Genomic DNA, 72,089 nt, shown 5'->3' on the forward strand with positions numbered 1-72,089 from the left:
TAATTACTCGACATTAAAACCGGTTGTTTGAAGCGAGAACGAATTCACACGAACCAATCTCATGTTCACTCGGCTTTAAGAGAATTAAATCGATTAAATACATCAAAATTGGTTTAATTAATTATTCGGACATAAAATTGACAAAATTAAATTCCGCCGTGACTGATTTTGCTTGTTCATATGTACATGTGAATAATTAGATACGCTTTTGATCGAAATCCCGCACGAATTGGCTAATCACGTAAACACGACATTAAAAGACACAACTCTCTGTTTTCTGTTTATTTATTGCAAGTCGAGCCCGGATCCCTAGGAATACGATATACACAGGGTCCAACACCCTCTTTTGTCAATCACGGGGTCCAACGCCCCCACACACCTAGCGCGCGCAACCCGAGTGCGGAATCGGGTCCTGTTTCGACTTACTGCTACGCTCCTAGTAGTGTCTATGTGGAAGACGACTCAGATCGAGTAACTAAGTCGCGGCCGGACATGACCCGGGAGCTCGACCGGTCCTACGGCTATCAAGAGAGTCACATGATTCTTTCGCCATCCGTTGGTTCGGTTGGACCCGACCCCCGGCTCTCTGAGCCCGCGTTGCTTTAATTTCGGTCTCGGTTACCCAAACCACACGGTGAGCCGCGAGTGGAATAATAACCGAACGCGAACCGACCGGGATTCAATCGTTGTAATTTGTATTTTATTTATTTGAGAGAACAAAGTAAGGATTTATGTTGTACATTTGTTCATGTAAGAATTCCAGTCGGAGAGTAGACGGTTGGAGTGTTTCTTCGAATTTACGGTGTCAAAACGCGTAACATGAGCAGAACTTAATTAAACGGTAATTAAATTAAAACGGTAAACTTAGACAAGCTAGAGTACCGATAGGGCGTGCGAGATATAGGCTCGCATGTAACAGAACCCCCGAATTCGGAACCTCGGGTTTCGTAGACCACATGCCTTAGCAATTAGGTGTACCCTGTACCCCTAGACCCGGGTAACTTGCCGGCCCTCGACCTCCGGGTCGTAAAATGGCAAGTGGCGACTCCTTCTCACGTGCGTCCGTCGCGCGTCCCCGGGAAGGTGGACACTCCCAAGCCGCGTTGCATAGGCGCGCGTACGCGTGCTCCGACGAGACGAAATTCGGGTGCGCACAATACTTCATTTGAATAAAACGATAGTTTTGTCTATCCCTAGGGTCTCTTGTAAGTAGCATCTTCTGGTAGTGTTGCTTCATTACGCAGTGGATTATCTGATTTGTTATATGGTCCAAGTCTTGACTTTGTACTTGGATGAGTGATTGTATATATAACCTTTAATGTTAATAAAATTTACCACTTTATCAAAAAAATCAAGATACCAATAATATTTTAATCAAATTTAACGTAATTAATAATGTGATTCTCTACGGTTTTTAAAAGAATTTCTTAAGTTTTAACATATCAAAATCGTAAAAGACGCTTTTGTATTCTGAGCTCATGAACTTTGCATTTTCGAGACGTAATAAATTAAGCACTCTATGTCTCTAAATATATATCTATTTACTCTTTTATTGGATGCATGTATTGTGTGGTTTATAAAACATTTTTATGAAGGTGCTCTGATTTTTATATTATAGTTTTAATGATTGAAGTAAATTAAATAAGCTAACTATCTATAAAAGTATTTCTTTTGTTCTCAATGTTGTTAATGATAATTGTTTTATTTGTTAAACAATGAATCATTTTATAACAAAAACTTTTAACTTCAAATATATTTATTTGCGCCAACAAAATAAAAGTTTTGTCCTTCTAATATTCATTCTTTAATTAAATTTTCATAACTATTGTATAAATTATTTTCAAGCGTGTAAGAGAAGTTGTATTTGTTCCCAAACACTTTTTTTTAAAAAAATTAACTTAAATTTATTAATTAAAATTTGTGATTGGAAAGTCGATGAATAAAAAATCGAGGCTTAAGTTTTTTAGCAAATTGGAAGATTCTAATGAATGCTATGGCTAAAGTTTTATGATATTAATATTACATATGGATTAGTAGATAAAAATAGTATTGAATTGTGTATGGATTAAATTAATATTAATAATTAATTTATGCAAATTTTATTTTTTGGATTTTTTATGGGTTAATTAATGATGTGGATTAATTATTATTAGCCATATCATTAAAGAAAAATTACTGTAATATTCATTTCATATTTATTAAGTATATTAATATATTATTTTCATTCTTGAAAGTCAATTTAATATACTATGTTTTCTTATTTCTCTTAAAATTGAAAAATCGTAAAGAAAGGAGCTAAGACTTTCAGCCTTTGGCTTACATAGCGGTCTCTGGTAATCGCTCCAACAATTATATCTTATATCTTTCTTTTATTCAATTGCCTAGTTCTAATCCCTTCTCGTTAATTGTACAATAATAAAGTAAAATTCTTTTTTGTAGTATAACATATCATAACATGATAGTATCATACAACGGCGTTCATTGGGTAATCCATCGTTATATTGGTCCTTTATTTTTTTTATCGATGAAGAGGGCTAGGCATTATGTATTTGTCCATAAATTAATGTCGTTAAGTAGAAGAGGTCTTGAGAAGTAGGAAATAAGGATACCCTATATGCATCTGTTCCTTTCGTAGTAATGCTACGTACAAGTCGCTGAAGAACACATCAAAGCTAGAGGAAAAATCAAGGCGTCCTGATCAGCAAACCTTTCAATCATTTTCTGTCTCTATGTCATCATTTTATTTGCTTTAATTTATTTAGATGAAAAACGACGTTAATATCTCTCACGCAAGCCATTAATTATGAAAAGAAAACTGGTCTTCCTCATCCTCCCTCTAGGTCATTCTTTATTCCAAATTAGGTATATGCCCGCGCAAAATGAATAATAAATTAAACTAACATATCAAAAGACTATCTAACTTATGGAGAAATTTAATTATTTAAAAATAAGATTATTTGTATTTAATAAATTCATGAATCAATAAATTTATATTTTTTAAAAAACCATTTGATAAAATATTGAATGTTTATTCATGAATTAAGAAATATGTTATGAAGACGACACACGTATTGTTTATTTATCAATAAAAAGAATACTTTTGTTTTCTCATAAAATATTTAATTATTATTCTTAAATCGATAAATTTTATATTTTTCAAGAAATCTTTTATTATTTACTTTTTTATTTTCGATGAAAAATTAAATTCTTTAAGTGGTTGAAAAAACGATGAATCACGATTTGTGAAATTTTAAAAAATCAGTCGTATCATTTAACCATTTTTTATATATTACTATGATTGATAGATTCAATTACGACTCCACCATCCTCTTTATATATTCTGCTGAAGACTTAGGTCTCCCTATATATTGCATGATTAATCATCGCCCAAGAGGACACAGGAAAAAAAGAAGAAGGGAGAATTGATGATTATGATTTGGCTTTGAAGAGATAACTAACAGAGTAAGCTACTTTTTACTGAAAAAAAAATTGAAAAAGTATTTTTAAATATGCATCAGGAATCCGAGAGAGCAATATTTACCGAAAAAATATTATTCTTTTACGATAGGATCTGCGGAGGCAGGTTGAGTAACTTTCAGGAACTTAATATATAGGGAAAGTTTTTCCGATCAATTCTTTCATCACTATCAGAAAAAAAAACGATTTAAAATTTATTCTCATATTTAAAGGAATCTTTTTGGTTTCAGCAGAAGTCTATAAACCTAGGACAACGAAATAAAAATTTTAATAGCTAATAAGAGCATAGATAATCTCACAACGAGAATCGAATTTAGAACATTTTGATTATTACGGAAAAAATGCGCTACTACGCTATATTCCCACCTCCTTTTGGAGGAATTTGTTTAAGATGGAGAAACATTTGCATTTCAAAAGTATTGTTACTGCCATGGGACAATTGGAAAAGAAGAAAAAAAAATCTCCCCCTAGCTAATTCATCTATATTAGATAATATATAAGACAAATATATATATATATATATATAAATAAACTGTCACTTTCTCCATTGAACATAAGCTCCTGGCCCATGAAGAAATTTAATGGCCTCCAACAAACTTTGATAAGTCGAAGGCAGAAAAGGCTTTGAAAGTTGTTTTGACGCCTTCGAAGATTCCTTGAAAGGGACGAGCAATTCATGACAATAGAAAATTTTGACATACATATATAGTAGTCTTATTTTATATCTTGCAAATCTTATGGATTTGTTTGAAATATCAATCATTATTCATTGTTATAGTAAGTTACCAAAAATCTTATCTAAATATTATATTGAGTAACTTCTTTCATCTTTCAAAAAAGAAAGAATTAACTTCCTTCATATCTCGGCTCAAAACGAGGTTAATTTTCTGTATATTTATTAATTATCAGTACTCTTTTCATCCAATATATATAACATATAATTAGTCATGATCTTGTATTTTTTTTGTCATAAAAAACGTTGATGTATCGAGTATAATGAAATAAAAATCATATAATAACCAATAAAAGAATACAGATAGTCCCTCAACAAATTATCAAACTTGGAACCTCTCTTGTGCCCGAGCTGAGTATCCCGCCTTGGCTCACTTCTTTGCGTTTCTCTTTCGTTTGCTCACATTAACTGTCGTGCCCTTTTTTTATTATTATTTTATTTATTTATTATTCTTCCTTGCAGTTGAGCTATGCTGCCCCTTTCCCTGCCGCTGTTTTCATTTTTTTTAATCAGCTCTAAACTTTCAAATTCGTTTCAATCAAGTCCTGAGCCATTTTCATTATTTTTTGCTCAGCCACTGAACTTTCCAAAAGATTCAGATCAGTCCAGGGAACTTTTCAATATGTTTCAGTTCAGTCCCTGCAACTCTTTTCACTGTTTCCAAATCAGCCCCAAACTTTCAGATCTGTTTCAATCAAATCCTGGTCCATTTTAAATTTTTTCTGCTCAGCCACTGGCTTTATTAATGAATCCAGATTGATCCCTGGTCGAATTTGATATTTTCAAAGCAGTCCCTGACTTTTTGAGCTGTTCCAAATCAGTCCCTGAGATTTTAGCCGAATTTTCAAATCAGCCCCAATTCTTTGAAATTATTTTGATTCGGTCCTTGGGCAACTTAAAAAGAAAATATAATAAATGGACTTCCAACCCGTCCTATTTGAGTCCAACCAATAATACGCATATTCTTTTAATACGTTCTTATCTCGTTTATTATACGTATATGACGTGGCAATACGTGTTTTTTATATTTATCCGCTCCCATGAGTCGGTGCCGTTTTTATCGATTCTGTTAATATTATGTTTGTGTATGCTTGCATGTTTGTATGCGTTTCTCTTGATCATGTCGGCACCGGCTTTGTAAAATGTGTTATGATCGTGATTGATATTTGATTGCATGCAACCGTGTTTTTCGTTTGGTATTGATCGGATGATAAATTATATGTTAAAATGTATTAGTTTTAATTGATGGGCATGGATTTGCGTATCGGTGACTATCTCAGGCCCACGGGAGTCCAAGAGTACATCGGCCATCATTGACCGGGCATTCTTGGCCTGCGGGGACCCGTTGGTCTTCGTGTCACAAATTGCTTCATAAACACGTAGTATCCAAAGTGTAGGATGGTAATAACTAAAAGAATTTCACATATGGGGAAAGGGCCGTGTAACTCAGTTAAATAAATCACTTGACTTTAAGCAAAGTGCATTAATTAATAAATTACCGGTAATCGCGTCGATAGAGCGGGTTCTTCTGTCAGGAAATGCAAAATTCGACTAATTGTGCACTCGGCCTAATCAAACACGTGCAAATAGGCAAAAAGGGATAGGTTTTGGATTTTCAGATGAAAACACACGCTCTTGGCCAAATTTGTAAAAAAACCGCATTGTCACTATACATAATAATCTAAAACAGACTCACACATCTTTAGTCGAATTAGCACTGTACACAAACATGTTCTTTCGTCCGTTTATACTAGGAAATTGTTTGCCAAATAATCCCGGTTCATAATTGGATTAATCACGTAAACTTGGCTTAATACACCACTTGTTTGCATCCATCGGCTTTGTCCGCTTTTGTCTACTTTTTGTCTGTTTTCATCTACTTTCATATGTTTACGTCTATTGCTCGATGTTTGATCGCGGTTCGGGCTCGAGCCCATAGGATACGTCATGCATGGGGTCCAACGCCCCACACACATCGAGTGCGCGCAACCCGAGTACGGAATCAGGTCTTGCCTCGACTTATTACCTTGCTCCTAATAGTGTCTATGTGGAAAATGACTCGGATTGGGTAGGTAAGTCGTGAGCGGACATGACCCGAGAGCTCGACCGATCTTTTGGCTATCACGGGAGTCAAATGACTCTTCCGCTATCCGTCGATTCGATTGGACCCGACCCCCGGCTCTCTAAGCCCACGTTGCCTTAATTTTGATTTCAGTCGTTTAAACCACACGGCGAGCATGAGCGGAATATTGGCCGAACGTGAGTCGACCGGGATCCATTTGTTGTAATTTGTATTTATTATCCGAGAGTACATTGTAAAATATTTATTTGCACATTTGTTTATGTAACGATCCCGATCGACGAGCGTGTAGTCTGAGAGTCGGAATCGATTGACTCAGTTTACGAGTCCCCTAGACGAGCAGGACCACACGTGTCACGGCCCGGTCCATATGGTGAACCAGCCATCACGATCCGGTTAGTCGAGATGCAAGGACGGTAGACCGGTCCCTTGACTTGGGGATCGGCTTTTCTCTCGGCCTCTTAAGTCGAACCGATTGCTTCTACGAATCTACGGTGTCAAAACGAGTGAGATAAGTGCAACCTAATTCACGCGGTAAATGAAATAAAACGGCAAACCCTAGACAAACAGAGTACCGAAAGGGCGTGCGGGATATAGGCCTGCACGTAATAGAACCCCTGGATTTGGAATTTTCGGTTCCGCAAGACAAATGCCTTAGCAACTAGGTGTATCCCGTACCCCTAGGCCCGGGTAATTTGTCGGCCCTCGATTTTCGGGTCGTAAAATTGCAAGTGGCGATTCCTTCTCATGCGTGTCCGTCACGCGTCCCCACGGGAAGGTGGACACTCCCAAGCCATGCGATGGCGCACGCATGCAGGCCCTGACGAGACGAAATTCGGGTCCGCACAACCCAGGAGCTCAACCAATCCTGTGAAAATCTCGAGGACCGTTCGGTCCTCTTAGGACTCGCTGGTGTGGTCGGACCCAACCCCCAGCTCTCATGAGCCCGTGTTGGATTAATTTCAATTTCGATCTTCCACACTCACGTTGAGCGTGAGCGAAATATTGGCCGAACGCGAACCGACTGTGATCAGATTATTGTATTTGTACTTATTATTGAGAGTATATTGCGTGGAATTTACTTGAATATTTATTCATGTAACGACCCCGGTCAACGAGCAAAAGATTTGAGCGTTGAACCAGTCGAGTCAGTTTGCGTCCCCAAAGATAAGTAAGCTCAATGTTTTGCTGTTTAGGCTCGCGCGGGGAATCGATCATCATGGTCTGATGAACCGTAGTGCAAGAACGGTAGACCGAACCCTTAACGTGTTGGCCTACTCCTCTCTTGGGATCTTAATCCAAATTGATTAATTTTACGAATTTACAGTGTCAAACCGAGTAAGACGAGCGAAACCTAATTAAGCGGTAAACAAACTAAAAATGGGAAACCTTAGACAAACTAGAGTACCAACAAGACGTACGGGATATAGGCCTGTACGTAACAGAACCCCCGAACATGGAACCCTCGGTTTCGCTGACCATATGCCTTAACACATCTAGGTGTATTCCTTACCCCTAAACCAGGGCAACTCACCGGCCTTCGACTTTTGAGTCATAAACAGGTAGTAGAGACCCATTCTCACGCACGTCTGTTACGCGTCCCCCGAAAAGGTGGATACTCCCAAGAAGTGCGATGGTACGCATGCATATTGGCTCCGATGAGACGAAATTCGTATCCACACAAAATGCGTAAACTAAAAATTCCTATTATTAAGGATGAGAAATATAATAGTATAATTTTCCTAGAAAAATAAGAAAGATGATAATGTACACAATATTATTTCGATCAGCATTGTAATTTATCTATATAATAAATCAAGATTATTATAACCGTGGTCCTAAAAGATAACCCTTTTTAAAAGTGAGTTCTAAAAAACTTTCAAAAAAAGAGTCCTCAATTTTGTAATCGACCCATACAACTATGTTGACGTGGTCATCACAACGTCAACAGCTAGTTACGGACGCTTTTTTAATATTTACGTGGCCTTTAAAAATAAAATATCTGATATGGAAAGGGCCTCGGAATGGGCTCCCATTGAGAACTTGAGCTAAGGCTCAACCCAATTAAACAAAGGCCCAGTCTGAGGGACACAAGCTCGACCGGAATCGAGTATGAAAGGGGGATTTTCCACAACAGGAGGTTAAGGATGGCAACGGTATAGATACGGCGTGAACTCTATGAAATCCACATCTGAACCGCATTTTAAAACCACGCACCATATCCGTATCGCACCCGCGGCAATGTTGAAAATTGAGAATCACATCCACACCTCCTAAAAGCCGCGGTTATCCGCACCCATTCCTATAGGCTGTCGTTAACGATGTATTATAAATTCATTCACTCACATTTACACATAAATAGCGGTATTCAAAGAACTTCATCCATGCATGGATGACAATAATTTTCAAGCAATCATATGTTCTAACTTCTATGCGTTATACTTGCATAGATCTTCAAATCTCATATATTCGTTCCGCTCTATCTTCTGGATCATGTTAGACATTCCCACGCCTCCTATCCCAAAAAAAAAACCCAAAGGAAATTGAAAGAAAATGAAATTTAGTGGAAAAATATACAATAAGCTTTTAAAATTTTTGGAAAAGATATATAGTAAGTGAGTTGAATAGAGGATACTATACATATTGTCAGATCTACCTAGTAAGATTGCACTAATGAGAATTGTGAAGGACAGGATGAAGATGATTATTGAGGCCCTTCCCGTCAATATGATCAGCTTTCTCAAGATAAATTGTCGATGAATGCAGCAATAATTGCAATAACGATGACGTATAAAGCTAAAAACGAAGGTACAAAAGCACAATCAATGTTTGATATACGGTCTAACAATATGCAAATAAGTTAGGTTAGATTGTAACATATACCGTAAGGAACTGAGGTTGCGTTTGGTTTCATAATAGGATTTTAAAATCAGATTTTGATTTTGATTTTGAGTGGAAAAAATGGGGTCCACCATTTGACTTTGTATGAATTATGTTGTTTTGTTGTGAAAAAAAAGTGGTATAAATGGGGCCCACTCTTTGACTTTGTATGAATTATTTTGTTTTGTAGTGGATAGAGTTAAATTAGAATTGTGATTTTAAAATAAAATCTCGAAACCAAACAGGCCCAGAAAATCGCTTGAGAAGATAGTATTCCACCATAGACATGGATGAAGAGAACATCATCCCAAAGGTGGCAGTAGCGCTTGCAACCTATACATGCATAGTCCACGAGATTAATTAACTGGAGAGAATCATGAGGAAAAACCTAGTAAAATTATAGATTTTGTCAAATAATAAAGTGCGATATATCACCCGAAAAGATAAAGTCTGATATAAGCATAATGATAGTCCACAGGTTGTAGGTTCTCGATGTGTCAATATATACACACATATATATATATATACTCCTATACGCCATCAGTGAGAAAATATTATCGATGAGTTTCACTCATTAAGTAGATGAGTAATAACAAATTAGAATGTTAGACAATAGGAATCTATCTATAGGGTCAGTTTTTCACTTTTAAGCATTCGGATCTAATGCCACCTTCAATGGTACAAGGCTTTGTGAATAGGATGAAGCACCAAAAACAGTCATTCACTGTCCAAGAGATCCTTCCACATGCAGCACCTGACTGCATGTTTCACCCTACTTCACATACCTACAAGAGCAATTTCCGCCTTTGGAGGAATTCATAAATGGTGAAGGTAACAACAGGCACATTTCTAAAGTTCCAAATCCTACGGAGAGGGACACTGCTGGAAATCCTAAAAAGGTTCCTCCCATAGAGCTGGTGCTCAACTAGCAGATAGAGAACTAGGTTGCTCAAAACCATGTTCTCAAAAGGATTGGCTCTCATGTCGACTCCTTGTCTTCTAGGGTCGACCGGCTTGGTTCAAAAGCTGACCAGCACCATCAGGAAATGCAAAGTCTCCTTAGAACACTTCAAAAAAGACTTAAGGAGGCTCAAGAAGACCCTCTTCTATCCAATTTCCAGTATGATCTAGATAGAAAGCAAGAGGAAATCAGGAAGTTATGAATCCAGATAGCGGCACTTGTCGGTACAGCCGAGGCGCCCCCTATGGCTCCGTCACCTCAAGACCTTTTCCATTTCCTGTTGGAACGATCTATTCCAGCTAGCTCCCAAAGGTCTCCACTCCTATTATCTCCCACTAAGGAAGGGAAGAGGACCTACAGGATGAGTGTGGCAAAACATAGAGACAAAATTCGAGAGGTAGAAAGGAGAAAGAAGATAACGGTAGATACTTTGGAGATCTCTACATCGAACTCCTTCACTCATCAGACCCCACCCAAAACCACAAGGGTTGACCTTATAGAACCAAGAGCTTCTGACAAATCCATTAAGGAAGCATTCATGGTATCTGTGAAGGAGAATCCGATAAGTTCATTTTTCCAACAAAGCTGCCAAGTACCCCAGGTAGTTGTCTCTCAATAAGTCCAAGGAACACAAGGAGAACCTGAATCCTCCTCTCACAAGGACGAAGAAGACATTGAAGAATCTAATGAGTAGCCAAAGTCATGAGATACTGATGAATATGACGAATCCTTCCCACCTACCAAAATGATGGGAAGAGGACCATAAATGGATGAGCCAGAGGAAGAGGTCCTTTTAGAAGTTTTGGATTAGCCACCGACCACAGCACCGTTTAAAGGAAGTGGACATGTCTTCACTCTCAATGATATCCCCTATCAAAAGTGGTCGGGCTGACTCCAAGAATTTCTTGCCTAGCTCTCTACCAAGAAGCTTACTAATTCTAGTAACCACAATGTTTTGGCAACTGTTGCCTCAAGGTTCACAGGAGCTCTTAGAAACTGGTGGACCTCATTAAATTAGCAAGAATAAATTGCCTTCCTTTGTCAAGAACCAGCCCAAGCAATCAGGATTAAGCACCAAATCTTTATTGGTAATCCTGGTGATCTGAAAGAGATCAAGAAAAGAGAATTCTTTGAGCGAAAGTGTTGCTCCTGGAAAAGAAAACACCTTGATTTTCAGTTTAAGCACATGGTGTGGCTCTTCTATGAGCTCAGGGCAGACATCTCGCTCAAGCAGGCGTTTCTCTCCTTCGTTCCTACTTCTTTAGCGGAGGCAACAGAGCGATCCCTGCAAACAAAAAGAAACAAAGTCAAAGATTGCACTGTTGGAGAAATCCAATAGGAGATTCATATTACCCTTGAAGATATTTGCACCAAGAAGAAGATTGTCTGAGATTATCTCAAGGGAGACAACCATTGACAAAGCATGTGGAAGACCGGAGCTCTATATCAAGTGCTCATTAAAAGACAAGTATAGCAATGTCGCTCCAAGAAAAAGAAGCACTTCAAGAAGTGAAAGTGGGGAAAATCCAGAGCTAAGCCTTATTCTGGGAAAAGGTGGAAGTAATTAAGAAAGAAAAAGAAGATAAAAAGGAAGTTTATGTCCTCTAAATGCTACCTTTCTAATAGACCAGGCTACTTGGCAAAAAACTGCCCGAATATGCTAGACGAAGCATCATTTTAGTCCAGCAACTACAGAATGCCACAGGCATTTCTCTTGAGAAAGATGATGTAGAACCCTTGTTCTCTTTAGACGGGGAGCTTGGAGCAAACTCCATTGCAGCACTGGAAGTCCTCACAAACTCATATTCATATTTTACAAAGTTTGATTCTGATATTGCTTATATGTTGGCCATCCTGGAAGAAATTAAGTTGGCACAATCTTTTTCCCATGTCCCTGTATCTATTATACGGCCAAGTACGCAAAACTTATCAGGGTTATTACTTTCCTAGACACTGGAGTAGCACAAACCATAACGAATCAAAAGATTCTTCCAGGAGATTGTTGGAGAACTTATACCAAGCACTTCAATACTTATCAGCACCCTATTTCGGTCCATTGGTTCTTGAGGGGCCATTAGCAGAGCTCCCGACCATGACTCCCTAGAACTCTAGCAGAAGATGGCCTAGCAGACCCCGGGTTATTATTTATAGCCGGATCAACAGGTTAACCAGATGTCACCAAGGAGCAATTATCAGCACCCCATTTTGGCTCACCATTCCAAACAACATTATCAGCAATGATCCAAGCCACGACTTGAGCAGGAACACTAAATAAGGCTCCACAGAGTAAGGAATCACTATTCATCCTCAAGTCAGCAGAATCAAGCGGATAACATGTGCATACAATAGAAGAACTCCATTGGTCACCGAAAGGAACCAGAGTGACTAGAGAGCTCAACAATATCCAAAATCGGCATTTCAGTATACTACATGGACAACTCTATTCTCCAATAGTTCGCTCGACCATCGGAAGATAGCCAATATTGGACTCCAAAAATCCACTCCAATGCCAAACAGATGAAAAGTGTCTTCAAACACATTTTGTGAATCATCTGCTCTATACATAAAAACTTTCTGTATACAAACAACTTTTCAGTGGAAGTCCGACACTGCCGGTTTCTCAGAGAAGAGTTAATTTCAAATGTCAGATGTGGCCATGGCCCACAAGCATATAGAGCATGAACAATACTTCAAATTGTCTCTTGGAATCCAGACAGACACTCCAAATGACTTCCGAGTGATAAAACGAGCATATCTCTATTCGAAAATGCATAATCGGATATTGATCTGACGAAATTACGGCAAACGAAGTTCTTACTGCATTGCCCTGAAAACTCTAGCGGACATACGTAATTGGGCAAAACAGACAACAGAACCCTTCTCAGTTTCCCAAGTAACCTTCGAGGAGCAGAAAATGCCATTTTCAATGGAAATGCATATCCGGAGGTCCTTTTTACGGAAACTTGACGCTGGATGTCTACCCTACACACCCAAGGCTCAATTTGAAATTGTCGGACTAAACTGCACAACCCGTCTTTGCCTCTCGGGCCGTGCTCTAAGGGTCTCAGACACATAATTTTAATCCTTAGAGTTCCGTTTTCAACAAACGGAGATCACTGTGGTATCCGGCTCATCCGAGCAACTCAGAAAGCAATCTGAGAAATCTGAATTCGGCCTCCTAGGATGTCTCCGGCTTCACATTTACAGTACTGGCTTAAGGGTCAACTATTCATGTTGAATGACAAAGCACGTCAAAATGTTCAACGTGACGCAGAGATACAAGATATGCTGTCAGAAATGGTTAACTTCGCTCTGGTCACCTGAAACGGGTAAAAACGGCTTTCGAGCCTCATATGGACCCAGGCGATTTTTCCACGAAAAGTGGCAATCTTGAGCTCATTGGATCCGTTTTCTCGCGTATATCGACAATTCGACGTTAAATTCGAACCACGAATTTCGAATGTGCGATCAATCGAGACTTGAGCTTACTCCAGACTCAACTCCAACCCAAGCGGGACCCACGACATCTTCTTCCCCTTGCTCAAGACAAAGCTAGCCACCTTGCATGCCATCTTGCAAGAGGAAGCAAAAATATCTTTAGTCTTTCACTTCTACACTCCAACATCCCATCCAAGCCATTAATGTTGTTGGCTTTTCCTCTTAAAGAATACTTGGCTCACATTCATCCTCATCCTCATTAGGGCAACCGAATTTTGCTAATCCTTGCCCTAATTGCACTTTGTTTTCTTTAATTACTCATTAGTTTTGCCTATATATTGCTCCAAAGTGATTAAGCTAATCACTTCTCCTCTTGCATGCTCTCTCTAGCTTTCTCCCTCTAGGAAGATGCTCTCAACTCCTCCTTAGCTCCAGCAGCAAGCATCCATCTCCTAGCAACAAAAACCGAGCCAAAATCCTTAGAGTTTAAGTCGGAATCCATGGCGGTTACTATTCCGACTTGGATCCAAAATTCTCCAAACTTCATGTCTCACATGTTTTGGACCCAAGGAATTCATTTCTGAACTCAGATTTTCAGTCTGAAATCATTTGCTCATCATTTCAGGTCGATTTCACCATTTCGGGTGAAGATCGTGCTCTCGGGTGAATAGTGACGCCCGCCAGTGTGCCCGCGAGCCCGCCTGCACGCCCGCACATCCGTGCACGTCCAACCGCGCGCCTAGCTCGCCCGAACGTGATACCCCTGCACCCGAGCATCCTTCCGAGGATTCTACCGAGTCACCCGACTATCAAACTCTTCCCTGACTCTTTCCTCGTATCCCGAGGCTAGGTAAAACATTCTCGACCTAGAGGAGTTAGGGCTTTTTACATTTATTGCGTGTTTAGGGAGTATAATGGTGCTTTAAGCATGATTTGTTTGCAAGTTTACATTTTTATGCAATTTTATGTTATACCATGCATGTTTATCTTTGATTTACGTGCTAGCATGTCGGGAAACACTTGGATCGTAGTCGAGAAGAACATCCCGACCCGGGAAAGGCATGAGAGCTCACGGGTTTCCTTCCAAGGGAGGTGACCAAATGCCCTCTTGCTCTTTTCGAGTAAGGAACGATTTTCTTGACCCGATCCAAGTTCGATTCCTGAGTTTCCTCGTGTTTTCCTACGCGCATGAAGTCGGTATTGTTTTATCGATTCTTTAAATAACATGTTTGTGCATGTTTCCATGTTTGAATGTGTTATACAACATGGCGATACAGACTTTCGTTAAAACACATGTCATTTATAGTGATTGTTGTTTGAGCATGCGAGAAATGATTAGAAACGAGATGGGAAAACCTCGTGGAACTCGATGTGGGCCATGAGACCTCACGATTTTCTCCAAGGAGAAGTGGCCGAGAGTCTCTTAAACTCGTACGGGTTGCACGAGGCTTTCTCTCCCCGTTTTGAGTCCATTCTCGGATCTCGTGTAAGTTGCAATTTCAATAACGTCACAAATCTCGCATTAAAATTGTCTTTTCCAAACAATATGCATGGATTCGCAATTCGGTGACACTTGCGAGCCTATTAGGACCCGAGGATGCGTTTTGTCATTCTTCACCGAGTCATGCTCGGTCTTTCTTGACCCGTCTTAGTCGCCGATGCACGAATCGTTTTCACAATTAACGCATTCGGCAATGACCTTAAGCGTTAATTTCACGAACAGGTTAATCGGGACGCTCGCACGGTTAATTCATTCAACTTTAAGAAACTTTGTACAAATTGGACATTAATTTGTAGCTCGCGTCGACAAATCACAAAACGATGTTAATGCCTTTTTCAAAATACACACACTTTCAAATCCGAAACGCGCGATGCGATGTAACATGGACGTCTAGGAAAAACTTGTCTTTTTTGACTTGAGTTCTACCTGTCTTCAGGTAATTCAGGTCGGACTACAAAAGTTCTTTCTAGATCACTTCTGGACAGATCGACCGAATCTTTGGCTTTTACGGGGTTCCCACGCAACCCTAAAAAACCCAAGGATTCGGTCGGCACCGATTACAGGCCGAGGTGGCCCGTGTTGCGTTGTTTCCCTTTTCTGAAAACAAATTTTCAAATTAAGGGCAAAAACATCATTTTGCAATTTGGCGACATCCTAGGGTTAGTTTGACAGAAATACGATGGCATCGGAATAAGAGCGGGCTACCTGTTCAGGTGCAGGTTCATCTGCATAGCCTTTCTTATTCCCACTGATGAGTTTCTGTCATCTTAGCATAGTTAGGGTGCTAGTCGGGTATTCTGTATCAAAACACGATCACCTGACTAATCTTCTCATTCGATCTAACCAAACACTAGAGTTCCCAAACTTAGAGTCAAAACACAAGTTTGGATTAATTCACTGGTAATTCAGTGTCACAACATCGAATCATTGTAAAAGTAATCCACACACATGAGATTTGACTCTCTTTGTCAAGTTCTCAAACCAAAGCCGAATGCTAAAATATTAGCACGCGTTTGTTTGTCTAGAGTAGGATTTGCATGCCAAGATACCCCGGATTAACAACTTGTTAAAACACGTATATTTGACAATAACAAACACTTTGTTTGTTATTATTATGTTGCGTGTTACTTTTCTACACTTGTTTGTCATGCGAGTCGAGCCTGATCCGTAGGCAGACTAATATTAGGGTTCAATGCCCTAATCATCGATCAAAGGGTCCAACGCCCTAATCATCACTCACAGGGTCCAACGCTCTACTCAGTGAGAGCGTGCATTGAATTTAAGTTCTTTGGTCTTTTCCCTAAACTCGTGGTAAGTTAGAGCGAAATAATAATCGAACGCGAATCGGCTGGAATTCGATCCTTTTTGTAATTTGTATTTATTGTTTTCGAGAGCATTGTAAGGATTTTATTTTGTATATTCATTCTATAAGAATTCCAGTTGGTAAGCGAACGGTCCGAGAGTTGAATTAATCGAGTCAGTCTAATGCTTGCCTAAAGGAAAGTAAATCCAAGAACTTGCGGTTTTGGTTTACACAGGGATTTAGCCTCCATGGTTCGATGAACTGTAACGTAAGATTGTGAACCAATATCTCGACACACGGGTTTACTTCTTTCTCGGCTTCTCAACCGACATCGTTTAATTCACCGAATTTCCTGTGTCAAAACGTGCGAGCCAAGCGCAACTTAATCCATGCGGTAAATAATAAAACATGCAAGCCTAGCAAATCAGAGTACCGAAAGGGCTTGCGGGATATAAGCCCGCACGTAACATGAACCCCCGAACTTGGACTTTTCGATTCTGCACAGACCAATGCCTTAGCAAAACTAGGTGTTCCATACCCCTAGATCCGGGTAACTTATCTGCCTTCGACTTTCGGGTTGTAAAATGATAGGTGGCGACTCCTTTTCACGCGTGTTCGGCACGCATCCCCACGGGAAGGTGGACACTCCCAAGCCGCGCGATTTTAGGTTGAGCGCATGCAGGCCCCGACGAGAGTCCACATTCGGGTCCGTACAGCTTGGTGACTCCGCTGGGGATAAACTTAGTGGGTTCAGGCTCGACCTGTTTGCTTTGCTTGCATGTTTATATACCGCTTTCAGTACATTTCCCGCTTATCTACTTCATGCACTTTTATTTAAAAGCACTTGCATTGCATATCACGCTAGTACGAGGTACCTATGGGTCGCGTCCCACGACCGATTTTAGGCAACCCAGGTTAGACAGGGGTTCGAAGTAGGGGTACGGCGCACAGTTCGACTGTCGCTTAGGTCTTGAAAAGAATCCCGCCCGATTTCAAGGAATTGACACCCTTGAGTCGGGGGCCCCCATCCCTAGGTAGCATGGTCTCTGTTGTACCAAACCATGCATCGTGCTATGCTTCCATGCAAGCCTTCTAGTCGACTCCGGCAACAGTCTATCGAGTCGGCCTGCGAGCCACTTGAGTCTTTTCCATTTCAAGAGCGGTGTACATGTACCTTGTAATTTTTATTAAGCCATGGGCATTTATTTTTCGCACTCATGCATCATGCAGTTTTCAAAATTAGGGTGTCATTCGCATTGATGAGTCATAAGCTGATCTTTCTTTCATCTTGGTAAGGGATGTCGCGCTCGGCTTCCTTTCTGCGTCTCGATAGAATCACGCCACCACTTGAGCAGATCAGTCACATATGGACCAGCCTGCGTCAAATTGACCGAGACTATATCACTGCCTTCGTCGGAGATGTACCCATACTCTCCATACGCCGAGTAGATTGGAATTTCCTAGGAGCAGCTGTGACGTTCTGGGATCCAACCCATGTAGTCTTCAACATCCAGGGTACAGACCTCACGCCTACCATTGAGGAGTATCGGACCCTCATTGGCAGGGCTGCTGTTTCCCACGGCATTGTGGAGCCTAACCTTCGTACTACTCGATTGGTCTTAGTCTCGCGCCTACTCAGGGTGCACAGATCTCAGCCGCATGTCGAACTTGCATACTCTGGGGGCACTGGGATAGTAATCACAAAACTTCTCTGCTTTATCGAATCACAAGCATGCGAGGTTCGAGGGGACATTTTTCAAGCGAATTTATGCCATGCAGTTTTGCTCCTTATTTTTGGAACCCTTTTATTCCCTAGCGCAGCCAATCGCATAGACGCAGCTTTGGCTAGCGTCATCCTCCAAGTGGTCGGAGGCCGCGGGTACGAGGTAGCCCTAGTGGCTGAAACCATTCGGTCGCTCGACCGCGTTACACGAACAGTTAATCGAAGGTTGAGGGGGTCCCCAATGTTTTTGCAAATTTGGCTACAGAGCCACGCAAGCCCCTTCGGCCTCGTGCGCCTAGTCCTGTTTTTCAACCACTCGGAGTCGATCATTTCGCGATTACTATCTTTAGTGCACGTGGAAGAACGCTAGGTTTCCAAGTGGATCAAAATTTTTCGTGAAGTATCACCCAAGGGCTTTAAGTGGCGTGCCGCGTGGATGCCACCCGGACCCATGGCCCTTATATGCCATGATTTTAACGGAATCCCACTTTTGAGCCATGCGGGGTCCACCACTTATTTCCCGTCGCGAGTAATGAGGCAGTTCAGTAGCCTGCAGACAGTCCTTGAGAACACTGCACGGACTAGGTTCGAACACACTTGGCAGGAGGATCAAATGTTCGTAGATTGCCAAAGTGATATCCAATAGGTCCTATCCGCATGGGGCACCGCGGTCACAAAGCTACCTTACTTTCCTGAGCACCCTACTCAGGATGAACGGGATTTTCAGGCTACGGAAGAGTACATCCTCCGTTTCTACCGATGGAGTTCGTCAGTACACGAAGATTTCACCGGCTCTCCACAACTTGAGGGTAGCACACCATATGGGGCACCCTCAACTTCAAGCATGGCCGTCCAAGCGGAACTCACTAGCCTCGGGTCCGAGAGGGACAGCCTTTGTTGGGAGGTCGCCGAGAAAGATGAGCAACTCATCAATCAGCGCTAGCTTCAAAGGGAGCTCCAAAGGGAGCTCCAAAGGGAGCTCGCCTAAGCACGCGCCGAGTTATAAAGACGCGATCAGGAGTGGGCACGTGCGAACACTACCTTGAAGAGGTCCAAGAAGAGAGCCCGTGGAGGTCCCCACCCATCTTAGGATAGATACCTTCACTAGGCTTTCGCTTGGAAAATTGGTGCTTTCCGTGGCAATGGTCATTTGTGCCCCGAGCGCGATGGAAGATCGACTTAAGGATTTATTTTCCAAACTGCATTGTATTTTGAACTCTTTGAATCAATGCGAACGACAGCATTAGCTTTCAAAACTCACGCATCGCATACATTTCATTTATTTACTGTCTTGCGGCTACAACGCATTTCTGCACGACAGGCGAGTCGTGCCAACCTACTCGGGTAGACCACCTGCGGTCTTCACTTCTCCATGGCGAGACGTGCTGTGACCAGAGGCCATTCATCCCGACCACCCACCCCGCACGACAGGCGAGTCGTACCAACCTTTGCAGGCAGGTCGCTTGCGCCCTTCACCCTTCCTCCATGGCAAGGGGAGCTGTGGACCGAGGGCCGACCCACCTTCCAAGGCGAGACTAACCAACAATAATTTCTTCCTAACAGAGAGTGTCACCCCATGATCGGATGCACATCTCTCCGCGTGACCCCACGCATCTACCAATGATGAAACGTGCCTCATACATGTCCAAGTATGTTTACACCAACTCATGCACGCACGCTCAGAGTATCAATGCATGTCTCTCGGCGGGTTCGCACGACGCCTACCAGGCTAGTTCGTTTCCCTACACTCTGGCATTGAAATGTCGAACAATTCATGCTTTTTCATTGTTTCCTTTTCCTATCGCAGGAAATCCACAACAAGAAGACAGCTTGAATACTGAACCACCACAATTGAGACAACAAACGTCTCTCATCCAGTTCCTTGGGATGTCAACACTGAGTCCCTACTCTTTCTCCACGAAGATCACAAGCAAATTAGAGTCACCGCTTTGCAACGCTCTGCGTTGTTCCTCAGCATTGACCCCTTGCTTTTGCATTTCTTGCACTTTTCTATCGGGCATGCATTTATCGCATTGGGCTTCAGCCTTGCATCGGGCTCCGACCCTGCATTTACTGCATAGGGCTTCGGCCCCGCATTGGGTTTCAGCCTTGCACCGGGCTCCGGCCCCGCATTTACTACATTGGGCTTTGGCCCTGCATTTACTACATCAGGCTCGGCCCCACTTTTGGGCTTCCATCCCGCATCGGGTTTTGGCCCCACATTTATTGCATTGGGCTTCAGCCCCGCTTTGAGTTTTGGCCCTGTATCGGGCTCCGGCCCCGCATTTACTGCATCGGGCTTCGGTTCCGCATTTACTGCATTGGGCTTCGGCCTCGTATTGGGCTTCAACCCTGCATCGGGCTCCGGCCCCGCATTTACTACATCGGGTTTCGGCCCTGCATTTACTGCATTGGGCTTCGGCTCCACTTTGAGCTTCGGCACTGCATCGGGTTCCGGCCCCGCATTTACTGCATCGTGGTTTGGCCTCACATCGGGCTTCGGCCCCGCATTTACTGTATTGAGTTTCAGCCCCACATCGGGCTTTGGCCCCGCATTTACTACATTGGGCTTCGGTCCGGCATTGAGCTTCGGTCGCATCGGGCTCCGGCCCCCTATTTACTACATTAGGCTTCGGCCCCGCATTGGGCTTCGACCCCGTATCGGGCTCCGGCCCCGCATTTACTGCTTTTGGGCTCCGGCTTAACATTTATTGCTTTCAGGTTTTTACACCTTGCATTTACTGCTTTCAGGCTCATCTGAAATCCAAAATTGACTCGAAGGAGCAAGTCTAATCGTTCCACTGCAAAGACCGCTAATGACAGTTCCACAAACATAGCATGACCCAACTCTCGATTGCAGGAGATACCAGCACGATCATGCCTCCGATCAAAGAATAGATCTCATCCACCTCCGTTGTGGTTGCCGATTGAATATGGGAGCAACATGCACAGTGTTCTTTAAACTCTCTTTTGCTTTAATTTAAATGCAGTGCCACAAATGAGCTTCCGACATGAAGAAATCCTTCAATGGAGCATTAGGACAGTCTCGAAGACGCCATATTAGTTCTGTCGGACCTGTTCGACACGCTTATCCTTAGGGGACCCAGCTTCTCGAGCCTTCCCTAGGACGGCTGCGCATACTTACTCGCAACCTAGGAAAATATGCTTATGCGACCCCAGTCACGGTCTAACCACTCTAGAGTGGTGATGATCCGATTCCCGAAAACAAATGTCATCCACACGCGACACCTCATGGGTCGCGGGCGGGATAAAAAGGGATTTTCCCATGGGACCACTCCATATTTCTTTCCACATATTCCCCTTCATAATCGCATAATGCATTGTCTTCTTTGTCATCCTTCACAGGGCCACATTCACCACAGGCGAAGAGCGATGCGGGAGTTCACGCTTTCCCGAGAACTTGTCTTGGACCCTTTCCTTATACTTTGACGAGGGAGGTGTCTAACGATGAGGTATCCCCTGCGAAGTCGAAGACGAAGACAATCGAGCGAATCACTCAGCATTGATGCAATCGTCTTCCTTGAACATCCAGTGACTTTAGTAGCGTGCACCCTTTAGGAGGCACGCATTATAAAGAACAACAAGAAATGATCGGAGACATTGCATCAAGTACTTGCCATGAGCCACTTCAACAAATGAAGATCGGGGCATCATCGTCCAACATTTGCACTGGGGCAACACCAGTTGTTCATTCACGAGGCAATTCTACATTTTCTTTCTAGCCAACAGAGGAAATTCACATGTAACGCTTGCAAGGGCAAATGACACGAAGTTCAGCTTTCGAGTGCACGAGAGTCAAACTTTCAAGAAAGCCGGTCCTCACAAAATAGGGATAGCAACACACAACAAGTCTCCACAAAGCGAAGCACACAAAAGCAGCCTCGGCGATGCAAAGTCGATGAGTTTCAAACAAAGACACGGGGCACAAAACAAACCTCAGCTGCAAGAAAAAAAAACAGAGCGAAAAGAAGCGGGAAAAACCCGCCAATGAAGAGAGAGAAAAGACGCGGGAAAACCCGCCAATGAACAAAATAAGGTACTGTTGAGATTTAAAACTCCGGCGCCGCCAATCCTGAGAAATCAACAAACCCCGAACAAAGGGGAGCAGCAGACACAACTCCTCGACGGAGACAGAAAACAATGCATTCGGAGGTTGAATCCTTCGAACCCTTCGCCCTTGCAAACTTGAGAGATAAAAGAATCAAGCCCGCTAGGTCGAAAACCCCTTTTGGGGTGACCTTGGCAAAAGCTAGGGTAAAAGAGAGGCACAACCGGAAACCCTTTGGGGTGGTCGTGGCAAAAGGAGAGCTCTTTTTCTTTAGGTTGAGAGGTGCGGCCCCGAGGTGGGTGACCGTAGCAAAAGGAGAGCAAAACGAGAAATAGATAAAATTGCCCCTAGTCTCTCACACATCGTGCGGACAAGGGATCCCCAAGGGAAGTGGCCAGTTTATCTATTCCAACACGATCTCCGATTGGCTCTCCAATATCATTCAACCATCCAAGAGGGAACTTTCCAAAACCACAATGGGCAAATGAATACGCCGTCCAAACAGTTCGGTACAGCCTACACAACAGAAGGATGAAGGAAAATGGGGGTATATCTCGCTGCAGGCGTGAACCCGTGTATCTTTTAGCCTGGAGCAACGTGCTTCCCAGGCTTTCTCTTTTCTCTTTGTCTTTGCATAACTCCAAATGGGTCACAGCCACCCTTTAACAGGCTAACATAGAGCAAAAATCCTAGACATTCCTCTCCGGGGGTCTAGTCATAACGCTTTGAAAATGGTCAGACCGAGTCTGAACATAAATTCCCAAGCGGATTGCAAATGCAGTCGCCCTACGGCATCCGGATGATAAAGGTTCAAAGCCGACGGGCGAGTCGAACAAACAATAGAACTGCTAGGGCATCGTCGGGAAAGTCTCGATATGCCTATGCATGGCTAATGGGAGCCCCTAGAGGCCTCGTATCTAGGCCTCCGAAAATGGGACCCACTTGCACTATCGAAGCAAAATTCTTCACATGTTGCTCAAGCGACCCAAAACTGAAGATCTGTGCGTCACGACGACACTCTTTTTGGCGCTCACCTGCACCTATCACTTGTTAGTATTTCTCTTATAATCTACTAGTAATGCCAGGATCACAGGTATCACAAGCAAGCAAGAACTATGGTAAACTCTGATTCCCGACCACTTGGGATACGTAAGCGCTCCATCCCAGAGCTCGAGTCCTTCATCACGCGGTATCTTGCAAAGCAAAATCCCCCATCGCACGGCCAGAGCATCGCCGGCAAAAGCACAATTGCCCAATAGCAAACCCGTCATTCGACAAAGTGCAACCGCCCAAGCAACAATGTCGATCTCCGATGAATCAGAATTCTTGGGGTAGCATCCGCCCTACTCCACTACAATCAGGGTTTCACACCTATGGTTTCACACCCACACCACCGCAGTCAGGGTTTCACACCCGCTCCGCTGCATTCAGGGTTTCACACCCACACCACCGCAGTCAGGATTTCACACCCGCTCCGCTGCATTAGGGTTTCACACCCACACCACCGCAGTTAGGGATTCACACCCGTTCCGTTGCAATCGGGTTTCACACCCACACCACTGTAGTGAGGGTTTCACATCCGCTCCCCTGCATTTGGGTTTCACACCCACACTACTGCAGTCAGGGTTTCACACCCGCTCCACTGCATTCGGGTTTCACACCCATTTTTCACTGATTTCAACGTATAATGCAGGCATTTCTCATTATGCACGCACTTTTTATTAAGCAATGTATTTTCTTTAAGCAACGCACTTTTCATTAAACACCGCACTTTGCACACTGTATTTCTCATTAAGCAAGGCATTTTCCATTGGTTGAGCAATTTCCTTTATGCATGCACCCTACTTGTTTGCTGCCAAGCTTATTCACATCTCATCTCACTTCTTATATCTCTATATTAGGCATAACATCCCACATATCCAAAGGAAGAGGGAGAAGACTGTCATCGGAAGTTCCATATTGATCATTGCTATCAAATTGGGGTGCTTCTGAAGTCTTTGGCTGCATCCTCTGCTCGAGCACGCAGTCAAAGAGGGACAAGCTGCTAGCACCCCATTTTAGCTCACCATTCCAAACAACATTATCAGCAATGACCCAAGCCACGACTTGAGCAGGAACACTAAATAAGGCTCCACAGAGCAAGGAATCACTATTCATTCTCAAGTCGGCAAAATCAAGTGGATAACATGTGCATACAATAGAAGAACTCCATTGGTCACCGAAAGGCAACAGAGTGACTAGAGAGCTCAACAATATCCAAAACCGGCATTTTCAGTATACAACATGGACAATCCTATTGTCCGATAGTTTGCTCGACCATCGTAATATAGCCAATATTGGACTCCAAAAATCCACTCCAATGCCAAATAGATGAAAAGTGTCTTCAAACACATTTTGTGAATCATCTGCTCTGTACAGAACAACTTTCTGTATACAGACAACTTTTCAATGGAAGTCCAACACTGCCGGTTTCTCAAAGAAGAGTTAATTCCAAATGTCAGATGCGGCCATGCCCCACAAGCATACAGAGCATGAGCAATACTTCAGATTGTCTCTTGGAAGCCACACAGACACTCCAAATGACTTCCGAGTGATAAAACGGGCATACCCCTCTTCGGAAATGCCGAACCGGAGATTGGTCTGACGGAATTACGGCAAACGAAGTTCATGCTGCATTGCCCTGAAAATTCTAGCAGACATACGCAATTGGGCAAAACAGACAGCAGAATCCTTCTCAGTTTCCCAAGTAACCTCCGAGGAGCAGAAAATGCCATTTTCAATGGAAATGCATATCCGGAGGTCTTTTTTACGGAAACTTGACGCTGGATGTCTGCCCTACACACCTAAGGCTCAATGTGAAATTGTCGGATTGAACTGCACAACCCGTCTAGGCCTCCCGGGCCGTGCCCTAAGGGTCTCAGACACACAATTCTAATCCTTAGAGGTCCGTTTACAACAAACGAAGATCACTGTGGTCTCCGGCTCATCCGAGCAACTCAGAAATCAATCTAAAAAATCTGAATTCGGCCTCTTAGGACGTCTCCGGCTTCACATTTACAGTACCGGCTTAAGGTTCAAATATTCACGTTGATTAACAAAGCACGTCAAAATGATCAACGTGACACAGAGATACAAGATATGCTGTCAGAAGCAGTTAACTTCGCTCTAGTCACCTGAAACCGGTAAAAACGGTTTCCGAGCCTCATATGGACCCGGGGGATTTTTCCATGAAAAGTGGCAATCTTGAGCTCATTGGATCCGTTTTCTCGCGTATATCGACAACTCGACGTTTAATTCGAACCACGAATTTCGAACGCGCGATCAATCGAGACTCGAGCTTACTCCCGACTCAACTCCAACCCAAGCGGGACCCACAACATCTTCTTCCCCTTGCTCAAGACAAAGCTAGCCCCCTTGCATGCCACCTTGCAAGAGGAAGCAAAAATATCTTTAGTCTTTCACTTCTACACTCCAACATCCCATCCAAGCCATTAATGCTTTTGGCTCTTCCTCTTGAAGAATACTTGGCTCACATTCATCCTCATCCTCATTAGGGCAACCGAAATTTTCTAATCCTTGCCCTAATTGCACTTTGTTTTCTTTAATTGCTCATTAGCTTTGCCTATATATTGCTCCAAAGTGATTAAGCTAATCACTTCTCCTCTTGCATGCTCCTCTAGCTTTCTCCCTCTAGGAAGATGCTCTCAACTCTTCCTTAGCTCCAGCAGCAAGCATCCATCTCCTAGCAACAAAAACCGTGCCAAAGTCCTTAGAGTTTAAGTCGGAATCCATGGCGGTTACTATTCCGACTTAGATCCAAAATTCTCCAAACTTCATGTCTCACATGTTTTGGACCCAAGGAATTCATTTTTGAACTCAAATTTTCATTTTGAAGTCATTTGCTCATCATTTCAGGTTGATTTCACCATTTCGGGGGAATATCGCGCTCTCGAGTGAATAGTGATGCCCGCCAGTGTGCTCGCTCGCCAGCTGCGCATGCCTGCGCGCTCGCCTGTGCCCCTCGCGCCTGCTTGCTCACCCGCACGCCCGTGCAAGTCCAGCCGCGCGCCTAGCTCGCCCAAACGTGCTACCCTTGCAGCCGAACATCCTTCCGAGGATTCTACCGAGTCACTCGACTCTCAAACCCTTCCTCGACTCTTTCCTCGTATCCCGAGGCTAGGTAAAACATTCTCGACCTAGAGGAGTTAGGGCTTTTTACATTTATTGCGTGTTTATGGAGTACAATGGTGCTTTAAGCATGCTTTGTTTGCAAGTTTACATTTTTATGCAATTTTATGTTATACCATGCATGTTTATCCTTGATTTACGTGCTAGCATGTCGGGAAACACTTGGATCGTAGTCGAGAAGAACATCCCGACCCGGGAAAGGCATGAGAGCTCACGGGTTTCCTTCCAAGGGAGGTGACCGAATGCCCTCTTGCTCTTTTCGAGTAAGGAACGATTTTCTTGACCCGATCCAAGTTCGATTCCTGAGTTTCCTCGTGTTTTCCTACGCGCATGAAGTCGGTATTGTTTTATCGATTCCTTAAATAACATGTTTGTGCATGTTTCCATGTTTGAATGTGTTATACAACATGGCGATATAGACTTTCGTTAAAACACATGTCATTTATCGTGATTGTTGTTTGAGCATGCGAGAAATGATTCGAAACGAGATGGGAAAACCTCGTGGAACCTGATGTGGGCCATGAGATCTCACGGTTTTCTCCAAGGAGAAGTGGCCGAGAGTCTCTTAATCTCGTACGGGTTGCACGAGGCTTCCTTTACTCGTTTTGAGTCCGTTCTCGGATCTCGTGTAAGTCGCAATTTCAATAACGTCACAAATCTCACATTAAAAGTGTCTTTTCCAAACAATATGCATGGATTCGTAATTCGGTGACCCTTACGAGCCTATTAGGACCCGAGGATGCATTTGGTCATTCTTGACCGAGTCAAGCTCGGTCTTTCTTGACCCATTTTAGTCACCGATGCACGAATCGTTTTCACAATTAACACATTCTACAATGACCTTAAGCGTTAATTTCACGAACGGGTTAATCGGGACGCTCACACGGTTAACTCATTCAACTTTAAGCAACTTTGTACGAATTGGACATTAATTTGTAACTCGCGTTCGCAAATTACAAAACAATGTTAATGCCATTTTCAAAATCCACACACTTTCAAATCCGAAACGCGCGATGCGATGTAACATGGACGTCTAGGAAAAACTTGTGTGTTTTGACTTGAGTTCTAGCTGTCTTCAGGTAATTCAGGTCGGAATACAGAAGTTCTTTTTAGATCACTTCCGGACAGATCAATCGAATCTTCGGCTTTTACGGGGTTCCCACGTAACCCTAAAAAACCTAAGGATTCGGTCGGCACCGGTTACAGGCCGAGGTGGCCCGTGTTGCGTTGTTTCCCTTTTCTGAAAACAAATTTTCAAATTAAGGGCAAAAGCATCATTTTGCAATTTGACGACATTCTAGGGTTAGTTTGACAAAAATACGACGGCATCAGAATAAGAACGGGCTACCTGTTCAGGTGCAGGTTCATCATCATAGTCTTTCTTATTCCCACTGATGAGTTTATGTCGTCCTAGCATAGTTAGGGTGCTAGTCGGGTATTTTGTATCAAAACACGATCACCTGACTAATCTTCTCATTCGATCTAACCAAACACTAGAAATGGTTGGGTGGAACTCTAGGTTCCAAACTTAGAGTCAAAACACAAGTTTGGATTAATTCGGTGGTAATTCAATATCACAACATCGAATCACTGTAAAAGCAATCCACACACATGAGATTTGACTCTCTTTGTCAAGTTCTCAAACCAAAGCCGAATGCTAAATTATTAGCATGCATTTGTTTGTCTAGGATAGGATTTGCATGCTAAAATACCCCGAATTAACAACTTGTTAAAACACGTGCACTTAATAGTAACAAACACTTTGTCTATTATTAATATGTTGCGTGTTACTTTTCTGCACTTGTTTATCATGCAAGTCGAGCCTGATTCTTAGGCCGAATAATATTAGGGTTCAACGCCCTAATCATCGATCACTGGTTCCAACGCCCTAATCATCAATCACAGGGTCCAACGCTCTACTCAGTGAGAGCGTGCATTGAATTTCAGTTCTTCGGTCTTTTCTCTACACTCACGGTAAGTTAGAGTGGAATAATAACCGAACGCGAATCGACTGGAATTCGACCCTTTTAGTAATTTGTATTTATTGATTTCGAGAGCATTGTAAGGATTTTATTCTGTATATTCATTATGTAAGAATTCCAATTGGTAAGCGAACGGTCCGAGAGTCGAATTAATTGAGTCGGTCTAATGCTTGCTTAAAGGAAAGTAAATCCAAGAACTCGCGGTTTTGGTTCACGCAGGGATTCAACCTCCATGGTTCGATGAACTGTAACGTAAGATTGTGAATCAATATCCCGACATACGGGTTTACTTCTCTCTTGGCTTCTCAACCGACATCGTTTAATTCACCGAATTTTCGGTTTCAAAACGTGTGAGCGAAGCGCAACTTAATCCACACGGTAAATAATAATACATGCAAGCCTAGCAAATCAGAGTACCGAAAGGGCATGCGGGACATCGACCCGCACGTAACATGAACCCCTGAACTCGGACTTTCCGGTTCCGCACAGACCAATGCCTTAGCAAAACTAGGTGTTCCATACCCCTAGACCCAGGTAACTTATCCGCCCTCGACCTTCGAATCGTAAAATGAGAAGTGGCGACTCCTTCTCACGCGTGTCGGTCATGCATCCGCATGAGAAGGTGGACACTCCCAAGCCACGCGATTTCAGGTCCCGCGCATACGGGCCCCGACGAGAGTCCACATTCAGGTCAGTACAACAACCATGCAGAGAATCTTAGGAGTTCCCCAAAGATCCCAGAAAGCAACCGGAGAGTACAAACAATGCGTGATCTTAGGCTAACAGACAGCTTCCAGCAATACTATTCACTGTCGGCTTACCGGACTATCTGAAGATATCCAATATAGGACTCTAAAAATCCCTAAAAATGCCAAACTGATGAAGAGTACCTCCGAGCACATTCTGCAAATCATCTGCTTAATCCGAAGTACTCCCGAGTAGTCACAGATGGCTTCCAGCGAGGCTCCCGAGTCCTTGAATCGTGAGCGCCCAAGGTCAAGACCAGCCAGTCCTAGTGGTTCTCAGGAACATGGAGCATTCTTCAGACCGCTCTCCGAAAATCATCTTCACCTCACGAGCGACACCGGAGAGGAATAAAGGGGCCTTTCCAACAAGGTTCTCAAGCCACCGACTCATCGAGCGAAATATTAACAACCGAGGTTAGGCCTAACCGATCCCAATGACCTCAGGGACAAGGGAGGACATTTCAGATCGGACTGCATAAATTATTTAGGCTTCTTGAGTAGCTCCGAAAGGGTCCCAAGTGCCACCCGACAAACCTTTGGGATCCGATTTTAACAAACGAAGAACACAATGAGTTCCAGACACCTGGAGACACTCAGGAAACAGTCAGAGAAGTCCAACTGTAGTCTCCCTGATCGTCTCCTAATTGCCATTTGTAACAGAGGTCGCATAATCAACTATTCCACCCCGGCGACAAAGCATATCGAAACGTACAGAATAGAGTAACGACGCGCGGAGAGTCGACGAAAATGTTTAGCTTTGGTCAGATCAACCGAGTCAATCAAGAGCGATTCTCGAACCTCCGATTTAACAGGATAAGCAAAAAACATCGATATTGAGCTCAATGGAATCCTCTCCTCGCCGACATCGACTATGCGCCGTTTATTCAAGTCACAAAAATTGAATGCGCAACCGACCGAGACCCGAGCCTCCACAACTCCCAACCTCACCCGCGGGTCCCGCAGATCAAGGATGGCCAGCCATCCTCCTCATCCTCTCTTCTTCTTTGCTTTTCCTCAATTCATGGAGCCTTGCCCCATATCTTGGGCACCAATGGACCATCTCACATCCATCACTTCTCCTTTCTCTACAAAATGTGGATCTTGCCTTCCTCTAGTCCTTTCCAATTTGCGGTAGCAGCCCCTCTCTCTCATCTCCTCATGTTGATTTTCCTTGTTTCTTAAAGAACATACATAGAGGAAAAACAGGGATTGAGAGCACCATTCTCTAGAACTCACACTCTCTCTAATCCTCAAGCTCTCCAAGATCCTCTCAAGCCCTCTATCTCCCCCTTAACCCCTCAAACTCGGTAGCCATTCTCCAAGGCCGAAACAACGTTGCTTCGCCGAGAAAACACTCGTTTTTCTGGTGACCGCCTCCTGACAAACAAACTTCATATCGCACACGTATTCGACCTCCTGAGTCCATTGGGTACATTTTTTTTTCCATTTGAGGTCTCCATAAGCTCGCATCATCTCAACATAGTAGCTCCTCCTTTGAGTTTTCACGATTTTTCGGCAAGTTTCCTTCCTCTACGACTTTGGTGAATCGTGCCCATACATGTGGGAGAACCACCAGCAGTTTACACCTTTCCTGTGACTAAAAGAGTCACGGACCAAAGGCCCTAGCCCTCTCCTTCCGAGCGCCCCACACCTGAGCCAGCTCTCGGCTCTTTGCTTCTCCACCAAGCTCCAACAGGCATCCAGCCTTTCAGCACGCCTCCTCCCTCTCTCTCCCTTCTTGTTCTATCATATTTTATATGTCGGGAGCCCCCATAAGTCCCCTAACTAGTCGCAACTCCACAGCAACCTAAGAGACTCGGGGACTCCTTCTCGGCTCCATTCTCCTGCTTAGTTTTGTACTGGGTCGGTCTGCACACCTCTAGCCTACTTTCGACTTGTTTTAACCTTCCCCGGCATAGGTATAACCTCCTTGAACCCTTAGGGAAGTTAGGGCTTTAGTTTTTCGAGTTTTGTGGGGTGATAAGGTAGTCCCCGAAAAATTTAACACTTATTTTGTGGAGTGATAAGGCGGTCCTCGTGTATATTTGCTTATATCGTGTTTGATGAGTGGAGAATGCGATAAACAATCAAAATCGGGGTAAGGAGATCGCACGGGACTTGAGACGGGTCAATGGGCCTCCCGACCACTCCCTTGGGGAGGTGGCCGAGAACCCTTGACCCACATTTGGTCAAGTGGTGGCATCCTCCACTCGATTTAACTTCGTTTCTCGGTTTTTGTGTAATCTCGATTCCCATGCCAATGCTAATTTGACGATTAACCAATCATTTAAAACGTTATATACGCAATTTGCATGGACTCGGGTCATGAGGACCATCGTCGGCCCACATGGACCCAAGAGGCTCTCGGACATCCTTGACTGAGCCTCCTTGGCCTGTGAGGACCTGCGACGGTCTTTGTGTTGCGTGTCGTTGTCAAAAATCGAGATGATCGGAGATTAAAATTCCAACCGAACGGTTCATCAATAATCGATTCAATGATTCGAAACCCGCAAATCCAAAAGCATTCGATAGTCCACTCAAATTACTTAATTGCACACGCGTAGTAATGGGACGAATCACTCGATTAATTAATCCACTTGACTTTAAAATAAATCGTATGAACCCTCCATTAATCTGTAATTGCGTCGATAAATCATGAATTGGTAATCGCGCCCTTTTCAAAAACCATAATTTTAATAAAATACCAAGACATGTGGTCCGCTTAGCATCGACATCTAGGAAAGACTCGCGTGTCCCGACTCGAGTCTAGGCCTGATATGAGGCGACTCGAGTCCGAACGTGGGAGTTCCTCTTAAACCACTTCTGAGTGGATCAACTGGTCTCTTGGCTACTGGCCTCTACCGCTTGCACCACATAATCTTTGTTTTCTTTTCACAAAACCACTTTTTTGACTCAAGGGCACAATGATCAATTTATGATTTACCGACAACCCTAGGGTTAGAGTGATCAAAACACTCAGAGCCACAGGTTAAGACAAGGCAGCCCATGCAAGCTCGGGTCTTATCCGCATAGCCCTCTTTATCCAACCAAAGTGTTTCTGTCATTCTAACTTAAATTCGGGTGCTTAGGAACGTGAACTAGATATGCGAGATGGGACTGCACGTGAAAGGCTGCCTAGTTCCTCCTAGATCAAGAGCAGGGGTCTTGGTATCCTCCTGGTTTTTCGCATTCCCACCTTCCTAAATTTGTGTTTAGATTGGGTTAAAACACAAACACAGATTAATTTCGAACTCGACATAATTAAACACACGGGAACAGGCGGACAAAACCCTAGGTTGTAGAATTCTAACAAAACACACTTCATTTATAATCAATTAATCGGTCAATATCATAAAATAAAACATAAAATGAAAACACACATCTAGGGTTTGACGACAGACATCATGTTTGTCGAGTCCTTTCTAAGCAAAGTCGAATGCTACATACCCTTCGGGTCGGACACCTAGTCTTAAGCACATTAAGATTTGGGGTTGTCATGCGTTCATTAAGAAGCAAAAGACTGACAAGTTAGAAACCAAGTCCGAGAAAAGCAGGTTTGTTGGATATCCAAGTGATAGCCTTGGATACTATTTCTACCTCTCTACTGAACAAAGGATTATTATTAGTAAAGATGTGATCTTTTTGAAAAAACAGTTTATGCAAGAAGGTGACATGGGAAGGCAAATAGTACTTGATGAAGAGTCATTCGTTCTACAGACCGATCAGGCGCCCATTCCAATAGACACTGATAAACCAGTTGAGACACCTACTTAGATTGAGAATGTCATAGAACCTCGAAGGTTTGGAAGGGTAACTCGTCCTCCCACGAGATACATTAATCATCATGAGAACATGCAAGAGTTGTTCGTCAAAGGAGATAATGATCACGGGGATTGTCAGCACCCCGTTTTGGCTAATCAATTCAAGCGATGCACTTCAGCAACATTTCAGGCCATGATTTTTGTACGGACCCGAATGTGGACTCTCGTCGAGGCCCGCATGAGCGCTTTTGGATCACGCGGCTTGCGAGTGTCCACCTTCCCGTGGGGATGAGTGATGGACACGCGTGAGAAGGAGGAGTCGCCACTTATCATTTTACGACCCGAAGGTCGAGGGCGGATAAGTTACCCGGGTCTAGGGGTATGGAACTCCTAGTTGTTGTTAAGGCATTGGTCAGTGCGGAACCGGAAATTCCGAGTTCGGGGGTTCATGTTACGTGCGGGCCTATATCTCGCACGCCCTTTCGGTATTTTGGTTTGCTAGGCTTGCATGTTAAATTATTTACCGCGTTTATTAAGTTGCGCTCGGCTCGCACGTTGACACCGGAGATTCGGTGAACTGAACGATGTCGGTGGAGAAGCCAAGAGAGAAGTAAACCCGTGTGTCGGGGAATTGGTTCACAATCTTGCGTTACTGTTCATCGAACCATGGAGGTTGAATCTGTGCGTGAACCAGAACCGCGAGTTCTTGGATTTACTTTTCTTTGGGCAAGCATTAGACCGATTTGATTAATTCGACCCTCGGACCGTTCGCTTACCGACTGGAATTCTTACAGAATGAATGTACAAAATAAAAGTCCTTACATTGCTCTCGAAAACAATAAATACAAATTACAAATGGCTGAATTCCAGTCGACTCGCATTCGGTTATTATTCCGCTCTAATTCACCGTGAGTTTAGGGAAAAGACCAAAGAACTGAAATACAATGCACGCTCTCGCTGAATAGGGCGTTGGACCCTGTGAGTGTTGATTAGGGCGTTGAACCCTGTGATTGATGATTAGGGCGTTAAACCCTAATATTATTAGGCCTAGGGATCAGGCTCGACCTGCATAGCAAACAGGTGCGGAAAGATAACAAGCAGCAGGTAAATAACAGGCAATGTGTTTGTATTTACCGAATATACGTGGATTAGCAAGTTTATTAACCCAGGGGTGTTTTTGCAAGCAAATGTCATATGCTAAGACAAACAAACGCATGCTAATGTTTTAGCATTCGGCTTTGGTTTGAGAACCTGACATGTCGGGTGTCCGTAGTCAAGTTTTGTATGTATGGATTGCTTTTACAGTGATTCGGTATTGTGACACTGAATTACCACTGAATTAACCCAACTCGTGTTTTGACTCTAGATTTGGAACCTAGAGTTCCACCTAACCATTTTCTAGCATTTGGTTAAGTCGAGTGAAATGATTAATCAAGTAATTGTATTTTCGATACATAATACCCGACTAGTACTTTAAACGAAGCTAAGATGACGCCAAATCACAAAATGATGTTCTTGCCCTTAATTTGAAAATTTGTTTTCAGAAAAGGGAAAACAACACAATATGGATTTGAAAGTATGAGGGTTTTGAAAAGGGTATTAACATCGTTTTATAATTTGTCGACGTGAATTACAAATTAATGTCCAGTTCGTGCAAAATTGTTTAAATTGAATGATTTAACCGTGTGACCGTCCTAATTAACTCGTTCGTGAAATTAATGCTTAAAGGTTGTGCCGAATGCATTAATTATGAAAACGATTCGTGACTCGACGACCAAGACGATTCCATAAGGATCGAAGATAGTTTGGTCCAACGACCGAAATTACCCTCATAATCGAATGGACCCGAATGAGTCATCGATACCCGAATCCATGCATGTTTTGTTTTAAAAATACATTTTCATGCGATATTGCGATGATAATATGAATTGCAAATTACGCGAAAGCCGAGAACGGACTTAAAATGGGAAGAGGAAGCCTCGTGCAACCCGAATAAGCCCATGAAGCTCTCGGCCACTACTCCTTGGAGAGAGAGTCGAGAGGTCTCATGGCCCAAATAGGGTTCCACGAGTTTTCCCCGTCTCATTTCGAATCATTTCTCGTATGCTCAAACAACAAACACGATAAATGACACGATTAAACTAAAGTCAGTATTGCCATGATTTGAATAACGCATTCGAACATGCAAACATGCACAAACATGTTATTTAAGGAATCGATAAAACAATACCGACTTCATGCACGTGGAAAATAAAATGAAACTCAGGAATCGAGCTTGGATCGGGCTAAGAAGGCCGATCTTAATCCGAGGAAAGCAAGCCAAGCCTCGGTCATCTCTTATTGAGGCAAACCCGAGAGCTCTTTTACTTGTTTCCGGTCGAGATGGTCTTCCGAGTGACGATCCAAACATTTCCCGACATACTAACATGTTATATGATGACGAGCATGCATAATATAACGTGAAAACGCATAAAAATTAAATCTTGCATATGGAATATGTCATATACTCCATATCACTCCATAACCATACAAAAATATAAAAGGCCCTAACTCCTCTTAGTCGAGAATGTTCTACCTAGCCTCGGGATACGAGGAAAGAGTCGGGGAAATGTTCGAGAGTCGAGTGACTCTGTTGAACGCTTGGAAGGGTGCTCGGGTGCAAAGGATGCGTTCGGGCAAGGATGGGCGCGCGGGAAGGAGCTCGGGCGCGCGGGAAGGAGCTCAGGCGGGCGGCAGGCGCACGGGGGCGCGCTTGGCGCTCAGAGGTGCGCGGGGCGCGCTGGGGCGCGCGGGCGCGGTTGTGCGCGTGTCTGGGCGCTCAACGGGGTGTACTGTTCACCCGAGCGCACGTCCTTTGCCCGAAATCACCTAAATGACCTGAAATGATGAGCAATGACTTCAAACCAAAAATCTAAGTTCATAAATGAACTCCTTGGGTCCAAAACATATAGTCCATGGAGTTTGAGAATTTATGAACTTAAGTCGGGATGATGAACATCGGCTTCCGACTTAAGGACTCAAAGCTTTCTTCGGGTTTTCTTCGGTCTTTCTCTCTTGGTTTTGAAGTGTTGAAGCTTGCTGGTTTTGGCTATGAAGTTGAGAGCTTTTCTTGAGGGAGAAAGCTTGGAGAGAGTGCATAAAGAGAAGTGATTAACTTAATCACTTTTGGGCAATTTATAGGCAAAACTAATGAGCAATTAAGCAAAAGCAAGTGCTCTTAACCCTTTGGATTAAGCTTGGACGGTTTGATTAAGAAAATATCAAGTCTCATCTTCTTCCATTGCATTAATGAAGAAGAGATAAGACATTGATGAGCATTGATGAGGTGTGGAGTGTTGTCTTCAACCTCTCCAATATATTTTGGCTAAGAGAGGGCAAGTTGGCTTCTTGCATTGAAGAAGAAGAAGCCGAAATTTCTAAGGCATTGAGGAGAAACCGGGAGAAAGCTCAGGTCTCGATTGATTGCGCATTCGAAGCTCGTGATTCGAATTGAAAGTCGAATTGTCGATATATGCGAGGAAACAGATTTAATGAGTCCAAGATTGGCATTTTCCGTGAGAAATTGCCAAATGTTTGTATGAAGATCGGAAGCCAGTTTTGCTTCTTTTACACATTCAGAGCGATGTTACCCACTTCTGACAGCATATCTTGTATCTGCATCCCACGTTGGTCATTTTGACATAAATTGTCAAATTACGTGGGCACTTGACCCTTAAGCCGGTAATGCAAATATGGAGCCAGAGATGTCCTAGGAGGCCGAAACTGGATTTCTCAGCAGATCACTGTGATCTCTGCTTGTCGAGGTTAGGCCTCTAAGGACATGAAAAGTGCATCTGAGACCCTTAAAGCACTGTTCGGGGGGTCTAGATGAGTTGTGTGATTCATTTCGACGATTCCACATTGAGCCTTGAGAAGGCTAGCACTATGTAAGGTAGGCATTCGGCATCAAGTTTGCCCAAAGAAGACCTTCGGATATGGATTTCCACTAAAAATGGCCTTTTGTGCTCCTCGGAGGTTATTCGGGAAACCGAGAAGGGTTTTGCTGTCTGATTTGCTCAATTGCGTCTGTCCGTTGGAGTTTTCGGGGCAATACGGGGTCAACTTCGTTTGCCGTCATTCCATCTGACCAATCTCCTATTATGCTCTCCCGAAGAGGGGTATGCCATTTTGTCGCTCGGAAGTCATTCGGGGTGTCTGTATGGCTTCCAAAAGACAATATGAAGCGCTGCTCGTGCTTTGTATGCTTGTGGGGCATGGCGGCATCTGATATTTGGAATTAACTTTTCTCTGAGAAACCGGCATTTTTTGACTTCCACTAAAAGGTTGTCTGTATACAGAAAGTTGTTCTGTATAGAGCAGATGATTTGCGAAATGCATTTGAAGACACGTTTCATCCGTTTGGCATCGATGTGGATTTTTGAAGTCTAATATAGGCTATCTTCCGATGGACGAGCGAATTATCGGAAAATAGGACTGTCCTTGTGGTACACTAGAAATGTCGGTTTTGGACGTTGTTGAGCTCTCTAGTCACTCTGTTGCCCTTTGGTGACCCTTGGAGTCCTTCTGTCGTATGTACATGTCATCTACACAATTTTGCCGACTTGAGGATGAATAGTGATTTCTGGCTATGCTGAGTCGTTTTCTGTGATGATGTTCAAGTCGTGACATGGACCACTATTGATAATGCAATTAAACTTGGTGAGCCAAAATGGGATGCTGACAGCTTGCCCCTCTTTGGCTAGATGCTCGGATAGAGGATTCGGCCAAAGATTTGAAGAAGAACCCCGTTTTGGCCCCCAATAGTTACCATGGCACCTTTACTGGCAATTTTATCTCCTCGTATTTGGATTGTATCGGGAAGGAGGAAATTTAGGCTTGAAGTCATGCAAGGCGTAGGTGAAAGGACAACAGTCAGGATGATCCCGGCTGTTCAAGTAGTAAGCTGATAGACAAGCAATGCCGAGATGATCTTGGATATGCGGATGTGAAAGGTCAACAGTTAGGATGATCCCGGCTGTCAAAGTAGTAAGCTGATCGACAAGCAATACCGAGATGATCTCAGATATGCCAGATGGGAAAGGTCAATAATCGGGATGATCTCGGCTGTCAAAGTAGTAAGCTGATAGACAAGCAATACCGAGATGATCTCGGATATGCCGGATGTAAAAGGTCAACAATCGGGATGATCCCGGCTGTCAAAGTAGCAAGCTGATAGACAAGCAATACCGAGATGATCTCGGATATGCCGGATGTAAAAGGTCAACAGTCGGGATGATCTCGGCTGTCAAAGTAGTAAGCTGATAGACTAGCAATACCGAGATGATCTTGGATATGCCGAATGTAAAAGGTCAACAGTCGGGATGATCCCGACTGTCAAAGTAGTAAGCTGATAGACAAGCAATACCGAGATGATCTCGGATATTTCGGATGTTAAAGGTCGACAGTCGGGATGATCCCGGCTGTCAAAGTAGCAAGCTGATAGACAAGCAATACCGAGATGATCTCGGATATTCCGGATGTTAAAGGTCAATAGTCGGGATGATCCTGGCTATCAAAGTAGCAAGCTGATAGACAAGCAATACCGAGATGATTTCGGATATGTCGGATGTAAAAAGTCAATAGTCGGGATGATCCCGACTGTCAAAGTAGCAAGCTGATAGACAAACAATACCGAGATGATCTCGGATACGCCGGATGTAAAAGGTCAATAGTCGGGATGATCCCGGCTGTCAAAGTAGTAAGCTGATAGACAAGCAATACCGAGATGATCTTGGATATGCCGAATGTGTATCAGCATAAAGGTAATGTGAGGATGATCCCCGTGTGCGCAGGAAGCGCAGGTTGTGCTAAGCACGAGGGTAAGCAACTGTTGTGCTAGGTTTGAACTGTGCTCTAGTTGCGCAGGAAGGGCAATCGGTAGAGCAACTGTCATGCTAGACACATGTTGTGGTTGGAGTGCGCAAAGCGTAGGATGAAAGCAGAAAGCGCAGGAAGCGCATGATGACCCTATGTAACGGGATGACCTTATGTAGCGCAGGAAGCGCGTGATGACCCTATAGTTGCGCAGGAAGCGCAAGATGACCCTATGGTTGTGCAGGAAGCACGGGATGACCCTATATTTGCTTCTAAATGTGGATGTAAGGCAGCAGTGCTAAGGCTTGGACTGACTCTTGAAAATGCAACTCACCTTGTCGCATGGGAGAGTGAGAACCGCGAGTGGTTCACCCGCAGAGGTAGGCACAACTCTCCGTTATTCATGATATTGGAGCATGCTGAATGTCCATGGGGAAGAGGTTGACCAGAGAATGCTGATCTATCGAGTATCGGCTTCATGACGTGCAACTCGAGCTCTGGAGATGAGTGCCTACGTATCCCATGGAACTGGGAATCAGAGTCCGCCGTAGTTCTTGCGGTTTGTACCTGTAGCTTTAGCATTACTAGTAAATCATGTGAGAAATACTAACATAAGATTGGTACATGTAAACACTAAAAAGAGCATCGTTGCAACGCGCAAATCTTCAATTTCAGGTTGCCTGATCGACCCATAAAGAATTTTGTTTTGACAGTGCAAGTGGGGTCCCGTTTTTGAAGGCCTAGATGCATGGCCTCTAGGGATTCCCATTGGTCATGCATGGGCATATCAAGACGTCCTAAACGATGCCTTAGTATTTCCATCGATTGTTTGACATGCCCGTTGGTTTTAAACCCTTCTCAACAGGGTACCATAGGGCGATTATATTTGCAACCTGCATGGGAATTTTTGTCTAGAATTGGTCAGATCTCGGTCTAATCATTTCTAGAGTGTTATGATTAGACTCCGGAAAGGAATGTCTGGAATTTTGGCTTTGTGGTAGCCTGTTGAAGGGTGGCTGTGACCCATTTGAAGTTATGCAAAGACAAAGAGAAAAGAGAACGCCTGCAGCGAGATGTACCCCCGTTTTCCTCCGTCCTTCTGTTGTGTAGGTTGTACCGAACTGCTTGGACGGTGTGCTCAGTTGCCCACTCTGCTTGAGGAAGGTTCCCTCTTGGACGGTTGAATGGTATTGGAGAGCCGATCGGGGATTGTGTTAGAATAGATAACCTGGCCACTTCCCTTGGGGATCCCTTGTCCGCATGATGTGTGAGAGACTTGGGGGTCAATTTTATCTATCTCTCGTTTTGCTTTCCTTTTGTTACAGTCACCCATCTCGGGGCCGCACCTCTCAACCTAAAGGGGATGAGCTCTCCTTTTGCCATAACCGCCCCAAAAGGTTTTCGGTCGTGCCTCTCTTTTGCCCTAGATTTTGCCTAGGCCGCCCCAAAAGGGGTTTTCGACCTAGCGGGCTCAATTCTTTTATCTCTCGAGTTTGCAAGGGCGAAGGGTTGAAAGGATTCAACCCCTGAGTGCATTGTGTTCTGTCTCTGTCGAGGAGTTGTGTCTGCTGCTCCCCCTTTTGTCGGGGTTTGTTGCTTCTTTTGGATTGGCGGTGCCGGTGCTTTGGTGGACGTCGGCATTGCCTTGTTTCGCTTGTTGGTGGGTTTTTCCTGCTTCTTTTTTCTCTCTTTCTTCATTGGCGGGTTTTTTTTCTGCTTCTTTTCGCTCTTTTTTTTTTCTTGCAGCTGAGGTTTGTTTTGTGCCCCATGTCTTTATTTGAAACTCCTCAACTTTGCACCGCCGAGGCTGCTTTGGTGTGCTTCGCCTCGTGGAGACTTGTCGCATGTTGCTAGCCCTGTTTTTGTGAGGGCTGGCTTTCTTGGAAGTTTGACTCTTGTGCACTTGGAAGTCGAACTTCGTGTCATTTGCCCTTGCAAGCTTTACAGGTGAACTTCCCCTATCGTTTAGGAAAAGAAAATGTCAAATTGCCCCATGTGGAATAGGGAACCAAGGTTGCCTCGGTGCGAATGTTGAACGGGGATGCCCCGGTCTTCATTTGTTGAAGTGGCTCGTGGTAGACGCCTGGTGCGATGTCTCTGATCATCTCTTGCTGTTCTTTGCAATACGTGCCTCTTGGATGGTGCACGCTGCTGAAGTCACTAGATGTTCAAGGAAGACGGTTGCATCAATGCTGAGTGATTCACTCGATTGTTCTCGTCTTCAACTTCATAGGGGGTACCTCATCGTTGGACACCTCCCTCGTCAAAGTATAAGGAACGGGTCCGAGACAAGTTCTCGGGGATGCGTGAACTAGCGTATCGCTCTTCGCTTGTAGCCAATGTGTCCCTATGAAGGATGATAAAGAAGATAATGCATCAGGTGATTATGCGGTGGAATATATGGTAAGAAATATGGAGTGGACCCATTGAAAAAATCCATTTTTGTCCAGCGCGCGACCCATGGAGCGTCACTTGTGGACGACATTTATTTCCGAGAATCTGGTCATCAGTACTCTGGAGTGGTTGGACCGTGGCTGGGGGCCACATAGGCATATTTTCTCAGTTGCAGGTAGGCATGTATAACCGTCCTAAGGAAGATTTGAAGAGCCGAGTACTGTAAGGACAGGCGAGTCGAACAGGCCCGATAGAATTAAAAGGGCGTCTTTAGGTCTGTCCTAATGCCCCTCAAGGATTTGTTCATGCTGGAAGCTTGCTCGAGAATGCATGTGAATGAAAGCGACAAAGAGTTTAAAGAAGAGTGCGCGTGTTGCCCCAGTGTTTAGTCGGCAATCACAGTAGAGGCGGATGAGATCCATTCTTTGGTCGGAAGCCTGATTGTGTTGGTGTCTCCCATAATCGAAGGTTGAGTCATGCTCTGCTTGTGTAGCTGTCGCTTCCAGCCTTTGCAATGAAAGGATTGGATTCGTCCTTCGGAGTATCGCTTGGATGAATTCGAATCCAAATCGATTTTGGATTTCAAACGAGTAATATATGCAAGGGATTTTATTAAAGTCAGTGCTATAACAAAAATATCCCTCTTCCACTGTGTGGCTTATAGCTTCGCCGACACGCGGGAAACACTATAAACACAAGTAGCCTCGTGGGGAGGCCATCTACTCTTCCTTGATCTCGTCCTTTTTGAGAGAATAGGCGCCAATCATGTTGATAGTCGAGCCTGAACTAGAGCCGTGGTCAGGGAGAGGATTGATCTGGACGTTTGGTGGCTTCACCCCGTTGAACAAGAGCAACTTCTTATCGATCAGTGCCTGCAGTTTGCCCCCGAGAGTGTAACAGTTATCGGTCGTGTGTCCCGGAGCACCCATGTGGTATTCACAACGAAGGCTCTGGTCTTGATTTGTAGGATTGAAATTCTCATTGGGGTCTACCAGGTTGATCTTTCCGGCAGCAAGAAGTTGACGGAATATGCGTGACTGGGGAATAGGAAGAGGTGGATACTGAGGCCGAGGCCTGACCTAGCCTTTGTTACCGTGCTGGGTTGGCGGTGCTGGGGCTTGTTGGACCGGCTAAGGAGTTCTCGAAGCTGGGGGTCTGCTTGATTGCACTTGAAAGGCCGGGGAATATTGCTGCCCAAAAGACTGCGGGGCTTGAAGAGGTACGTAGGCAGGAGGAGCCGAGTAGTAAATCGGTTGAGCTGGGTATTGTTGCTGTGGAGCAGGATGGAACGGTAGTGGAAAAGACGGAGCGACATTAACTGCATATTGCTGATGGCTGGGGTGCCCCGGGTTCACCACGCTAACATTAGCATCTTTGCCTTTCTTGTTGTAGGAGGAAGCAGCAGTGACGGCTGTCTTCTTGGAGGATTCACCCTCTCCCTTTTTGACCGAATGGTCGATCCTTCCCAGTTTAATCCCAAGGCTAACCTTCTTGCCAGCCTTTATCATTGTGTTGAAAGATGACATGTGTCCCAAGAGGTGCGAGTAGTATGCACCCTTGAGGATCCCATGAAATATCTGGATCTGTTCCGCTTCATCAATTGGAGGACGGTGCTTGGCTGCCTCGGCACGCCATTAAGTAGCATAGTCCTCAAAGGATTGCCCCTCTTGCATTTCCATGACGCTTAACTCGAGATAGGACGGAGCTATGCCAGTATTGTAGCCATACTGGGACACAAACTTTTTAGCGAGTTCATCCCAAGTGGGAATGTCCGCCGCTTTGAGAGAGGTGAACCAACTGAGTGCTGCTCCTTTCAAACTTTCCTGAAAAGTCTGAATCATAAACTGCTCATATCCCCAGTATGGCATCATGCGGTTCCGATAGCCTTGCAAATGTGGCTTTGGGTCTGTGGTCCCGTCATACTTGTTGAAATCGGGAATCTTGATCTTTGGAGGCAGCTTCATGTTTGGAAAGAGATTCAGGTCCAAGTAACTCCTGTCATAACGAGAGTCACTTTCCTGGAGAGCCTTCATCATCTCTTCCATTTGTTTCATCCGGCGCTCATGTTCTATCTCCGTAGCAGGGAGAATATATGTTGGTGGAGCTTTAGGGGCAGCCACAGCTTTTCCACCCGGGTTATAGTAAGGAATGTTTAGGATCGATGGAGTTCGGTGTGAAAGGCTTATTTGGGGTTGTGGAGCTGGGAAAGGAAATGGCTCAGCGATGGGAGCAAGAGCATGTGTGCTTGTGGTTGATACTAGCATCGGAGGAAGCGCAAGTATAGCTGGATCAATTATCGGTACTGTCATTGGCGGAGGAGGGAAAGTCATCGGAAGTGTTACCGAAAGAGGAGCAACAGACGGATAGACCTCCGGTGCGTGTGTCAACGGTGGAACGGTCGCCGGGAAGGGTGTCGGCCCGGGAATAGGCACAACATCGCTCTTTGGTGCAAGGGTTGGTGGGACCCAAGGTGACGGATCAACCATTGACCCATACGCAGGAGGCCGGATGGAACTCGAAGAGGCACGGTTTGGTCCGCTAAGCAAAGCCATAAGTTCAGTGATGTCGGAGGTCATCTAATTAACTGTGCCTTCGAGCACTGCGATGCGTATAGCTTCATTGGAAGATGGTAAAACTGGAGGCACCAAAGTCGATGGCATATACATGGATGGCGGGGTATATGGTGGAGCATATGTAGCAGGCGATTGGGACCGCACTCTAGTTGGTGGGGTGACTTCTCCTGAAGGAACTGGCGGATCAATTTCTTCCATCATTAGTCGATGCCGGGTGGGATAGCGGTGTGATGTTGCCAGTTGTGGTTATCTGTATCCATAAGTGTGTAAGTATGGGCGCAGAAAAAGGTCCACTAAATTAAACGTGCAAGACAATAACTAAATGAATGGGATGCATGAAATGCATGAATTTCAAAGAAACACTAATGTCATTGCTTGATTCAATTCAAATTTCTCGATTTACAAAGATGATTCATTTGATTTTAAAAGGAATGTAAACATTGAATCGGCAATCCATCACGCCCGGCAGTTGAGTGAGCGTTACGTAGGACTGAACGGGGCAAAGACGCTGCGGGCAACTAGTCCTGGGGATGTGAGACCTTTCATGCATTTGCCCATGTCCAGTCCAGCGTAGCACTCAAACACGCTATCTCTCTGTCTAGGCTTTCGATAGTTGTCCTTAGGAACGTTTGGTCGATGGGCGATTACTGAAAAGTGACAGGCTGCTGATAATGTTGCGGATGTAAGCTTGGTCGGTCGGTCAGAGCATTCCTTCCTGCGGTTGATCTGCTGGTCTAGCGGCACGATGCAGTCGAGCCCAGACAAAGAGCCGGACGGACCATCCTTACCTAAATAGGAGAGATTGCCGGTTCAACGTTTAAAATCGAACCAATGCAATGTCCTAATTTTTTTCAAAAACATGCATGTAGGTGCAGAAAGAATAAATTATAACTGTATCTGTTACAGTGTACATCGCTCTTTGTAAAAACAACAAAAGGCCCACCTAAAAACAACTAGGGGCTGACTCAAAGACTCGACTTTGGGTCAGTTGACGGCATGAAGGCAATTTTCGTCCAGCATGACGGTCCCTGTTTATGCATGGTTTGAGTACTACAAGGATAACATCTAACTAGGGATGGGGGCTCCCGATTCAAGGGTATGAATTCCTTGAAATCGAGCGAGGATCTTTGGGGGCCGGTTCGGTGGCAAAGCCGACTCGATCCGTCCCTTACTCGGAACCTCTGACTAACCTAGCTTCTTAAATCGACGCTCGTGGGATTTCAGGCATTTGGTACCTAAATCCTCTAGAATGATGCAATGCAAGTGCATAAAATAAATGTACAAGAAGTAAATGTGCTTAAAGTAAAAGTGCAGAAAGCGATAAATGAACATGTAAGCAAGCAAACGGGATCGAGCCCGAACCCACTAAGTATGTCCCTAGTGGAGTCGCCAAGCTGTACGGACCCGAATGTGGACTCACGTCGGGGCCCGCATGCACGCTTTTGGATCACGCAGCTTGGGAGTGTTCACCTTCCCATGGGGACGGGTGACGGACACGCGTGAGAAGGAGGAGTCTCCACTTATCATTTTACGACCCAAAAGTCAAGGGCGGATAAGTTACCTGGGTCTAAGGGTATGGAACTCCTAATTGTTGTTAAGGCATTGGTCAGTGCGGAACCCGAAATTCCGCACGCCCTTTCGGTACTCTGGTTTGCTAGGCTTGCATGTTTTATTATTTACCGCGTTTATTAAGTTGCGCTCGGCTCGCACGTTTTGACACCAGAGATTCAGTGAACTGAACGATGTCGGTGGAGAAGCCGCGAGAGAAGTAAATCCGTGTGTCGGGGAATTGGTTCACAATCTTGCGTTACAGTTCATCGAACCATGGAGGTTGAATTCGTGCGTGAACCAGAACCGTGAATTCTTGGATTTACTTTTCTTTGGACAAGCATTAGACTGATTCGATTAATTCGACCCTCGAACCGTTCGCTTACCGACTGTAATTTTTACAGAATGAATGTACAAAATAAAATTCCTTACAATGTTCTCGAAAACAATAAATACAAATTACAAATGGCCGAATTCCAGTCGACTCGCATTCGGTTTTTTATTCCGCTCTAACTCACTGTGAGTTTAGCGAAAAGACCGACGAACTGAAATTCAACACACGCTCTCACTGAATAGGGCGTTAAACCCTAATATTATTCGGCCTAGGGATCAGGCTCGACCCGCATGGCAAACAGGTGCGGAAAGATAACAAGCAGCAGGTAAATAACAGACAATGTGTTTGTATTTATCGAATATACGTGGATTAGCAAGTTTATTAACCCAAGGGTGTTTTTGCAAGCAAATACCAAATGCTAAGACAAACAAACGCATGTCAATGTTTTAGCATTCGGCTTTGGTTTGAGAACCTGACATGTCGGGTGTCCGTAGTCAAGTTTCGTATGTATGGATTGCTTTTACAGTGATTTGGTGTTGTGACACTGAATTACCACTGAATTAACCCAACTCGTGTTTTGACTCTAGATTTGGAACCTAGAGTTCCACCTAACCATTTTCTCATTTCGAATCATTTCTCGCATGCTCAAACGACAAACACGATAAATGACATGATTAAACTAAAGTCGGTATTGCCATGATTTGAATAACGCATTCGAACATGCAAACACGCACAAACATGTTATTTAAGGAATCGATAAAACAATACCGACTTCATGCACGTGGAAAATACAATGAAAATTAGGAATCGAGCTTGGATCGGGCTAAGAAGGCCGATCTTTACCCAAGGAAAGCAAGCCAAGCCTCGGCCACCTCTTATTGAGGCAAACCCGAGAGCTCTTTTACTTGTTTCGGGTCGAGATGGTCTTCCAAGTGACGATCCAAACGTTTCCCGACATGCTAACATGTTATATGATGACGAGCATGCATAATATAACGTGAAAACGCATAAAAATTAAATCTTGCATATGGAATATGTCATATACTCCATATCACTCCATAGCCATACAAAAATATAAAAGGCCCTAACTCCTCTAAGTCGAGAATGTTCTACCTAGCCTCGGGATACGAGGAAAGAGTCGAGGAAGTGTTCCAGAGTCAGGTGACTCGGTTGGCCACTTGGAAGGGTGCTCGGGTTCAAAGGATGCGTTCGGGCAAGGAAGGGCGCGCAGCAGGTGCACAGGGCGCGCGGGCGCGGCTGTGCGCGCTGTTGGGCGCTCAACGGGTGTTATAGGCAAAACTAATGAGCAATTAAGCAAAAGCAAGTGCTCTTAACCCCTTGAATTAAGCTTGGACGGTTTGATCAAGAAAATATCAAGCCTCGTCTTCTTCCATTGCATTAATGAAGAAGAGATAAGACATTGATGAGCATTGATGAGGAGTTGAGTGTTGTCTTCAACCTCTCCAAGATATTTTGGCTAAGAGAGGGCAAGTTGGCTTCTTACATTGAAGAAAAAGAAGCCGAAATTTCTAAGGCATTGAGGAGAAACTAGGAGAAAGCTTGGGTCTCGATTGATCGCGCAATCGAAGCTCGTGGCTCAAATTGAATGTCGAATTGTCGATATATGCGAGGAAACAGATTTAATGAGTCCGAGATTGGCATTTTCCGTGAGAAATTGCCAAATGTCTGTATGAGGCTCGGAAGCCGGTTTTGCTCCTTTTACGCATTCAGAGCGAGGTTACCCACTTCTAACAACATATCTTGTATCTGCATCCCACGTCGGTCATTTTGACATAAATTGTCATATTACGTGGGCACTTGATCCTTAAGTTGGTAATGCAAATATGGAGCCGGAAATGTCCTAGGAGGTCGAAACTGAATTTCTCAGATTGCTTTCTGAGTTACTTGGGCGATCCGGAGATCACTGTGATCTCTGCTTGTCGAGGTTAGGCCTTTAAGGACATGAAAGGTACATCTGAGACCCTTAAAACACTGCTCAGGGGGTCTAGATTGTGTGATTCATTCCGACGATTCCACATTGAGCCTTGAGAAGGCTAACACTATGTAAGGTAGGCATTCAGCGTCAAGTTTCCCCAAAGAGGACCTCCGGATATGGATTTCCACTGAAAATGGCCTTTTGTGCTCCTCGGAGGTTACTCGGGAAACCAAGAAGGGTTTTGTTGTCTGATTTGCCCAATTGCGTCTGTCCGCTGGAATTTTCGAGGCAATACGGGGTCAACTTCGTTTGCCATTATTCCATCCGACCAGTCTCCGATTATGCTCTTCCGAAGAGGGGTATGCTCGTTTTGTCGCTCGGAAGTCATTCGGGGTGTCTGTATGGCTTCCAAAAGACAATCTGAAGTGCTGCTTGTGGTTTGTATGCTTGTGGGGCATGACCGCATCTGATATTTGGAATTAACTTTTCTCTGAGAAACCGGCATTTTTGGACTTCCACTAAAAGGTTGTCTGTATACAAAAAGTTGTTCTGTATAGAGCAGATGATTTGCGAAATGCATTTGAAGACACTTTTCATATGTTTGGCATCGATATGGATTTTTGAAATCCAATATTGGCTATCTTCCGATGGACGAGTGAACTATCAGAAAATAGGACTCTCCCTGTGGTACACTAGAAATGTCAGTTTTGGACGTTGTTGAGCTCTCTAGTCACTTTGTTGCCCTTTGGTGACCCTTGGAGTCCTTCTGTCGTATGTACATGTCATCTGCTCAATTTTGCCGACTTGAGGATGAATAGTGATTTCTGGCTATGCTGAGTCGTTTTCTGTGATGATGCTTAAGTCGTGACATGGACCACTGCTGATAATGCAATTAAACTTGGTGAGCCAAAATGGGGTGCTGACAATTTGAGCAACGACACAGAAGAAGACTCTACAGAGCAGAGAGTCACTATTCATCCTCAGTTCAACTGAAATAAGCAGAGGACTCAAGCACATGACAAAAGAACTCTATTGGCTATCAGCGACAGACAGAGCAATCAGAGAGCCTAAATAGCATCCAAACCGATGTTTTCAGAGTACATTGCCCACAGTGCTATTTTCTACTGGTTCGCTCGACCATCAGAAATTAGTCAATATTGGACTCCAAAAATTCCTTGCGGTGCCAAGCAAATAAAAAGTGTCTTCAATCACATTTCGCAAATTATCTGCTCTATACAGAGTAATTTTCAAAATACAGACAGCTTTTCAGCGAGAGTCCAAAAACGCCGGTTCACTAGAGAAAAGTTAATGCCCGATGTCAGATGCAGTCACATCCAGCAATTATACAGAGCATGAGCATTGCTTCAGATTGTCTTTCGGAAGTCACACAGACTCCTCGAATGACTCCCGAGCGATAGAACAACCATACCTTTCAACGGAAAACCATATTCGGAGACTGGTCTGAAAGAACATCGGCAAACTAAGTTAGCCATGCATTGCCCCAAAAACTACAGCAGATAGACGCAATTGGGCAAATAAGACTGCAATATCCCTTTCAGTGTCCCGAATGACCTCCAAATGGCAGAAAAGACCGTTTTCAACGGAAATTCATAACCGGAGGTCCTTTTGGCAGAAACTTGACATCAGATGGTTGGCCAATACAGTGCTACTCATCCTAAGGCTCAATGTGAAATCCTCAGATGGAATTGCACAATCCATCTAGGCCCTCAGAACAGTGCTTCTAGGGTCTTAGATGCACTTTTTCAATCCTTCGGAGTCCGTTCTCAACGAACAGAGATTGCAGTGATCATCAAAGCAACTCAGAAAGTATTCTGAGAAATTCAACTTCGGACTCCTAGGACGTCTCCGGCTTCATAGTTTCAATACCGGCTTATTGGTCAAATTTGCAGTCTCATTGACAATGCATATCAAAATGACCAACACGGAATGCAGATACGAGATGTGCATTCAGAAATGGTTAACTTTACTCTGATCGCCTGAAATGAGCAAAACCGGCTTCCGAGCCCAAAAACTACACGAACATTCCTTTGGGCAAAATGGATGATTTCGAGCTCATTTGAACCGTTTTCGAGCACACATTGACAATTTGATGTTCACTTGAGCCACGAACCTCGAACATGCAATCAATCGAGACCCGAACTTTGTCCCGAGCTTCCCTCAAGGCTTGTGGGACCTACGGCTTGCCCTAGGGCAGCAATAACCTTGCCTAATGCCGCCTATCTCCTTGGCCTCTTCTCCATGCAACTTGCCTTGTCTTTTATTCAGAATATCAAGCCTACAATTCCAAGACAACACTCCATCTTCATCAATGCACCCATCCCTTCTTCATTAATGCATTTTGAAGAAGTCTTTATCCCTATTGTCAGCACCTAATTTCGGTTCATCAGCTCCGAGGGGGGCAAAATTGTCATTTTCCAATTCATCACCTTTTCTTTAAAAAAAATTATTTTTAATTAAATTAAATATGCTAAAGAAAAAAAAATGAAGAAAAGACTCGGGCAGGGCCGGGCAGCGTTGACCGACTGCCCGGGACCGCTGGCATTTAAAAAAAAAAAAATCGGGCAGGCCGGGCAGCGCTCACCGGCTGCCCGCGATCCCCGCCTGCCCGGAACTGCCCCAAATCGCGGTTTTCCGCGATTTTCTCCAAATCGGCTGAAATCTCAACGGAAACGGGGAAGAAATGGGAATTAAATAAGCAGAAATGGAATTCGGCTAGGGAGACACACGACCCAGCAAACGAAATCAGAAAATTGACTCTCGATTTGGCGAATTTTGAAATTGGAGTTTCGGAGCTTTCGCCGGAAAAACGCAACCTTTTCCCCCCGATTCCGACTGATTAAGCGCCAGTGAGGTCCTGATCGACCACGGCGAAGCACCGGCGGCGCCCAGAGCTATCCCCCACGTCCATTCCGACCATCGTCGAGGCGTCCAGGGGGCGAGAACCGCCGGGCCCAGCCCCGTCGCCGCCGCTTTCCACTCGATCCCGGCCGCCCTTCGGCTAACGGGCCTCGGCCCATTTCTCTTCCTTTGCAGGCTCGGCCCATTCAGGCCCAAGGTTCCCTAGTCCGGCCCAGCGCTCTTCCGGGCGGTTTTCCTTCGGGTGGTCCGATCCGATCCGATCCGGTCCGATTCATCCGGCGATTTTTTTTATTTTTACAGAGAAGCCCTTCAACTTTCCGAACTAGGTAAATTCTCAATTTAGTGGCATGATTAGGGCTCCTTTCCTGAATATTATTGTTTGCTTGATGGATATAATGTGAAATGAGTATTCTTGGGTCGCGTGGGTGATCGGATTTGTCCCGAACTCGATTTTACGAACTTTCCATTTTGTCACATATCAGCCCAGAGGACTCATTTTATTTTTTTCAGATCTGTCCCGAACTCTAAAATTTATTTTCAACTAAGTCCCGGTCATTTTACTATTTTCCAATCAGTCCTTGGATTTTTCAGAATTTCTCAAGCACCCCAAAGGACTTTTCAAGTTGCTTCAAATTAGTCCCTGGGCCATTTTTCAAAATTTATTTTCAATCAAGTCCCAGTCATTTTACTATTTTCCAATAAGCCCTGGAATTCCCCGAATTTTTCAAGAACCCCTAGGAACTTTTCTATTTATTTCAGTTTAGTCCTGGGGCCATTTCTTTGTTTTCATATCAGTCCCGATTTTCAATTTCATTTCAAATAAGTCCTAGGACATTTTCATTAATTTTTTTTACAGTCCCCATTTTTTAGAATTTTCAAATCAGTCCCCAATATTTTCAGAATTTTCAAATCAGTCCCTACTCTTTTAAAATCGTTCAATTCAGTCCCCTGGACATTTTCTAAAATATTCGGCCCTTTTCTACTTGGATCACCCACCGACAATGTATGTGCCCCATTTAAATATTTCATATTTGTAATTATGTGACCATGTCGGAAATTAGGGTTTATCGGGCGGTCAACTAATGGCCATCTCGACGGCTCGAAATCCGTAGACTAAAGCATTCGGCAAGTTTTTTTAATTAACCTAAAATTCTACACACGGGATAATCGGGACGTTAAATTTGGCTAAATTAAATCACTTGATTTCTTTAAATGGATTGCATGAATTGATTAATAATTTGTAATCGCGTCGACAGTCCAAGAGCTGTTAGTCATGCCCTTTTCAAAATTCACAATTTCAAAAGCACCGAGATACGTACAGCGTAATCTTGATTTTCATGCACACACATATTTACCGATTCAAGGACATGATTACCGGTTCTTGTCCTGCCGTAATCCTAGCGTAGGTTTGTGTATAGAATTGGTCAAAACATGGGAATACAAATTAATCACAAACTCGGCTTAAATCAAACATGGGCAATAGTCAAATAGAGGGTTAGGTTTTGGGGATAAAAATACTTTTAATCTGTAAAAATCATATTGTCGCGATACAGAATAATCTAAAAAAATAACCCACACATTCGAGACTTGACCATGGACATCACGTCTGTCGGGTCCGTTTAAATAATGCTAAATGCTACATGCCCTATCCATCATCCCTTTTTGTTTGTTTTAAGGTAGGATTTGTATGCCAATATACCCCGGTTAATAATCAGTTAATTCACGTAAATTCGGCGATAACAAAATCCCATTGATTGTTTAGCTGAGCTTGCTTGTTACATCTTTTTGCACTTGATTGTTATGCGGATCGAGCCCGATCCTTTAGGACTCGATTCACACTGGGTCCAACGCCCATAACCGTCGATCACGGGGTCCAATACCCCCATACACCAAGTGCGCATTTAATTTAATTTTCGGTCTTTTCCAAACTATACGGTGAGCATGAGTGAAATCATGGCCAAATGCGAACCGACCGGGATTTAGTCATTATAGCTTGTCTATATTTATTTGAGAGAACAATGTAAGGTTTTATATTATACATATATTCATGTAAAATCCCGGTCGGAGAGTAGATGGTCAGAGTTTTTCTTCGAATTTACGGTGTCAAAACGCGTAAGATGAGCGAAACTTAATCATGCGGTAAATAAATAAAATGGCAAGCCTAGCAAGTTAGAGTACCGAAAGCAAGCCTAGCAAGTTAGAGTACCGAAAGGGCGTGTGGGATATAGGCCCACATGTAATAGAACCCCCGAATTCAGAATTTCCGGTTCCGTACAGACCATTGCCTTAACATACTAGGTGTATCCCATTCCCCTAGACCCGGGTAACTTGCCGGCCCTCGACCTTCGGGTTGTAAAATGGCAAGTGGCGACTCCTTCTCACGTGCGACCGTCGCGCGTCCCCGGGAAGGTGGACACTCCCAAGCCGCGTTGCATTTAGGCGTGCGCATGCGTGCCCCGACGAGACGAAATTCGGGTGCGCACAGCTTGGCGACTCCACTGGGGACTCTTAGAGGGTTCGGGCTCGTTCCCGCTTGCTTTGTTTGCTTGTTTATTTATCGCTTTTCGCAATTTCCCGCTTATCTATTTTACGCACCTTTATCTCTTGCATACACATTGCATATCATTTTAGTTTCAGGTACCTACGGGTCGCGTCCTACGACCGATTTTAGGAAACACAGGTTAGATAGGGGTTCCGAGTAAGGTTACGTCGCACGGTTGGACCGTCGATTAGGCCCCCAAAGATCCCCGCTCGATTTCAAGGAATTGACACCCTTGAGTCGGGAGCCCCCATCCTTACGTAGCACGGTCCCTGTAGTGCCAAAACCATGCATTCTGCAGGAGCTCCACGCCATCCTCCAACCCGACTTCAACAATAGTCCTTGAGTCGGCCTGCGCGCCAATTTGAATTTTTTTTCCTTTTGTTCTTGAGAGAGATGTGTGATGTATAATATTCATTAAGCCGTGGGCATTTTTATTTCATGCATACATGCATTATCCAATTTCAAAATTAGGGTGTCATTTGTATTGACTAGTCTTAAATCGATCTTCCTTTCATCTTGGTAAGGGATGTCACGCTCGGTCTCCTGCCCGCGCCTCGACAGAGTCACACCACCGCTCGAGGAGATTACTCGTATATGGGGAGCATTACGCCCAGTTGACCGCCGTTACATCTCTGCGTTCATAGGGGATATCCCTTTGCTGGCTACTCGGCAAGTTGATTGGAATTTCCTCGAAGCCGCCATCGCATTCTGGAATCCAAGTCGTGCCGTCTTCGACATACAGGGTACCGAGCTCACGCCAACCATTGAGGAGTACCGGACACTCATCGGTCGAACCGCAGTTGTCCACGGCATCGTAGAGCCCAACTTCCACACCACCCGACCAACCCTAGTCTCACGCCTACTCGGGGTTCCCACGACTCGTTTGAATGCTGAACTCGCATACTCCGACAGCACGGATTTTGCAATCGAGAAACTCCTATTTTTTATTGAGTCACGAGCGCATAGGGTCCAGGGGGATTTTCTTCGAAAGGATTTATGTCATGCTGTTCTATTGCTAATCTTTGGAACCCTCTTGTTCCCTCGCTCGCATAGTCTCATCGATGCTGCCTTGGCCAGTGTTGTCCTCCAAGTGGTCGGAGGGCATGGTTATGAGGTAGCCCTCGTGGCTGAGACCATCCGGTCCCTCGACCGCGTCTTGAGAACATGCGACCGAAGGATAAGAGGATCCCCTATACTTTTACAAATTTGGCTTCAGAGTCACGCAAACCCTCTGCGTCTGTTGCGCTCGATTATGTATTTTAATGGTCCGGAGTCAATTATTTCTCGATTGCTACCCTTCCTGCGTGTGGAAAAATGCAAGGTCTCTGAGTGGATCAAAATTTTTCGTGAAATAGCACCTAGGGGCTTCAAGTGGCGTGCCGCGTGGATGCCACCCGGACCCATGGCCCTTAGGTGTCCTGATTTTTATGGAGTCCCACTCATGAGTCATGCGGGGTCCACCACTTATTTTCCGGCGCGAGTAGTGAGGCAGCTCGGTGGCTTACAGACGGTCCCCGAGGATACGGCGCGAACTAGATTTGAACATACTTGGCGGGAGGATCAGACACCCGCAGATCGCCAAAGTAACGTCGAACAGGTCCTGGATGCGTGACGAACTGTGGTTACCGAGCGTCCATACTTCCCTGAGCATCCGACCCTTGATGAGCGGGATTTCCAAGCTATAGAAGAATACATCATTCGCTTCTACCGATGGGGTCCAGCAGCACACGAGGATCTCGTCAACTCTCCGCGAGTCGAAGATGGCAGGTCACCCGGCGCAACTCCCACTCCAAATATGGCCATCCAAACCGAGCTCACTCATCTCAAAGCTGAAAGAGATCATCTTCGTCGAGAAGTCGCAGAGAAGGACGAACAGCTTGTTGATCAGCGCCACTACAGAGAGAGCTCGCCCAGACCCGTGCCGAGCTACAGAGGTGCGATCAGGAATTGGCACCAGTAAACGCCGCTTTTGAGAGGTCTAGGAAAAGGGCCCGCGGGGGTCCATATACACCCTAGGATAGACACCCCCGCTAGACCCTCGAACTAGGGCTTTCCACGGCGATGGTTACTTGGTTCCCGGGCGTGGTGGAAGATCGATTTAGGACTATTTCTTTTAAAAATTTGCATTGTATTTTGGATCGTTCGGAGTCAATACAAATGGCAGCATTAGTTTTCAAAATTCATGCATTTCATGCATTTCCTCTTTTATTCAATACTTTATTCATTTTGAAGAGAATCTTTACTCACACACTTATGGAATCCAGGTGTTAACAACTGGCGGCACCTCACCGATATCCCACTCGTTTCCAGCAAAGAATGGCAGAAGAAAATCAATTAGCTGTCTGTGAGGAAGATACGCCTATCACCCCAATTCATTCTCAAGCACCGACTATGCATGCGCCACCACCACACGTGTCTCCTGCAGGCGTGCCACCAGCACATCGAGGAGCTTCCCCGACTCATCTTCCGCCACCTGTATCTTCGGGCCCACACCCGGCATATTCAGGAGGGCAGCCATCTTCCGCAGCTGATGATCGTGCACGTATTGCAGTACTTGAGAGCACGGTCAATCAACTGGCTGCCACCATGGCTACCAATATGGCCGAGCTCATGGCCTTGCTCAAAGGCCCAAATCGCGCTTCTTCGAGTTTCACCCCACCTCCTGGGTACGAGTCAGCGGTCGATCCAAGCCCATGGGCCCAGCCGACCTTGATCCTTGATAATGGAGATACGTCTGCCCCAACGATAGTGAACGCACCGGCGGACCATCCGGTTAACAATCTTCTAGCACCACCTGCTTCAGCGACAATGTTGGAACCACCTATGCTCATACCTCCACCGATCTCCACATCAGTCCCGGTTCCGGTCTCTGCGTCGGTCCCAGCTCCGACTTCCGCTGTCCCACCGCCGATCATATTCCTGCCTACAACTGCCCAGGCTCCTGCTCACACTGCTGAACCTCCCCCGTACCAAGCTCCACAACCCCATGTCGGCCTTTCTTACCAAGCTCCACCTCCCATAAATATAGCCTACTCTGAACCGGGCACACCGAACCACGCGGCCCCTAGAGCTCCACCCACAAATTTTCTCCCGGAAATGGGGACTGAACAGGAACAAAGATTGAAGAAGTTGGAAGAGAATATCCGAGCCCTACAATCAAGCGGTTCCCGCCTCGATGCCGGCGACGGCGATTGGAGTCTTTTCCCAGGTATGCAGCTATCCCCAAAGATTAAGGTGCCTGAATTTCAGAGGTACTACGGCACGACCGACCCTCGTCACCATCTCCGTCACTACCGGGGAAAAATGTTGCAATACTGGGACTACGAAGAGTTCGTCATCCATACGTTCCAGGATAGTTTGGCAGGAGCGGCTCTGGATTGGTACATGTCACTGAAAGCTACGGATATCCCCACGTGGGCAGACCTCTCAAGCAAATTCATCGACCAGTACAGGTACTGTGTGGAGACGCCCCCGACTCTGCTGGAGCTCAGCACGATGGAGATGACCGAGGACCAGAGCTTCGAGGCCTATGCGGTGAAGTGGCGGGCTAGAGCGGCGAAGCACGTCCCTCCGATCAGTGAGGCACAGCAGATCCAATTATTCCACTCCACTCTTAAAGGAGCATACTACTTGCACTTGTTGGCCCACACCTCTTCATTCTCCAACCTTATCGACGCCGGAAAGAAGCTCGACATCGGCATTAAGCTTGGCAAGATAGAAGGTCTGACTGAGAAAAAGGAGGGAGAGTCCTCGAAGAGGGCCGCCACTGGAACAACGGGAAACAGGAGAGGGAAAGACACATCCGTCAACGCTGTCAACTCAGGGCGCCAGGCTCCCCAGCAATATTCCATAAGCTACACGCCCGCACCACTGGCCACTCAAGCATATGCCCCACCCTCGATGCATTATCAACAACAACCCCCAACGCAGCAAGCTTACTATTTCGCCCCGGCGGCTTCCTCCTCCGATTCAACAGAGTAGGCCCCTGGGTTCGAGAACTCCTCAGCCGGTGCAGCGGGCTCCGGCTCCGCAGGACCAACAGGGCATCGCAACACAAACGCGGCGTAAACAGTTCACACCTCTGCCGGTTCCGCTCTCCCACATATACCGGCAACTTCTCGCGGGTAACAAGATCCGATCAATAGCACCTAACCCTGATTTCGACCCAACCATCCAGGATCAGAGTCGGCGCTGCGAGTACCATCAGGGCGTACCCGGTCACACCACCGACAATTGTTGGAAACTACGGGAGACGATCCAACAGATGATTGATGACAAGCAGCTCACGTTCAACGCCGTCAAACCCCCGAACGTGCAATCAAATCCTCTTCCCGATCACGGGTCGAGCTCGGGACCCAGCATTAACATGATCGGTGTTTGCGCTATAGGGGAGTACGAGACCGGACAGGAGGCATCGGCCCCGTTTGTGATCGAATATGTTCCTGCAGAAACTGGTGTAGGGTACACAGGGTTCGATGCCACGCCCGCCCCATTAGTGATAGAAGTCCCCGCACGAGAGCCATATCAAGACAGCAAGGTCTCGTGGACCTACGAAGGAAGTGTTGGGAACCTCGAGAGTCAATTTAGCGTCATGGGTGTGACGCGCTCGGGTCGAGTCTATGAAAATCCGAAGGCCGCAAACAAAGGGAAAGCCCTGGCAGTGCCCGGAGTCGCCCCGGAAGCCTCGTCTATTCCCCAGAAGAAGGTGACTGAAAAGGAGGCCGAGACTTTCATGAAAATTGTCAAAGCAAGTGAGTACAAGGTCGTTGAACAAATGGGCAAATCCCCAGCCCACATTTCACTACTCGCCCTTCTCTTGGGTTCAGAGCCACATCGTGAAGCGCTTCTGAAGGTCCTGACAGCAGCGCAGATCCCCAAAGAGACGGCTCCGGAGCGGATTGAGGAGACTATCAGTTCGATCTTCTCCAATAACATTTCATTCTCAGATGATGAACTTCCCTCAGAAGGGTGGGCACACTCACGGGCACTACACATTGTCTGCAAGTGCAATAACTTTATCATCGGTCGGGTCATGATCGACAATGGCTCGGCACTCAATGTTTGCTCGGTTTCCACGCCGAAGCAGATGAACGTGGACTTTAATCACATCCGTCCGAGCAAGACTGCGGTTCGAGCCTTCGACGGCTCGCGGAGGGAAGTAAATGGAGAGATCGACCTGGTGATCGAGGTGGGTCCCTGCTCATTCGCTGTTACGTTCCAAGTCCTAGGCATTCCGAATGCTTTCAGCTTGTTGCTCGGGAGACCGTGGATCCATGCAGCTGGCGCCGTTCCTTCGTCCCTACACCAAAGGATTAAATTCATCGTAGAAGATCGACTTATCACGGTCAAGGGTGAGGAGGACTACGCCATTTACAAGGAGACAGCTGTCCCCTACATCAGTATCGGGGACGATCAAAACCTCCCCTTCCATTCATTTGAAACAATCTCCGTCATTCGAGACTACGGAGAGATCGGTCCAACCCGCGCTAACCGCATGGTGGGGAAGGTTTTGCTGCGCCACAATTACATCCCCGGCACCGGACTCGGAGCACATGGGCAGGGGATCAACCGCCCCATCGAGGTCGAAGAGTACAAGAACAGGAGGGGACTCGGTTTTCGCCCTTCCTGTCACGAGATTATTGAGGCCCGCAGGGGCAAGCACCTTCACCGTCTCGCTGCACGCTATGGGAAGATCAACAGGGGCATCCTGGTTCAGCCGCTCTCCTACTTCTTTCCTGGGCCTCCACACATCGTCGGAGGTACTCTTGACGGTCCCTCCTCGGATTCAGACAGCGAGCCTGTTGACCTGCCAAACATATGCACCGTCACCAAGGAGACAACTCCAGGGGCTTACATCCGCCTCACGCAGGAAAATGAGGAACTCAACAATTGGACCTCAGTCCCGCGTTACTCGGCTGTAATCGCCGATGTGTAAGGCCATCTATGTTTTGATATTCCTCGCGTGTCGGCATAGCCATAAGCCACACGACGGAAGAGGGATTCTTGTTATGGCATTGCGCCCTCATCATTAATAAAATCCCTACATGCATTTTTCAGAACTCTCTCGTCTTCTTTCTTTCTCTCTCACTTATTCGCAGCACTTTAAATTTTCTAAGACAATTTATTTAAATCGCCGGGCTCCACTCGAATCTGAGTCTTCGACGCGTCGATTCGAATCCATCCGAGGAACTCCTTGAAGAGTCCCGACCCATATACTTCGGGGAAGGACTCGACGAGGATGGTCGAGTGCCCGAGATAGAAGAGAGTTTGCGCCACCTTGAGAACCGCCAACTCACTTCCGTGGAGCCGACAGAGGAGATCAATGTGGGTACCGAAGAAGAACCTCGCATCCTAAAGATTGGGACGGGTCTCGACCCTACACAACGAGCCAGGATGATCGAATTTCTAACGGACTACCAAGAGGTCTTTGCTTGGTCCTACGCTGACATGCCGGGCTTAGATCCATCGATAGTCAAGCACTTCCTACCGCTTGATACAGAGAGGTTTCCACCCAAGCGACAGCACTTACGGTGGCAACGTGCCGACCTTCTCCTCCGCATCAAAGAGGAGATTATCAAACAGATCAACGCAGGGTTCTTGGAAGTTTGCAATTATTCTGAGTGGGTAGCGAATATCGTGCCCGTGGAGAAGAAGGATGGAAGAGTTAGAGTCTGCGTCGACTACCGAGATCTCAACAAAGCCAGCCCCAAAGATAACTTCCCCCTGCCTCACATTGACGTCTTAGTTGACAACACAGCACGCCACACGTTGTTTTCCTTCATGGATGGCTTCTCCGGGTATAACCAGATTCGGATGGCCGAAGAGGACAAGATCAAGACGACGTTCATCACGATGTGGGGCACTTTCTGTTACCGAGTCATGCCATTCGGCCTCAAAAACGCCGGGGCAACATATCAAAGGGCGATGGTCACGCTATTCCACGACATGATGCACAAAGAGATCGAGGTCTACGTTGACGACATGATTGCCAAATCCAAAGAAGGAGAGGACCACCTGGTTAATCTAAAGCGCCTTTTTGACCGCCTCAAGAGGTACAAGCTCAGACTCAACCCTACGAAGTGCACATTCGGCGCTAAGTCAGGGAAACTGTTAGGATTTGTGGTCAGTGAGCGAGGCATTGAGGTTGACCCGGACAAGGTGAAGGCAATCAGGGAACTACGTCCGCCATCGACGGCTCGCGAAGTACGAGGTTTCTTGGGACGGCTGAACTACATTGCAAGATTTATCGCAAACCTGACAGACAAATGTCAACCGCTCTTTCGTCTGCTTCGTAAAAATGCAGCAATTGAGTGGGACGAGGAATGTCAGAAGGCCTTCGATACTATCAAGGCATATTTGGCTCAGCCACCAGTGCTAGTTCCGCCGACACCTGATGGTCCGCTGATCCTTTACTTGACAGTGCGCCGGCAATCCCTAGGATGCATGTTAGGGCAGGAAGACGAGTCCACGCGCACAAAGCACGCCATTTGTTATTTGAGCAAGAAGTTTACCGAAGGGGAGTCTAACTACCCGAAGATTGAGAAGATATGTTGCGCGCTAATGTGGGTTATGCAGAGACTTCGACAATACACGCTCTACCACACTATCCGCTTATTGTCGAAAGCGAATCCCCTGAAGTACTTGCTCGATAGTCCATCTTCCATGAAGAACATTTCAAAGTGGCGATGTCAGCTGACGGAGTACGACATTGAATATGTGCCCCGTACATCAGTTAAGGGGCAGGCAATTGCAGATCACTTAGCGGAGTTCCCAATCGAAGACGATACGCCAATCAACTCTAATTTTCCGGACGAAGGGATCCTTCAAGTAGATAGTGAGGAGAACAAAATCGCATGGAAGATGTATTTCGACGGCGCAGTGAATTCCACCGGTTCTGGTATCGGCGCAGTGCTGATATCCCCCGACGGACGTTATTATCCGATTGCAGCAAAAGTCAATTTTCCTTGCACCAACAACGTGGCCGAATACGAGGCATGCATCCTTGGCCTGCAAGCGGCGATCGACTTTAAGGTGAAGGAATTGGAAGTGTTCGGAGATTCTATGCTTACAATCTTCCAGACTCTGGGGCAATGGAAGACGAAGGACGAAAAGCTAGTGCCATATCACAAGTATCTTGAGGAGTTAGCGGAGAACTTCGAGAAAATCTCATTCACATACACACCTCGCATCAAGAACCAATTTGCAGATGCACTTGCGACGCTCGCTTCCATGGTGAGCATCACGAAAGAAAACCTCATTGAACCACTCGAGATCGAGATCGCCAAAGGCCCTGCTCACTGCGACGCAATCGAGGCGACCGATGAGCAGCCATGGTACGAAGACATTAAGCATTTCTTGCAAACCGGTCAATACCCTACATTCGCTAACCGTCGTGATCGAAAGACACTTCGGCGACTCGCAGCACATTATTTCCTGAGTGGAGAAACTCTCTATCGCCGTTCTTTCGACGCCACACTACTCCGGTGTGTCGACGAAGTCGAGGCACAACGTCTCATGGGAGAGATACACGAAGGGAGCTGCGGACCCCACATGAGCGGGCTTATGCTTGCCAAGAAACTCATGCGTTTGGGTTACTTTTGGTCCACCATGGAAGCCGATTGCGTCAAACACGTCAAGCATTGCCACTTGTGCCAGGTGTACGCCGACCAGATCAAAGCACCGCCTAACAAGTTGCGCCCGATGGCAGCCCCATGGCCCTTTTCAATGTGGGGTATCGACGTGATCGGTCCTATCAACCCCAAAGCATCCAATGAACACCAATTCATTTTGGTGGCGATAGACTATTTTACCAAGTGGATCGAGGCCATAACGCTTGCTGCAGTCACTGCAAATGCTGTGGCACGTTTTCTCAAGCGTGACATCATCGCCCGATACGGAGTCCCCGAGACGATCATCACTGACAATGCCAAGAACCTGAACAACAGGATCATTGACGAGCTTTGTGAGCGATTCAAAGTGCATCACCGCAACTCCACTCCATACTGTCCCCAAATGAGCGGTGCAGTGGAGGCTGCAAACAAAAATATCAAGAAGATCATCGAGAAAATGACGGTGACTTACAAAGATTGGCACGAGATGCTTCCTTTCGCGCTCTTGGCATACCGAACATCTATCCGCTCTTCAACCGGGGCAACCTCGTATTCTTTGGTCTACGGCATGGAGGCCGTCCTCCCAATCGAAGTGGAGATTCCATCCATGAGGGTCCTCGCCGAGACCAAACTTGAAGAAGCAGAATGGGTGAAGCAACGTTGTGAACAGCTCAATCTCATCGATGAGAAACGGCTAACAGCACTATGTCACGGCCAATGCTACCAACAGAGAATGGCCCGAGCGTTCAATGCGAGAGTCCGCCACCGCGAGTTCAAACCCGGTGACCTCGTCCTGCGGAAAGTCCTACATATTACACCCGATTCTCGGGGCAAGTTCGCATACAAGTACGACGGGCCTTTTGTCGTCAAGGAAGTCTTCTCCGGAGGGGCAATTATCTTAAGCGACATGGACGGGACCGAAAATGCGCTCCCAGTCAACGCCGATGCCCTTAAGAAGTACTATCCCTGATTGGGTGCTTCGCCGTTCTACAGCCGTTGCATGTCCCCGCAGCTACAACTCGCACTTCCAACACTTGTCTTCTTCCGTATTCTTCAGGCTTCGCGCCCGCTTTACTTCAGCACATTTTCTGTTATCCGCATTTACGCCACCTCCATCCAATCCTTCCATATAAGAACATCTCTGAGAGAAAAAGAATAATTTTCCCGCTATGTTGAAAACCTCCCCGAGGCGACCTAGGCAAAAATTAGGGAATGAAGGGCACGACTTAAAATCCCGCAAAGGGGAGCCGTGGCAAAAGGAGAGCATGAATTATATCCTTGCTAGGCTGAAAAACCCACAAAGGGCGGTCTAGGCAAAAGTAAAAGGAACCGAGAGGTGCGATCGGACCCTATCTTGGGCAGTCGTAGCAAAAGGAGAGCATTCATGAGAGAAAAGTCAAAATAAAATACCCCGTCAGGTCGTCACGCGTTTTGCGGCCTGGGCAAAAATTAGGGGAAATTGTCGGTTCAACCACGAAAGAGCTGCGACACTTCGTGTGGAGCTATGACAAGTAGTGGTTTAGCGGTTTTCAACGCAAGCAAACTCTCTTCGACTCTTCGGGTTCAAGACATGCCTCGAAATGAGTTCGAATCGTCGTATCCTTGATTTAGAGGATCCCTAAAGATCCTTCCTTTTACCTTCATACAAAAAAACTCTGCGGGTCATGCCCGTCTTGCAAAGGCCATTCCTTCAAGTCAAATACATGTCATACTCGGGGACGCGGTCACCCCTCAAACGGCCACTGAATTTAAATTCCCGGAATATCATTACATAGATTTCTTTACATATCGCAATTTCAGCAAGTTCTGCCCGACTGACAACGATCGTTGGTTATCGTTTTCCTGCATACAGATCTGAGTGTACAGATCCCGGGAGGCGTCCCCCCGAGCGGGCGTATGTCTGTCTCGTTCGACAAGTCGCAGTCCCTATTCGGGTGAAGGACCCAAAAAGGAGCACACGTCAACTTCGCCAAACAAACCCATGGGCGCACGACCAGCGACAGGGCGCAGTTATCACTGCATTATTTCAGCACAATACCGGCTTAACACTGAACAGATAGCCCTACGCTACCCCATAACAGTGATTCTTACTCTCGCATTCACCGTTCTTTGGACTTTGTGTCCTTATTTACTGTTTTCCGGACTTCGTGTCCGCATCTACAGCATTTTGGAATTCGTGTCTACATTTACTGCTTTTCGGACTTCGCGTCCATCTTTACCGCTTTTCGGACTTCGTGTCCAGGACTTCGCGTCCATCTTTACCGTTTTTCGGACTTCGTGTCCATCTTTACTGCTTTTCGGACTTCGCGTCCAAGACTTCGTGTCCATCTTTATCGCTTTTCGGACTTCGCGTCCAGGACTTCGTGTCCATCTTTATCGCTTTTTGGACTTCGCGTCCAGGACTTCGTGTCCACATTTACTGCTTTTCGGACTTCGCGTCCAGGACTTCGTGTCCATCTTTACAGCTTTTCGGACTTCGCGTCTAGGACTTCGTGTCCATCTTTACCGCTTTTCGGACTTCGCGTCCATCTTTATTGCTTTTCGGACTTCGCGTCCCAGACTTCGTGTCCATCTTTACCGTTTTTCGGACTTCGTGTCAGCATCTTTACTGCATTTTGGACTTCGTGTCCACATTCATTGCATTCCGGACTTCGTGTCCAAGTCTACTGCATTCCGGACTTCGTGTCCTCATTTACTGCTTTCCGGACTTCGTGTCCGCATTCACTGCATTTTGGACTTCGCGTCCGCATCTATTGCATTTTGGACTTCGTGTCCACATTCATTGCATTCCGGACTTCGTGTCCGCATTTACTACTTTTTGGACTTCGTGTCCTCACTTAATGTCTTTCAAGTATGCGTCCACAGTTACTAATTTATGGTTTTTACTATTTTTGCAGCAGGCCCACCTTTTGGAAAAACGAGGAGAATTGCCAAACGGTCGCCAGGACCAAACGTGGGGGGCAAAATTGTCATTTCTCAATTCATCACATTTTCTTTAAAAAAAATTATTTTTAATTAAATTAAATATGTTAAATAATAAAAAAAAGAAAAGACTCGGGCAGGGCCGGGCAGGCCGGGCAGCGTTGATCGGCTGCCCGGGACCGCCGGCATTTTAAAAAAAATAAAAAAAAATCGGGCAGGCCGGGCAGGGCCGGGTAACGCTCACCGGCTGCCAGCGATCCCCGCCGGCCCGGAACTGCCCCAAATCGCGGTTTTCCGCGATTTTCTCCAAATCGGCTGAAATCTCAACGGAAACGAGGAAGAAATGGGAATTAAATAAGCAGAAATGGAATTCGGCTAGGGAGACACACGACCCAGCAAACGAAATCAGAAAATTGACTCTCGATTTGGCGAATTTTGAAATCGGAGTTTTGGAGCTTTCGCCGGAAAACCGCAACCTTTTCCCCCCGATTCCGACTGATTAAGCGCCGGTGAGGTCCCGATCGACCACGGTGAAGCACCGGCGGCGCCCAATGCTATCCCCCACGTCCATTCCGGCCGTCGTCGAGGCGTCCAGGGGGCGAGAACCGCCGGCCCCAGCCCCGTCGCCGCCGCTTTCCACCCGATCCCAGCCGCCCTTCGGCTAACGGGCCTTGGCCCCTTTCTCTTCCTTTGTAGGCTCGGCCCATTCAGGCCCAAGGTTCCCCAGTCCGGCCCAGCGCTCTTCCGGGCGGTTTTCCTTCTGGCGGTCCGGTCCGATCCGATCCGGTCCGATTCATCCGGCGATTTTTTTTTTTACAGAGAAGCCCTTCAACTTTCCGAACTAGGTAAATTCTCAACTTAGTGGCATGATTAGGGCTCCTTTCCTGAATATTATTGTTTGCTTGATGGATATAATGTTTAATGAGTATTCTTGGGTCGCGTGGGTGATCAGATTTGTCCCGAACTCGATTTTACGAACTTTCCATTTTGTCACATTTCAGCCCAGAGGACTCATTTTATTTTTTTTCAGATCTGTCCCGAACTCTAAAATTTATTTTCAACCAAGTCCCAGTCATTTTACTATTTTCCAATCAGTCCTTGGATTTTTCAGAATTTCTCAAGCACCCCAAAGGACTTTTCAAGTTGTTTCAGTTTAGTCCCTGGGCCATCTTTCACCCTTTTCAGATCTGCCCCGAATTTCAAAATTTATTTTCAATAAAGTCCCAGTCATTTTACTATTTTCCAATCAGCCCTGGAATTCCCCGAAATTTTCAAGAACCCCTAGGAACTTTTCTATTTATTTCAGTTTAGTCCTGGGGCCATTTCTTTGTTTTCAGATCAGTCCCGATTTTCAATTTCATTTCAATTAAGTCCTAGGACATTTTCAGTAATTTTTTTTACAATCCCCATATTTTAGAATTTTCAAATCAGTCGCCAATATTTTTAGAATTTTCAAATCAGTCCCTACTCTTTTCTACTTGGATCACCCACCGACAATGTATGTGCCCCATTTAAATATTTCATATTTGTAATTATGTGACCATGTCGGAAATTAGGGTTTATCGGGCGGTCAACTAATGGCCATCTCGACGACTCGAAATCCGTAGACTAAAGCATTCGGCAAGTTTTTTTAATTAACCTAAAATTCTACACACGGGATAATCGGGACATTAAATTTGGCTAAATTAAATCACTTGATTTCTTTAAATGGATTGCATGAATTGATTAATAATTTGTAATCGCGTCGACAGTCCAAGAACTGTTAGTCATGCCCTTTTCAAAATTCACAATTTCAAAAGCACCGAGATACGTACAGCGTAATCTTGATTTTCATGCACACACATGATTACCAGTTCTTGTCCTGCCGTAATCCTAGCGTAGGTTTGTGCATAGAATTGGTCAAAACATGGGAATACAAATTAATTATAAACTCGGCTTAAATCAAACATGGGCAATAGTCAAATAGAGGGTTAGGTTTTGGGTTTTTAGATAAAAATACTTTTAATCTGTAAAAACCATATTGTCGCGATACAGAATAATCTAAAAAAACAACCCACACATTCGAGACTTGACTATGGACATCACATCTGTCGGGTCCGTTTAAATAATGCTGAATGCTACATACCCTATCCATCATCCCTTTTTGTTTGTTTTAAGGTAGGATTTGTATGCCAATATACCCCGATTAATAATCAGTTAATTCACGTAAATTCGGCGATAACAAAATCCCATTGATTGTTTAGTTGAGCTTGCTTGTTACATCTTTTTGCACTTGATTGTTATGCGGATCGAGCCCGATCCTTTAGGACTCGATTCACACTGGGTCCAACGCCCATAACCGTCGATCACGGGGTCCAATACCCCCATACACCGAGTGCGCATTTAATTTAATTTTCGGTCTTTTCCAAACTATACGGTGAGCATGAGTGAAATCATGGCCAAATGCGAACCGACCGGGATTTAGTCATTATAGCTTGTCTTTATTTATTTGAGAGAACAATGTAAGGTTTTATATTATACATATATTCATGTAAAATCCCGGTCGGAGAGTAGATGGTCAGAGTGTTTCTTCGAATTTACGGTGTCAAAACGCGTAAGATGAGCGAAACTTAATCATGCGGTAAATAAATAAAATGGCAAGCCTAGCAAGTTGGAGTACCGAAAGGGCGTGTGGGATATAGGCCCACACATAATAGAACCCCCGAATTCGGAATTTCCGGTTCCGTACAGACCATTGCCTTAACATACTAGGTGTATCCCATACCCCTAGACCCGGGTAACTTGCCGGCCCTCGACCTTCGGGTGGTAAAATGGCAAGTGGCGACTCCTTCTCATGTGCGTCCGTCGCGCGTCCTCGGGAAGGTGGACACTCCCAAGCCGCGTTGCATTTAGGCGCGCGCATGCGTGCCCCGACGAGACGAAATTCGGGTCCGCACACCTATCTTGATTAAAAATTCAGATCCCCCTAATCCTTGCCCTTAATTGCACTTTTTTCTTACTTAATTGCATTTAAGCTTTGCCTATATATTGCCCAAATGTCATTAACTTAATCACACACCTTCAAGCACTCTCTCTCAAGCTTTCTCACTCTTCAAATGCTCTCAAGAACTTGAAGAAAACCGCAGCAAGCTTCAGCAAGGAGAAAACCAAGCAAAACCCTCAAGAACCTAAGTCTGAATCATGGTATTCACCATCCCGGCTTAAATCCAAACTTGACCAAACTTCATATCCCATATGTTTTCAACCTCCTATGTCCATTTCCGAGCTTAGATTTTAAGTTTGAAGCCTTCAACCCATCGAAACAGCCCACCACAGAACCGAACTTAGAAAACTGTCTTCTCAGGACAAAAATGGCAACCTGGATTTCAAGCATTTCTAGACCGGTGTGAGTTGCCAAAACCCATCAAACACCTCCCCACACGACCCTAGGGTGTCAAGGAGTTAAGAAATCCCAGAAAACCCGCTGGTTTTGACCCAGCACGAAGAAACAGCCCGACTGCCCAGTCAGCTCGGATTTTCTGTCTCATATGTGGTTTTCTTTGCAGATCGGGTCGATTTGAGACACTTTTCTTCGAACAGCCACCACGGTCACCTCCGAGGGTCTCTTAGGAGTCTAGATCTAATGACCTTGCATCAAAATTTCATCGGGAGCCACCGTTGTGACGTCCGACCCGAAAACTACCTAGTCGGGTCTATTTCTAGGACGTGCTCTGTTTTTCGTGATTTTTGCAGGGCTGTATGGGTCAACCCGAGTGGAACCAAATGACCACTACAGCCACCTCCATGGTTCTCTTACGAGTCGTGATCCACTGATCTTGCGTCAAAATACCATCAGGAGCCTCTGGGAGAGCCGTTTCTTTCCGGACTGCCAGTCTGGTCTGTTTCGACCCAGTCCGATCTGTTTCTGTTTTGCTAACCCGACTTTACTCTGGATTTTCAGAAAATCTACGCATATTCTCCTCCCGAAACCACCGCAGGGACGTAAAGCATCATCTTGGCTTTCCAGAATAGTTGAGCACTCTCCGAGAAGCCTCCCGAGCTGTCTAAACCGACCCGTTTTCTCTCAAGTGTCTAGTTTAATCGAAACAGCTCCAATCGGGTCAGTTGCATCCAGTCGGGTCTATCCAACGAAAAACCGCCCAAACCCGACCCACCAGTGATCCAACCTGACTCCTAACGGTCCAATCCCGCATCCCGAGATAAGGTATAACCATTCCCGACTTAGGGGAGCTAGGACTTTTACACTTTCGTTGTGTTTACGGAGTTATAAGGCGTTTTAACATGTTTTATCTTCAAGATCACTTCTTTTAAGCATTTCCATGTTATGTCATGCACGTTTATCATCGTATTACGTGTTAGCATGTCGGGAAATATTTAAATCGAAGTCGAGGAGGCCGATTTAAACCCGAACGACCAAGGAAGCTCACAAGTTCCCTTTTAGGAAAGGTAATTGTGGTCCCTTTTGTTGGTTCTTCGGGTTATGAAGTCAGTATCGTTTTATCGATTCCATAAATAACGTGTTTGTGCATGTTTGAATGTTGAAATTGGTTTTCCAAATCATGACGATATTGTCTTTGTTAAATATGTGTCATTTATCGTGTTTAACATTTGAGCATGCGAGAAATAGTCCAAATTGGGTTAAAGAGACCGCTTGAAACCCGAAATGGGTCAAGGAAACTCCCGGTTATTCCCAAGAGGAAAGAGCCGAGAGTTCTTTGACCTCATTCGGGTCAAGAAAGGCCTCTTCACCGTGATGAAATCCATTTCTCGGATTTTTGTGCAAATTGCAATTTCAATATCATCGCAAATCCCACGTTAAAATCTCTTTTAGAATATTGTTTCCTAAACAAAATGAATGGATTCATATATCGATGACTCTTTCGGGGCCATTTGGATTCCGAAGGTATTTTGGTCATTTTGACCAAATTATCCTTGACCTTCCTGGACCCATCTAGGTTGTCGTGCCATGAATTGTTTTCATTAAATTAAGCTTTTCGGGTACTCAGACTTCATTAAGTGGATCTATTCATGATCTGTCTGATTATTTGTAACCCGCAAATTTACTGTAGTCGACATTTAATTTTAAGCTGTAAATTCACAAACGGGTTAATCGGGATGCTCACATGATTAAACCTACTTGGCACTAATAAGTTTGTATGAATTGGCAATTAACTGATAACTCGCGTCGATGAGTTGTCAAATGACGTTAATGCCTTTTTCAAAACTTGTTTATTTCAAAACCCGAAACGCGCAGTCCGATGTAGTACGAACGTTTAGAAAGGACTTGTGTGTCTTAACTTGAGTTTTTACCTAATTTTAGGTAACTCAAGTTAGGACAAAGAAGATCTTTCTAGATCACTTTCGGTTAGATCGACCGTTTCTTTGGCTTTTTCAGGGTTCTTACATAACCCTAGAAGATCCAGGGAATTGGAAGATACCGGCTACAGGCCAAGATGGCCTGCACTGCGATGTTTCCCTTTTCTGAAAATAATTTTCAAATAAATGGCAAAATCGTCTTTTCACAATTTAGCGACACCCCCAGGGTTAGCTTGACAGAAACATTACAGTGTTAGAATAAGGACAGGCTACCTATTTAAGGGCAAGTTCATCTGCAAAGCCTTTTCTTATCCACTGATGAGTTTCTGTTATCCTATCGTAGACTCGGGTAACTAGAACGGTTATCTCTTTCACAAAACATGCAAAATGCTGATTAATCTTTCACTTGACCTAACCAAACACTAGACAATGGTTAGGGGAACTCTAGGTTCCAAATCTAGAGTTAAAACACGAGTTTGGCTAATTCAGTGGAATTTCAGTGTCACAATACATAACAATTTTAAAAGCAATCCACAAACAAAGGAGTTGACTATAGATATCATATCTGTCGGGTCCTTGAAACAAAGTCGAATGCAAAATGTTTTACGCACTTTTGTCTGTTTAACATGTGGCATTTGCTTGTAAAAATACCCATGGGTTAATAATCTATTAATCCACGTAAATTTGGCAATAAGAAACACATTGTATGTTATATGCATGTTGTTTGCTATTTTTCTGCTCTTGTTTGTCCATGCCAGTCGAGCCCGACTCATAGGACGCATTACACTTAAGGTCCAACACCTTAATCACCGATCACAGGGTCCAACGACCCATTCACTAAGAGCGCATGTCGAATTTCAGTTTTTCGTGTTTCCCTGAACTCACGGTGAGTCTGAGCGGAATAATAACCGAAAGCGAACTGACTGGGATTCGACCATTTGTTATTTGTAATTTGTTGTATTTTGATAGCATTGTAAGGATTTTATTTTGTACATTTATTTTCTGTAAGAATCCCAGTCGGCGAGCAAACGATCTGAGAGTCGAATTAATCGGATCGGTCCAATGTTTGCCCTGACAAGAGTAATCCCAAGATCTCGCGGTTCCGGTTCACGCAGGTTACGGACCCGAATGTGGACTCTCGTTAGGGCCCGCATGCGCGCTTTTGGATCGCGAGGCTTGGGAGTGTCCACCTTCCCGTGGGGACGCGTGATGGACACGCATGAAAAGGAGTCGCCATTTATCATTTTACGACCCGAAGGTCGAGGGCGGATAAGTTACCCGGGTCTAGGGATATGCAACACCTAGTTGTTGTTAAGGCATTGAACAGTGCGGAACCGGAAAGTCCGAGTTCGGGGAGTTCATGTTACGTGCCGGCCTATATCCCGCATGCCCTTTCGGTACTCTGGTTTGCTAGGCTTGCATGTTTTATTATTTACCGCATGAATTAAGTTGCGCTCGGCTCACACGTTTTGACACCGTAAGTTCGACGAATCGAACAATATCGGTTGAGAAGCCGAGAGAGAAGTCAACTATGTGTCAGGGAATTGGTTTACAATCTCGCGTTACAATTCATCAAACCACGGAGGTTGAATCCCTGCGTGAACCAGAACCGTGAGATCTTAGATTTACTTTCCTTTAGGCAAGCATTAGATCGACTCGATTAATTCGACTCTCGAACCGTTCGCTTACCAACTAGAATTCTTACATAATGAATATACAAAATAAAATCCTTACAATGCTCTCAAAAATAATAAATACAAATTACAAACAAATGGTTGAATTCCAGTCGATTCGCGTTCGGTTATTATTCCGCTCCAACTCATCATGAGTTTAGGAAAAAAAAATCGAAGAAATGGAACTCGATGCACGCTCTCACTGAATAGGGCGTCGGACCCTGTGAATGATGATTAGGGCGTTGGACCCTATTGAACAATGATTAGGGTGTTGAACCCTAATATTATTCGGCCTAGGGATCAGGCTCGACCCACATGGCAAACAGGTGCAGAAAGGTAACACATAACATATTAATAACAGACAAAGTGTTTGTTACTGTCAAGTGTACGTGTTTTAACAAATTGTTAATCCGGGGTATTTTGGCATGCAAATCCTACCCTAGACAGACAAATGTGCCAATATTTTAGCATTCGGTTTTGGTTTGAGAACCTGACATATCGGATGTCCGTGGTCAAGTTTCCTGTGTGTGGATTGCTTTTACAATGATTCAGTGTTATGACACTGAAGTTACACTGAATTCATCCAAACTTGTGTTTTGACTCTAGATTTGGAACCTAGAGTTTCACCTAACCATTTTCTAGCATTTGGTTAGATCGATGAAATGAT

This window comes from Punica granatum, chromosome 1 (assembly GCF_007655135.1).
Source record: "Punica granatum isolate Tunisia-2019 chromosome 1, ASM765513v2, whole genome shotgun sequence".
Classification (NCBI taxonomy): domain Eukaryota; kingdom Viridiplantae; phylum Streptophyta; class Magnoliopsida; order Myrtales; family Lythraceae; genus Punica; species Punica granatum.